The following is a 72089-nucleotide window of genomic DNA, read 5'->3' as shown; positions in this document are numbered from 1 at the left end:
TTTTATTTATTTTGTAATGCCAATGCCAATAATTAATTATTTTTTAGAAAATTTCATTATTATGATTTTGTTATATTTTATATTTTCATTTTGTTTCTTCTAAAAGGGTAACACCGAATCCATTAATTAATTCTTTCTTAGAAAAACTTTGTTATTTTAATTTTTTAAATTTTATTTCTTTTCTTTTTCTTATAATACAAATATCACTAATTCATTCTTCTTAGGAAACCTTTTTTTCATCGGAAAATTCCAGTATTATATGCTTCTTATTGCACATTGTAAAAAGTGTAATTTCAATGTAAGTTATGTGCAAAAAAAAATTATTATAAATTATTTTTTATTTTCTTTCTTCTTAAAGGGTAATACCAATGGCACTAATTCATTATTCCTTTGGAAATGTCATTGTTTTGATTCTTTCTATTGTATTTTATTTTATTTCTTCCCTAAGAATAATACCAATGCCATTAATTAATTCCGTCTGAGGAAATGTTTTTAAAAATTCTATTATTATATGCTTATACTCCCATAAATGAACATGCACGCGCACATACAAGAGTTTAGAATTTTTAGAGAAGCACTCCTGGCTGTGGTGATGTTTTTGACCAACGAGACGGGAGCCGTTCGCACGAGCATCGGTAGCGCGTGTGGTCGCGCATGCAGGTAGCTAGCCGACCAACCTGCTACGTGTTGAGAATACATGTGGCTACCTCGGTTGAACTGTTGATGAACCAGCAAACTACTAGTTGTAAATTGGGAGAAGTCTTGAGGGCTGGAAGAAGCATTCCAACCCACATATTGACTAAATCATGCCGAAAATTTCTTTTTCAGCCAACTAACCCCTAGCCGGTCCTAAAATTTACAGTAGCTTGACCTCTATCTAACCCAGTGACGAATCTAGGAACAAAATGGAGGGTGGGCTCAAAGTTAAAGCTGAGAGAACTAAACATCATTTTAAAGAAACAAATCATTGCCTCATAATCCCGTGGTCCAAATAAGCTTTAATTTTCCCAGACTAGTACCGGAAACATGTATTTTCTACTGGAATTTTTTAGTTGAAAAATATGAAAATTTTAACTAAAGTTTGGATTACACATGCACAAGCTGGGATAGGTTCAGGATTTAGTTGCAAAACTATACATATAGTCGTATTTTTTCTCTTCAATTCTTTTTGCCAATCTGCAAATAGTTTGATTGGACACTAAATTAGTTAACAGTGCATCCGGTTCAGTTATCCCCCCCCCCCCCCCCCCCCCCCCCTCCTCCCCCCGTTCACAACATGCGCCCCACACATGTCAGCAGGCCGGCGACCTCCTGCAAACTGCATCCCCTGCCTAAATCAGCTGTGGCTACGGCTGAGCTCTACCACAACGTCTACCCTGGCGGCACCTTGGTCCCCCGCCGGCGGCGCTAGGGTTGGAGTATGAGCATGAGCGCATGGCTGCCGCCGATGTGTGTTCGTGAGTCGCCTGTTCTGTTCTCTGTGCGTGTGCGGCGTGGTTTGTTTGCTACTCGCTAATACTACATAGGCTGAGAAGTTGGGCTATTGGGCTGGGACGAGATTAGTTTAGTACTAGTAAAAGAAAATTTCGTTTTTCTGGAGTGTAGGCTTCAGCCTGTTGAAGCCCCCTAGTAGACTCGCCGCTGATCTAACCCTCTTGAAACTAGTGAACTTGCAAACCGACCTATGGTTGAATGGTTAGGAGGACAGTGATATCCTCATTCCATAAGGGTTTAAGTTTTAGACTTGACACCGGTGCTCATATTTTTCTGGATTTATTTCAGGCCTTTCGGCGATGTGCGTACCGTGGGAGGAGACATTCCCACCAAGTACAAAGACGTCTGTGACGAGTTTGTCAATATTAAGATTATATGTCGGCTCCATCTCTCAGGGATGCTCATAAGAGTAGAGTGTGTGTGTGTGTGTGTTTATAGTGTGAGTGCATGTGCGTATGTACGAGCGTTTGTGTTTGTACTGTGTTAAAAACAACTAATGAATTTGGTAAGATCGGCCGCTTTGGAAATCACTAAAAATCCTAAACCTACGAACAATAATTACATAGACTAAAATCACGAAACCATGGGATACATAGACTAAGAGACGATCCATTATACATTTTTGGGGTATCATCAAGTTTTATTACTCAAAATCCACGCGATGTGGGATACAGAAAGAATGATGGGGTTGGACCAATCAGACGTGTCGCCCCTGATCGAGAGAATGCGAGAACTTGACTAACCTATCGACATTGCTATCAGCACCTCAATCTTCAAAGGAAAAAGTATAATTAAACATTTGAGACCTCCTATTAATCTCACTAGTGATGTTCCCATATACTCTGTAGCCTTCTTTCTCTATATCCTTGACGATCTGCTTCGAACTGGAGCAATGATTTATATCCGAGAGCCAAAGTGCCTTTGTGCCTGGGCGTTTGATCTCGGATAACGCAATTGTGGCCTTTGAAGTGATGCATTATATCCAGCAAGAACGCAACCCGGAGGTAAACAATTGTGCTTATAAACATGATCTTTCGAAAGCCTACGACAGGGTAGATTGGAGCTTCTTGGAGAGTGCAATGATGAAGATGGGTTTCTCTTTTAAATGGGTCCAATGGATCATGCAATGTGTGACTACATTCTGCTTCCGAGTGAATTTTAATGGAAAGCTTCTGGATCAATTTTCACCATCGCGAGGTTTACGGCAAGGTGACCCCCTGTCACCGTTCCTTTTCCTATTTGTCACTGACTCGTTGTCGAGTTTGATACAGGACGCAGTAGCAACCAGAGTTTTGAGGCCGGTGGTGATCCGTAGAACGGCGCCGGCTATATCGCACCTACTCTTTGTAGACGACACACTCTTATTTTTCCAGGCAACAGAGGAGCAGGCTATGATGGTGAAGGACATTTTAGACCAGTACTCTTCGGCAACAGGGCAGTTGATAAACCCTTCGAAATACAACATCACGTTTGCGAATGTATGCCCACATGGAAAACGGCGAAGGATCAAACACATACTTGGTGTGCTGAGTGAACATTTTGAGGACCGTTATTTGGGCCTGCCGGCACCTGAAGGCTGAATGAATAGGGGAAAATTTCAATCCCTTTAGGCAAGCTTGAGCAGGAGGTTTTTTGACTTGGGTGAAAAGCAGGCTTCAAGTGGGGCAAAGGAGACACTAATTAAGTCAATTGCACAGGCAATACCGACATACATGATGAGTGTTTTCAGATTGCCGTCAGTGACTTGTGATGAACTAACTCAAATGATAAGGAGCTATTGGTGGGGATCAGAGAAAGGAAAATGTAGGACGCACTGGATTGCATGGGAAAAATTATTATGCCCAAAGAATCAAGGCGGCCTAGGGTTCCGTGACATGAGACTTTTTAACCAAGCTCTATTAGCTCGTCAAGCATGGCAACTAATTGATAGACCGGAGAGTCTATGTGCAAGGCTATTGAAAGCAAGGTACTACAGATATTTATTTTTCGAAAAGGGGGATCTCTCCGGTCTCTGCATCAGAATGATGCATACGGCCATCTTATTAACCGAATAAAAAGGTTCCAACAAGGTACTACAAATATGGCAACCTCATTGACACTGTATCCGCGGGAAATGCGTCTCCAGTCTGGAGAGGCATTGAACACGGATTGGAGCTATTAAAAAAAGGAATAACATGGAGGGTGGGCAATGGTAAGAAAGTCAGGGTATCGAGGGATCCTTGGATACCCCGTGGGGGCACTCGAAAGCTGTTGGGAGAGCGGGGAACCTGCAGGTACAATCGTGTTGACGATTTCCTCTTACCAGATGGGTCGTGGAATGAGGCTCGCCTTAATGAATTTATGATACGAGCAGATGTGCAGGAGATTTTGAAAATTAAGGTATCTCGTAGAATGGATGAGGATTTTCTCGCGTGGCATATGGAGAAGGACGGCCGGTTCTCGGTTAGAAGTGCATACCACCTTGCGGTCACAGAGGTTATCCAGAATCAGGGGGGTGTCTCGTCTAGTACGAGACCAGAGGGAGACCGACCAGTCTGGAGGATGTTTTGGAAAATCCCGGTACCACAGAAATTGAAGATTTGTGCATGGAAATTATTGAAGGATGGGTTACCCACACGACAAGTGATGAAGTCTAAACATTTGGGAGTGCCGGATGAATGTCCCAGGTGCTGTCGAGGAATAGAAGACAGCTTTCATGCTGTTGTGGCGTGCCCTACCTCCAGCACTGTTTGGGATGCTATGGGGGAAGTCTGGAACATCCCAGCAAAGGAGGTGATTAGAAACACAGGCCATGAATGGCTCTTTGATCTGCTAGTTACCCTTCAGGAGGAGGACCGGGCAAAAATCTTGATGATCATATGGAGGAACTGGCAATTGCGCAATGATGCCCTGCATGACAAGAATGTAGCGCCGGTTGAGGCCACAAGAGGGTTCTTGCAGAGCTATATGGCATCTCTGAACCAAATAAGATTTGACATGGGTTATGAGAAGGGGGTAGCTGGACCTGATGGTTTGGTGGCTCGGCCGCAACGTGCGGCAAGAGAGCAGGAGTCGATCCCATGGCCACCTCCACCAGAGGGGTGGCTTGCTGTGTCGCTGGATGGCTCATTTGATGCGAATACTCATACGGCTGGTGCTGCAATGGTAGCCAGGAATAGTAGGGGTGAACACATATTTTCGGCATGCTGGTTTATACAACACTGCTCAAGTGCTCTGGAAGCTGAATGTGTGGCAGCTCGGGAGGGCATCAGTGCGGCACTGCAGCTTACAACTTTGCCACTGATTGTTCAAACCGACTGTGCTTCTTTGGTAAAAGCTGTGGAAAGTCCAGAGACAGACAAATCAATTGTAGGTCACCTTGTAATGGAGATTAAGGAGATGATGAGAGAAAGGGAGCTTGTGATACGTCTTGTTGGTCGTTTGCAGAATAGAACTGCAGATCGCCTTGCCTATATGTCGAGAGTGGAGCACATCACCGATTTGTGGCTGCAGGTGCCTCCAGCTGCTCTTGTGAGCTATCTGGCAAGCGATTGTACAACTATTCCATAATTAATAAAGCCCCTTTTTCAGTCGCAAAAAAAAACCGGAGCAATGATTTTTTTTTGAGGAATAAGATTCTCTGTGAGAGATAAAGCCTCTGGACAAGCAATAGCTTCCAACATAGCTGCATCATTTATGCAATGAATTGCCAATGAGGAACTGCCCATATAATTTCCCTTTGCATCTCGGCATACAGCCACCGCCGAGCCCCTCACCTGACTCCTTGTCGTGGCTGCGTCCACATGTACTAGACCGGCATCGTGCCTTGACGCAAGGGTGCCGGTCCCAACGATGTGACCAAGCAAGTAATGGTCAAGTGACCCCGCAGAAAAAAAAGTAATGGTCAAGTTATTAGAAAGACAGGCTTAGCGTACGTATTCAATCATGATAACAAAATAAAAGAAAGAAGAAACATTCACATGTAATAGGAGCAAAGCATCATCGATGGACACCGACACTGTAGTAGAACACATCTCCATATCCACCAGAACAATAGTATAACAAATTTGAAGGATGCAATGTTCATATACAGGGTAAACTAAAGGATGCAATGTTCATACACGGTAGATATTGAGTACAAAAGGATGGATAGACATGTCAAAGGGGACGTGTTCACAAAAGAAGAGGCAGATCACATGGTACATCACAGGGGCTGGTGGCATCATATATCATCGGGTACTTGCCAGAGTTAGAATAGGTGATCCGTGGACGTCCATTACAAGTAGTACTAAAGTCCTATAGGAGGATATATCGGAATTTTACCTTCATCGACACCGATGCAGATCAGATCGCTCCTCGTTGATCCTTTCATAATGTGGTTGCTGCAAGTGCCCTAGGAAGAGTGAAACCGTATTAATATTCATTTTCATGCTTGTTTAGGAATAATTTATCTGTAACCAATCATCAAAAATAATAATTGTCCGTAATAAATTTGAAGAACACATGGAATGTCATTCTATGTTCGAAAATAACATATTCTTCATGGCATAAAAGATCAGACTCTACTAATATCATGTCATAATCGGAAGTACACATGTATACTACAATAAGCTTCTCTATGAGACTGAGGTGAAGCAATAAGCTGATTTTCATTATCTATTTTTTCAGGAATAGATGGTAATCAGTATAGCAGCACTTGTATTTTTGAACATGAACAAAAACATACGCATGTGTATTCATTTTCTTATGCAGTTACAATAACAGCGTGGAAGCAAAGGCATTCTTCACCGCAAAAAAAGCAAAGGCATTCTGAATAAGAGAAAGCGGAAGGGAAAGAGAGCAGTCAGGAAGGGTAGAGGAGGCGAGAGGAGACTGGAGAGTACATGCTGCAAGGACAAATAAAACCTCCACACTGAACCGAATGGAAGTCGCGAGTGCTCTGAACGCCCATGTATTGCGCCTACTTCTCATGACATGCTCGTAGAAGCATAACATATCTTGGAAGAGAGCAATAGAGAAAGGAATGGACGGGAGCTAATAACATACCGAACATGGCCGAAGATTGATCCTGAGAAACGTCCGCAGGACTCGTTCCTCAATCGATTCGAGCTCGTTGTGGTTGTGAGCAGTGGATTGAGGCGTGGCACCATGGAAAGGAGAAAACCGAGCACCATCAAAGGACTCGTCACTTTGTATCCTCGCCTATTGCACATCTCCCGTAAATGGGCAGAGCCCAGTTAAAGTTTTGTGGGCCTGGTAAGAATAGCTTGTTATAAAAAAAATCCATAGGGCAAACAAACTTCTCCTTACAGACAGCATAATGAGTACAATTGTCCTAAAATAGAAGAAGCAAAATTAGCAGAATGACAATCTAAATTTTTGTATACAGAGCAAATTAACCATTTGGAGAATAATATCAAGCAGAACATTTCTCTTACAATTAGCAATAATTTATGAAGAGTTTTATGATGCAAATTCATCTTTTAATAATGGCATGTAACCAAGAGAATCCGGCAGATTGGAAGCGCTCACCGTAAATAACATTTTTGGTGTCTCAATTGAAGGTCTTACTTCAATTTCAGTAATTGAATGGCCAACAGTAAGTATTTCGCTCATTTACCTATAAGAATATACATAGTTTTCAAGGGTTGTATCCTTACATAATCATTTGTATCTAGATTCTAAACTCCTTAAAAATAAAGATAGGAAGAATAAGTTTCCAAGAGTACTCCATAAACTGGAGCATGCCAAACTATTTACTCGCCATCAAACGAACATCATTTAACTATTTACTCGCCATCAAGGACGTCGTCAACATGTAAGTTCAAAAGAACATATTTTAACATATTCCTGCTATATACATTTTCTGTCCTCTCTGCTTCCTTCAAAATCAACAATGGAGACCTTGGCTCTCTCCGATTTTGAAGGAACCAGAGAGGAAATATACAAAGCATATAGCAGCAATAGTTAAAGACGTTCTTTTGAACTTACATGGCTATTTTTTCTGCAAACATGCCAATCTACTGCTATCGTACCGACCTTAATTTGTACCTTCTCATAGATGTACATTTGATTTTGAGCAAGTAGGGAGGCACTATACGATAGTATACAATAAGAAATAGTAAAAGATTGTTACCATCCATGGGACTAACACAAATTAGAAATTAGAATTATCCGATCGTCCTTATCGTGCAAGTTGTAGTTGCGAATGGGACTAAAAAAATTAGAAATAGCATGCAGTACGCTAACCAACATCAAATCAAGTAACTATTCAACTAACATAAATGAGAGACAAAGAGAATATTTTCACCTCGAGATCAGACCATCAGAATATGGTTGTGGTGATGCCGTCCACAGATCCGCCCGCTCGCCCGTCGTCTAGAAGGTAGCAACAAAACAAAATAACCCCAAATGCTTATTTAGCAAGGAAATAAATTACAAAGCCAACAAAATACACATCCTTCAAAATTCACTACATTTAGTCTAGTGTGCGATCCAAAAAATGCAGGGCTGACAGACAAAATTGGGGAAAGCTTCAGCACAAGCTATACAGAAAACAAAATGAAATGGCCGCTCAATGGCTCGGATTAACCCAGCAACTTAATCAAAACAGTCGAAAAATTGTCTATGGATACAGACAACAACATGGGACATGCTACCTCACACACCCTTTACATGAACAATCCAACATTATCTCCAAAAAACACTCAAAAATCCTGTAGCATTATTATTTGTAGCATGTAAGAAAAAATAACTTGCTGAAAAATTGAAGTAATAGTATCACACCGAATTAAAATAAGCCATTCAACCGTTAACTTGCTGGGAACGAGTCTTTCTAGTATAACAAAGTGCAACTTACTCTTAACCAGATTAAATCAAGGACCAACAACAAACAATAAAAGATCAAGAACAACTTAAATGCAATAAAGGTATGAGAGACAAGAAATCTTTACATAAGACAGCTATAAACACTGAAGCATAAATAAGCAACACCTTTAAATACAAATAAAAAGGGTTCAAGGTTCATTGCATAGTGGGCTCAGATTCGACTTTCCTTGATCATATAACCTGCCCCCGTCATCTCTTATCACCAGATCAATCTGTTTATATAGTGGAGCTGCCCTGGTTATCACTCAACAAGAATGACCATCCAAGGATAGGACAACAGGTATCACAAGATCAAAAAGGATTCTAGAGACAACAGGGAGGATCCAACTTGATACCCACAGGTGCCTCAATTGCTCAAAGGCACACTTATTTCAGCCACGGTTAATCATCATCGCCCTAAAAAGAATAGCCTCCGCCACGAGCATCGGCAGCGAGAGGAGAGGCAAGACGCTGCCCTCCCCCACCCCATAGCCGCACGGGCCAACCACCGCCCACCACGCACGAGGCCTGGACGCGAAAAGACCGAAATACCCTCGGTGGGGGCAAGATATTACGTGCGGTGGCGCGGGATATTTACCCGCCGGTGCGCGCAACAGCACGAACATGCCACGCACACAGCCACGGTCACTGACCAATGCGGCCCACCCGCGAGCGGCCCCACAGGTCAGCGGGTCCAGGTCGAACAGGCGAAGTAAGCGGCAGCGCGTGGAGGCAGTAACTATTCATTCCTACAGTTACCCCTCTCCGATCCGACGGCCCAGCTCCTCCCACCTCTCGATACAACGGCCGAACGTACATCAAGCAGCCAGATCCAACGACCAGGAATCCAAATCGCTGAGGAGGCTTGCTGAGGCCTTCTTCACCGAGTCCAACGGCCCAGGATCCAAATTGCTGAGGAGGCTCGGTGAGGCCTTCTTCTCCTATTTCTGGATGGTTACCACTCATCAGAAATGGCCATGCAAGGACAGAGCCACTAAAATAAGAACGTGATCAAAACGGCTCAAAGAACCGAGGGGGGGGTCCAACTTAATACCCACAGGTGCCTCGATTGCTTGAGAGCATGCCTATATCAGCCATATTTGATCATCATAGCCGGCCATGTCCCATACAGTAGCCAAAGCAGAGGAGCAGGAGGAAGTTGGAGATCACCGAGGGAGGTTGTAGCCGAGGCAGTACTCAGTGGGCGCCGGGGTTGCGCCTGAACGCCGTCCAGCCGGCGAGGAACCACTTCCCCGCACATCCACGCCGCTACATGAAGTGAAACTCTCCTGGCAAAGCAAAGTAAAATCTTATGACCAAATGTAATGGAAAATATAAATATTCATTGCAAAACTGGTCAGCCTTTTCAGATACTAATATTCATTGCAAAACGCGTGGGCGAGCGCAGGCGGTGGCGACGGCGAGGTAATCTAGGAACTAAAATAAATGAATTCCTTACCTACTGCATTTTATGAACCAGAATAAGTGGGACCATATCTAGAGTATCATTCTCATGTTCGCCTTGGACAGAGGTTAATCGACGTGGTGTATTGAAACTCAGTACTCAATACTCCAGTTATATGTCAGTCCTAGACTCCTAGTGCTTGGTGATGCTCACGAATGAGGCAGGGGCGCGGGCAGCAACTGTTGGGGAACGTAGTAATTTCAAAAAATTTCCTACGCACGCGCAGGATCATGGTGATGCATAGCAACGAGAGGGGAGAGTGTGTCCATGTACCCTCGTAGACTGAAAGCGGAAGCGTTATCACAACGTGGTTGATGTAGTCGTACGTCTTCATGATCCGACCGATCCAAGTACCGAACGTACGGCACCTCCGAGTTCAGCACACGTTCAGCTCGATGACGTCCCAAGAACTCCGATCTAGCAGAGCTTCGAGGGAGAGTTCCGTCAGCACGACGGTGTGGTGATGGTGATGATGTTGCTATCGGCGCAGGGCTTCGCCTAAGCACCGCTACAATATGATCGAGGTGGATTATGGTGGAGGGGGGCACCGCACACGGCTGGAATAGATCAACAGATCAACTTGTGTGTCTAAAGGTGCCCCCTGCCCCCGTATATAAAGGAGCAAGGGGGGAGAGGCGGCCGGCCAAGGAGGGCGCGCCAAGGGGGGGAGTCCTACTCCCACCGGGAGTAGGACTCCTCCTTTCCTAGTAGGAGTAGGAGAAGGGGGAAGGAGGAGGTGGAGAGAAGGAAGGAGAGGGGGGCCGCCGCCCCCTTCCCTTGTCCTATTCGGACTGGGGCAAGGGGGGTCGCGCGCCACCTCCTGGCTGCCCTCTCTCTTCTCCACTAAGGCCCAATAGGCCCATTACATCCCCGGGGGCGGGGGGGGGGGGGGGAGGGTTCCGGTAAAATCCTGATTTCACCCGGAACACTTCCGACGTCCAAATATAGGCTTCCAATATATCAATCTTTATGTCTCAACCATTTCGAGACTCCTCGTCATGTCCGTGATCATATCCGGGACTCCGAACTAACTTCGGTACATCAAAACACAAAACTCATAATACCGATCGTCACCGAACTTTAAGCGTGCGGACCCTACGGGTTCTAGAACTATGTAGACATGACTGAGACACGTCTCCGGTCAATAACCAATAGCGGAACCTGGATGCTCATGTTGGCTCCTACATATTCTACGAAGATCTTTATCGGTCAAACCGCATAACAACATACGTTGTCCCTTGTCATCGGTATGTTACTCGCCCGAGATTCGATCGTCGGTATCTCAATACCTAGTTCAATCTCGTTACCGGCAAGTCTCTTTACTCGTTCCGTAATGCATCATGCCGCAACTAACTCATTAGTCACATTGCTTGCAAGGCTTATAGTGATGTGCATTACCGAGAGGGCCCAGAGATACCTCTCCGACAATCGGAGTGACAAATCCTAATCTCAAAATACGCCAACTCGACAAGTACCTTCGGAGACACCTGTAGAGAACCTTTATAATCACCCAGTTACGTTGTGATGTTTGGTAGCACACAAAGTGTTCCTCCGGTAAACGGGATTTGCATAATCTCATAGTCATAGGAACATGTATAAGTCATGACGAAAGCAATAGCAACATACTAAACGATCAAGTGTTAAGCTAACGGAATGGGTCAAGTCAATCACATCATTCTCCTAATGATGTGATCCCGTTAATCAAATGACAACTCATGTCCATGGCTAGGAAACTCAACCATCTTTGATTAACGAGCTAGTCAAGTAGAGGCATACTAGTGACACTATGTTTGTCTATGTATTCACACATGTATTATGTTTCCGGTTAATACAATTCTAGCATGAATAATAAACATTTATCATGATATGAGGAAATAAATAATAACTTTATTATTTCCTCTAGGGCATATTTCCTTCAGTCTCCCACTTGCACTAGAGTCAATAATCTAGATTATACAGTAATGATTCTAACACCCATGGAGTTTTGGTGCTGATCATGTTTTGCTCGTGGAAGAGGCTTAGTCAACGGGTCTGCAACATTCAGATCCGTATGTATCTTGCAAATCTCTATGTCTCCCACCTGGACTTGGCCCCGGATGGAATTGAAGCGTCTCTTGATGTGCTTGGTCCTCTTGTGAAATCTGGATTCCTTTGCCAAGGCAATTGCACCAGTATTGTCACAAAAGATTTTCATTGGACCCGATGCACTAGGTATGACACCTAGATCGGATATGAACTCCTTCATCCAGACTCCTTCATTTGCTGCTTCCGAAGCAGCTATGTACTCCGCTTCACACATAGATCCCGCCACGACGCTTTGTTTAGAACTGCACCAACTGATAGCTCCACCGTTCAATGTAAACACGTATCCGGTTTGCGATTTAGAATCGTCTGGATCAGTGTCAAAGCTTGCATTAACGTAACCATTTACGACTAGCTCTTTGTCACCTCCATAAACGAGAAACATATCCTTAGTCTTTTTCAGGTATTTCAGGATGTTCTTGACCGATGTCCAGTGATCCACTCCTGGATTACTTTGGTACCTCCCTGCTAGGCTAATAGCAAGACACACATCAGGTCTGGTACACATCATTGCATACATGATAGAGCCTATGGCTGAAGCATAGGAAACATCTTTCATTTTCTCTTTATCTTCTGCAGTGGTTGGGCATTGAGTCTGACTCAACTTCACACCTTGTAACACAGGCAAAAACCCTTTCTTTGCTTGATCCATTTTGAACTTCTTCAAAACGTTGTCAAGGTATGTGCTTTGTGAAAGTCCTATCAACCTTCTTGATCTATCTCTATAGATCTTGATGCCTAATATGTAAGCAGCTTCACCGAGGTCTTTCATTGAAAAACTCGTATTCAAATATCCTTTTATGCTATCCAGAAATTCTATATCATTTCCAATCAGCAATATGTCATCCACATATAATATCAGAAATGCTACAGAGCTCCCACTCACTTTCTTGTATATACAGGCTTCTCCAAAAGTCTGTATAAAACCATATGCTTTGATCACACTATCAAAACGTTTATTCCAACTCCGAGAGGCTTGCACCAGTCCATAAATGGATCGCTGGAGCTTGCACACTTTGTTAGCTCCCTTTGGATCGACAAAACCGTCTGGTTGCATCATATACAACTCTTCTTCCAGAAATCCATTCAGGAATGCAGTTTTGACATCCATTTTCCAAATTTCATAATCATAAAATGTGGCAATTGCTAACATGATTCGGACAGACTTAAGCATCGCTACGGGTGAGAAAGTCTCATCGTAGTCAATCCCTTGAACTTGTCGAAAACCTTTCGCAGCAAGTCGAGCTTTATAGATAGTAACATTACCGTCAGCGTCAGTCTTCTTCTTGAAGATCCATTTATTCTCAATGGCTTGCCGATCATCGGGCAAGTCAACCAAAGTCCACACTTTGTTCTCATACATGGATCCCATCTCAGATTTCATGGCCTCAAGCCATTTTGCGGAATCTGGGCTCACCATCGCTTCTTCATAGTTCGTAGGTTCGCCTTGGTCAAGTAACATGACCTCCAGAATAGGATTACCGTACCACTCTGGTGCGGATCTTACTCTAGTTGACCTACGAGGTTCGGTAGTAACTTGATCTGAAGTTTCATGATCAATATCATTAGCTTCCTCACTAATTGGTGTAGGTGTCACAGGACCCGATTTCTGTGATGAACTATTTTCCAATAAGGGAGCAGGTACAGTTACCTCATCAAGTTCTACTTTCCTCCCACTCACTTCTTTCAAGAGAAACTCCTTCTCTAGAAAGGATCCATTCTTAGCAACGAATGTCTTGCCTTCGGATCTGTGATAGAAGGTTACCCAACAGTTTCCTTTGGGTATCCTATGAAGACACATTTCTCCGATTTGGGTTCGAGCTTATCACGTTGAAGCTTTTTCACATAAGCATCGCAGCAACAAACTTTAAGAAACGACAACTTTGGTTTCTTGCCAAACCACAATTCATAAGGTGTCGTCTCAACGGATTTCGATGGTGCCCTATTTAACGTGAATGCTGCCATCTCTAAAGCATAACCCCAAAACGATAGCGGTAAATCAGTAAGAGACATCATAGATCGCACCATATCTAGTAAAGTACGATTACGACGTTCGGACACACCATTACGCTGTGGTGTTCCGGGTGGCGTGAGTTGCGAAACTATTCCGCATTGTTTCAAAAGTAGACCAAACTCGTAACTCAAATATTCTCCTCCACGATCAGATCGTAGAAACTTTATTTTCTTGTTACGATGATTTTCCACTTCACTCTGAAATTCTTTGAACTTTTCAAATGTTTCAGACTTATGTTTCATTAAGTAGATACACCCATATCTGCTCAAATCATCTGTGAAGGTGAGAAAATAACGATACCCGCCGCGAGCCTTAATATTCATCGGACCACATACATCAGTATGTATGATCTCCAACAAATCTGTTGCTCGCTCCATTGTTCCGGAGAATGGCGTTTTAGTCATCTTGCCCATAAGGCATGGTTCGCAAGTACCAAGTGATTCATAATCAAGTGATTCCAAAAGTCCATCAGTATGGAGTTTCTTCATGCGCTTTACACCAATATGACCCAAACGGCAGTGCCACAAATAAGTTGAACTATCATTATCAACTCTGCCTCTTTTGGCTTCAACATTATGAATATGTGTATCACTACTATCGAGATTTAACAAAAATAGACCACTCTTCAAGGGTGCATGACCATAAAAGATATTACTCATATAAATAGAACAACCATTATTGTCAGATTTAAATGAATTGCCGTCTCGCATCAAACAAGATCCAGATATAATGTTCATGCTCAATGCTGGCACCAAATAACAATTATTTAGGTCTAAAACTAATCCCGAAGGTTGATGTAGAGGTAGCGTGCCGACGGTGATCACATCGACTTTGGAACCATTTCCCACGCGCATCGTCACCTCGTCCTTAGCCAGTCTTCGCTTAATTCGTAGTCCCTGTTTCGAGTTGCAAATATTAGCAACAGAACCAGTATCAAATACCCAGGTGCTACTGCGAGCTCTAGTAAGGTACACATCAATAAGATGTATATCACATATACCTTTGTTAACCTTGCCATCCTTCTTATCCGCCAAATACTTGGGGTAGTTCCGCTTCCAGTAACCAGTCTGCTTGCAGTAGAAGCACTCAGTCTCAGGCTTAGGTCCAGACTTGGGTTTCTTCTCTTGAGCAGCAACTTGTTTGCCGTTCTTCTTGAAGTTCCCCTTCTTCTTCCCTTTACCCTTTTTCTTGAAACTGGTGGTCTTGTTGACCATCAACACTTGATGCTCCTTCTTGATTTCTACCTCCGCAGCCTTTAGCATTGCGAAGAGCTCGGGAATTGTCTTATGCATCCCTTGCATATTATAGTTCATCACGAAGTTCTTGTAGCTTGGTGGCAGTGCTTGAAGAATTCTGTCAATGACACTATCATCCGGAAGATTTAACTCCTAGTTGAATCAAGTGATTGTTATACCCAGACATTTTGAGTATATGTTCACTAACAGAACTATTCTCCTCCATCTTGCATCTGTAGAACTTATTGGAGACTTCATATCTCTCAATCCGGGCATTCGCTTGAAATATTAACTTCAACTCCTGGAACATCTCATATGCTCCATGACGTTCAAAACGTCGTTGAAGTCCCGGTTCTAAGTCGTAAAGCATGGCACACTGAACTATCGAGTTGTCATCAGCTTTGCTCTGCCAGACGTTCCTAACGTCGTCAGTTGCATCTGCAGCAGGCCTGGCACCCAGCGGTGCTTCCAGGACGTAATTCTTCTGTGCAGCAATGAGGATAATCCTCAAGTTACGGATCCAGTCCGTGTAATTGCTACCATCATCTTTCAACTTTGCTTTCTCAAGGAACACATTAAAATTTAACGAAACAATAGCACGGGCCATCTATCTACAACCACATAGACAAGCAAAATACTGTCAGGTACTAAGTTTATGATAAATTTAAGTTCAATTAATTATATTACTTAAGAACTCCCACTTAGATAGATATCCCTCTAATCATCTAAGTGATCACGTGATCCAAATCAACTAAACCATGTCCGATCATCACGTGAGATGGAGTAGTTTTCAATGGTGAACATCACTATGTTGATCATATCTTCTATATGATTCACGCTCGACCTTCCGGTCACAGTGTTCCGAGGCCATATCTGCATATGCTAGGCTCGTCAAGTTTAACCCGAGTATTTTGCGAGTGCAAAACTGGCTTGCACCCGTTGTAGATGAACGTAGAGCTTATCACACCCGATCATCACGTGGTGTCTCCGCACGACGAACTTTGGCAACGGTGCATACTCAAGGAGAACAGTTTTATCTTGAAATTTAGTGAGAGATCATCTTATAATGCTACCGTCAACCAAAGCAAAATAAGATGCATAAAGGATAAACATCACATGCAATCAATATAAGTGATATGATATGGCCATTATCATCTTATGCTTGTGATCTCCATCTCCGAAGCACCGTCATGATCACCATCGTCACCGGTGCGACACCTTGATCTCCATCGTAGCATCGTTGTCGTCTCACCAACTTTTGCTTCCACGACTATCGCTACCGCTTAGTGATAAAGTAAAGCATTACAGGGCGATTGCATTGCATACAATAAAGCGACAACCATATGGCTCCTGCCAGTTGCCGATAACTCGGTTGCAAAACATGATCATCTCATACAATAAAATATAGCATCATGTCTTGACCATATCACATCACAACATGCCCTGCAAAAACAAGTTAGACGTCCTCTACTTTGTTGTTGCAAGTTTTACGTGGCTGCTACGGGCTGAGCAAGAACCGTTCTTACCTACGCATCAAAACCACAACGATAGTTCGTCAGTTAGTGTTGTTTTAACCTTCTCAAGGACCGGGCGTAGCCACACTCGGTTCAACTAAAGTTGGAGAAACTGACACCCGCCAGCCACCTATGTGCAAAGCACGTCGGTAGAACCAGTCTCGTGTAAGCGTACGTGTAATGTCGGTCCAGGCCGCTTCATCCAACAATACCGCCGAACCAAAGTATGACATGCTGGTAAGCAGTATGACTTGTATCGCCCACAACTCACTTGTGTTCTACTCATGCATATAACATCTACGCATAAAACCAGGCTCTGATACCACTGTTGGGGAACGTAGTAATTTCAAAAAAATTCCTACGCACACGCAGTATCATGGTGATGCATAGCAACGAGAGGGGAGAGTGTATCCACGTACCCTCGTAGACTGAAAGCGGAAGCGTTAGCACAACGCAGTTGATGTAGTCGTACGTCTTCACGATCCGACCGATCCAAGTACCGAACGTACGGCACCTCCGAGTTCAGCACACGTTCAGCTCGATGACGTCCCACGAACTCTGATCCAGCAGAGCTTCGAGGGAGAGTTCCGTCAGCACGACGGCATGGTGACGGTGATGATGTTGCTACCGACGCAGGGCTTCGCCTAAGCACCGCTATGATATGATCGAGGTGGATTATGGTGGAGGGGGGCACCGCACACGGCTGGAATAGATCAACAGATCAACTTGTGTGTCTAGACGTGCCCCCCTGCCCCAGTATATAAAGGAGCAAGGGGGGAGAGGCGGCCGGCCAAGGAGGGCGCGCCAGGGGGGGAGTCCTACTCCCACCAGGAGTAGGACTCCTCCTTTCCTAGTAGGAGTAGGAGAAGGGGGAAGGAGGAGGTGGAGAGAAGGAAGGAGAGGGGGGGCCGCCGCCCCCTTCCCTTGTCCTATTCGGACTGGGGCAAGGGCGGCCGCGCGCCACCTCCTGGCTGCCCTCTCTCTTCTCCACTAAGGCCCAATAGGCCCATTACATCCGGGGGGGCGGGGGTTCCGGTAACCTCCTGGTACTCCGGTAAAATCCCGATTTCACCCGGAACACTTCCGACGTCCAAATATAGGCTTCCAATATATCAATCTTTATGTCTCGACCATTTCGAGACTCCTCGTCATGTCCGTGATCATATCCGGGACTCTGAACTACCTTCGATACATCAAAACACAAAACTCATAATACCGACTCGACAAGTACCTTCGGAGACACCTGTAGAGAACCTTTATAATCACCCAGTTACGTTGTGATGTTTGGTAGCACACAAAGTGTTCCTCCGATAAACGGGAGTTGCATAATCTCATAGTCATAGGAACATGTATAAGTCATGACGAAAGCAATAGCAACATACTAAACGATCAAGTGTTAAGCTAACGGAATGGGTCAAGTCAATCACATCATTCTCCTAATGATGTGATCCCGTTAATCAAATGACAACTCATGTCCATGGCTAGGAAACTCAACCATCTTTGATTAACGAGCTAGTCAAGTAGAGGCATACTAGTGACACTATGTTTGTCTATGTATTCACACATGTATTATGTTTCCGGTTAATACAATTCTAGCATGAATAATAAACATTTATCATGATATGAGGAAATAAATAATAACTTTATTATTACCTCTAGGGCATATTTCCTTCAGCACCGTCATGGCTCACATAGGCACAACCCACGTGCTACCTATGTTAAAACCGTTGAGGAGAAGTGGCAGATGTGACGCGCTAGCTGGGCGGACGTGGCGGCAGTGGGAAACACCTATAGTACTAAAAGAAGATCAGCGTTGTTTAAGGTAGTAACTGCCACGGTCGAAAATAGGAGGTTTTGGTAATTATAACCCGACCACTTGTACACAATCAGACAAAATCTAGAAGGACCATCTAGCCAAACCATAAAAAGTATATATTCATGTTATCACCTGAAACCAAAGTTCCATGGAAGCATTCAGGTCAATGATAAACCATGCCATCTTGGTTCATGCCTTGTAGGTATACGGAAAGGACCAAACAAGGATATCTCACAATTTAGCCCTCCCTCAGTGTGAGCCTCTCCTGCATATGCAGTTTTGAAATAAAGAAACTTAGACAAATGCACCTTTAAATATCGAGTTGTGCATAATTCTTATTGAAACAAAAGAAATATACTTCGCGAGAAGTAAAATTAATTAATTACATTCTGAAAGATGTTGCTCCAACATCCATTACTGAATCCTACATTGCTTAAGCTAAAATACACACAGAATTCTAGTTCATTGCCTAGATCGAGAACTCCAGCACATAAGAGTAAGAGGGATTGCCCAACTTAAATGATCAAATCATAATGACCCCTGAGCAGACTAATGTATAGAATTTCCATGAGGTGCATAAAGATAATATGGATAACAATCCCATGTTTCAGCAGGTAGCAACCCTACAAGAGTATGACTATATGTATGCCTTTCATAAGCTATACATACACACATAAGCACTGCCGGTATCTGAACTCCTATGAAAATAAATTATAATGAGCTCCTAGTTCAAAAACATTTCTCCGAGTATCTTAGCACTATCCAAATAACCAGAAATATGCACACTGTCTTGACTGATTTACATGGGCACTAATCATATGTATCAAGACTAAGAGATGGAACACAGCTTAGAAAAACTCATCGCATATAGTAGTCGTTGTAGGCACATTGCTTAACATGATCAGTGGGATCAGAAAATGAAACAAATGTATTTATCATTTGCCTTTATTCATGCGTATTTAGGCATCCTCTTTCAGCGCCTCCAAATATAAGGCCATCTGGGTTCACCTGAGAATTTATTCCGACGCCATTAGAAGAGGATCTGCTGCCACCTGGAACATACATTCAACAAAGGAATCACTGTAAAAAAAGTGTTGCAGTGCTTTGGACAACCCGCATCATTTTGACTGGTACAAAGACAACATCAGCGCACATACTACAATTTTCTTAACTACACAAAGCCTAACTAAGAATGCAATAACCAGTCCTAGGCTAGTGCCTTTTCCTATACATCTTAAAAACTACAGCCGCATCTCCTATAATTCATGGGATGATGAAAACCTGCTACTTGGCCATTGTTTACACATTCTTAAATCTGAGACATATTTTTAAGGCTGCAAGATCTCCAAGTCACAACAGAAAAACAAATATATGTGCACAGTGGCCAACAAACATCGGTGCATTTCCTGTATGTTCCCCTTCATTCTAATTGTAAATGGTCAAATCCGGCATCATACTTCAGAACAATTGAAAGCTAGCCAGCTATTGCTTTCGAGGTTAATAAAGTAGCTTAAAAATCACATCTAGAACTTATGGTGTAATTAAATGCGGCTATCAATCTTCACACATGGATGATGGTGGCTAACTGTGCAGTATGGAGTATGGAAAAAAATTAACCAGCACACCCTGAGTACAAAGAAAAAGGAACCAGCGAAGCTAAAGTAACAAGGGGCGAGGGCGAGGCATGCGAACCTGTTCGGAAGTGTGGCGTGGGGGTGGGGACGAGGGCGACTATGACATCGGAAGAGGTGGTCGCGTCCGGTCGCCGGCAACCTTGGGGGCCCCCACAGATGCTTTGGCCAGCAGTGTAAAAAGTGCGGCCTACCGCACCCCCTGCCCCGTCTTAGCTAATTCATAAATAGACAATATATATCATAGATGAAAATGTAGAGACATGGCGGACTGGTAAAAGAAGTTTAACCCAACATTTAGTATTACTCAAAGAGTAGAAGATATTTTCTACTTCACTATTATAAGATACCTCAATGTTCTTTTCTAATCAACCATGTGATCTATCTGGCCTGTGACTATATGGCTAAGCAATGATCAAATTAATCAAACAACCGCAACCATGACGTATTTGTCTTGTGACTATAAGGCTAAGCAAGAAACAAATTAATCTAGCACCTGAAAACAACACTTTGATCCAAAGAACTGGAACCCCACAGCAGGCATAGATCCCACATCTTCTACTTAACCAACAATGCGACTTTGCTGATCCCCAAGGTAAACTATAATGCACCAGTATAAACCAAAGGGCACATAGTTTATTGCATCCAAACCTAACCCTAACCCAAGGAAGAAACTGGATCAAACCAAACTAAAGCCCACATAATTCACTGTACACACCTTCTTGGCAGCACATCCACAATCCCAAACACTAATCCCAATACACATCATAAGAGTGCCTCCTAATTACTAAACGACTTCAAGAACCTAAGCAGGACCAAGTCCCTTGTGAACAACAAAAGCACATTTTATGCAAACCACCTAAAGCTAACAAGGCAACAACAAAAGTCCATTTTTTGGAACCTAGTCAAGCGGCAGATCCAAAATATCCCAATATTTGGAACCTAGCTAAACCCTTCTCTCTCCCATCGATTCCAAAGAAGGAAGCACAAAAGGCCTCAGAAAAGTGGCCATCTTTGGAATATAGTCCGAATCCAACAACATTTCCAGACTGAGAAGACAAAACCTACAAGCCCAAGCCTACAGACAAACAAGAAAAGAGAAAGGAGGGAGAGAAGGGGTCGACCTGCAGTTCCCTCGACAGAGACAAACCCTAGCCTCTCACAAATTCTGCTGCTTCTTGCCCACCGCCGCCTCGGGCGCCAACTTCTTCTTCCCGGATGTGGTGCCCTTGCGTGGGCACTTGGTGACCGTGGCCTCCTGGTCGGCCTCGGGCGCGGCCTTGGCGGAGGTCGTGCGCTTGACAGGAGAGGAGGGGACAAGGAGATCGAGCCAGCGGCATCGCGACGCGGCGTGGCACCGGCAGGAGGGATGGCACTGCGATGAGGAGGGATCTGCCGCCGCCGCCGCACGGGGGCACGGCTCTGCGCCAAGGTCCAGGCCTCCTCATCGAGTGGCCACGGTCCCTGGTGGCGCGGTCATCGGCCACGGCGAGCGGGACGGGCGGGGGGGGGGGGGGGGGGAGGCGGCGGGGCGGGCCGACGGGGCCGCGGTCATCGGCCACGGCTACGGCGAGCGGGACGGGCGGGGTGGGGCGGGCGAGACGGGGCGAGCGGCTGGGAAGGGGAGAGAAGAGGCGGCTAGGGTTCTACGGGAGGAGCTGCCGATATTTTATACCCAACAGTGAAATGACTAAAATGCCCTGGGGAGCTGGAATTACGCGCGGTGGCATGAGATCTTTTACAGCGGGAGGTAACTATTCATTTCTACAGTTACCCCTCTCCGATCCGACGGCCCAGCTCCTCCCACCTCTGGATCCAACGGCCGAAAATACATCAAGCGGCCAGATCCAACGGCCAGGAATCCAAATTGCTGAGGAGGCTCGGTGAGACTTTCGTCTCTTATTTCTGTATTTTCATGAAACTTGGTGGAGGTGCCTTCGGTCTCGCCCTTGCTCTACCTGCTACCACATTGGTTGGGGTGCTCCTCGGCTGATCCATATTCAGTTCATCAATAAATCTGCAGATAAATAGATGTGTGGCCGATGTATTGCTTAAAATAAGCACATAGGACTAGTACCGAGGCAGCCTCAAAGAGGCTCCGGTTTCGGCCGTCAAAACAGAGCCCCTTCGAGCCGGAATGTCTCAGTTTTTTCATATTTTTTTTGAGGAATACTACATTTTCTAGAATGAGAAATGCTCCCTCTGTAAAATATATAAGAGCGTTTTTATTGATCTAAACACTTTTATATTTCTTTACGAAGGGAGTACTACTCATTAAAATATAAGATTTTTCTAAGACTAAACTAGTCTAAAAAGCTTCTTACATTTTGATACGAAGGAAGTGATTACATATACTAAGATCACGGAACCTGGTATTTCTCAAAAAGAAAAGCACATAGGCTTAGTACGGAGCCAGCCGCAGGTTCTGGTTTCGGCCGTCAAAACAGAGGCCCTTCAACCTGGAATGTCTGGGGCGATCCCATGACTCGAGCGAGGTTGACAGTTCACTCCCACCCCTATCATCGTACGGATCTTGGTGACCCAAGCAACGTTGACAGTTCATTCCCACCTTATCATTGAACCAATCTTGTCAACGCAATCCTACTTCACGAGAATATGCAGTACTACGTCCAGAGTACGTGTGCATGCAAAGCTGTTCCGTACCAAGTTCTGTGTGGCAGAGTCAAGTCCGGTGTAGGAGTATGTGCGTACCACTACTACGGAGTAGTTTTGCCCCGCGCCGCAGTACAGAAAACAGCAGCCCAGCGCTGCGCCAGCTCCCACACGGACGAAAGCTTTTCCTTCGACGCCGCAAGTTGCGGCAAACCACGGCGCTCTGGCGGGCGGGCACGGTCATATAAGCTCACGTCCTTGTCCCCTCGATTCCACCCACCAGCGCGCCAAGAAAACCAACGTGCAACCGCTGCTGATACTCGTGGCATGATGCACTTCGCTCTCAGAGGCACCGCGGCCGCGGGGAGGAGGAAGGCCGCGCACGCCCGGTCGGCGAGCCATCCGTGCCACTGCCAGTGCCACCCCGTCCACACGCGCCTCGACGCCGGCGTCCGCGCGCTCAGGGCGTGGTCGGCCTCCGCCACGGACGGGACTTCGGGGCTCGCGCACGTGGAGGCCGTCCTGGCCGTGCTCGGCGAGTTCCTCGCGCTGCCGCAGGCCGCGGCGGCCCTCCGCCACGACGCGTCCGCCTGCGATCGGTTCCTCACGCTCGCCGACGCGTACGGCTCGTTCGAGCAGGCGCTGCTCGCGCTCAAGCAGAGCGTCGCGCAGTTGCGGGCGGGCGTCCGGCTCGGGGACGGCGTGATGGTCGCCGCGTCGCTCCGGGCACGCAGGCGCGCAGAGAAGGAGCTGTTCGGCCTCGCCGCGGCGATGCGGCACGCCTCGAGGCACACCATGCTGGCGCCGGTGCATGCCGCGGACGGTGAGGTCACCGGCGTGGTGGCGGAGGCGGCGGCGGCCACGGCGTCGGCGTCGGAGGCCATCTTCCTGTGGTGTGCGACAATGTCCCCGGACGTATCGGCAGTGGTCGAGACGGTGCGCTCGAACGCGTGGCTGGCGAGGCTGCTGGTCGTGCATGTGGCCAAGAAGGCGGTGTCACTGCCAGAGACGGCGGCAGCATTGGAGAGGCTTGAGGAACGCATTGGCGAGCTCGAGAGTGGGAGCGAGAAGGTGTTTAGTAGTCTGCTTCAGACTAGAGTTTCACTCCTGAACATCCATAATACCTTGTAGCCAAAGACTAGAGTGAATCTGTACGTAGAGTTGCACAGTGTTACATGTTGTTTCATTCTCATGAACTTACGCTTGCTGCACAATTATTTCCCTTCAACTTCATTTACTCGATGAGATCTGCTCTAAAAAGAACAAGCAAATTCCACGATGGCTCAGAAAGAACGTATGATAGGGACACTACTTTTATTCCCAAATGATAGCGCCACATGTGTGGCACGAAGCAATTTCGCCCACACGTTTTTTGATGACAACTTTAGTTACAAGAGAATGGCAACTTTATTGGGTAATCATCTCAAATTTTCTTTAAGCTAACTCACTCTTGAGTTTTCCATTATTAACATATAGGGTGTGTCTAGGGCTCAGTCGACTGAGACTTAACCAAGTCTCAATCAAGTGATATAGTATATAAGAAGAAGAAAGAAAAAACTGAAAAGAAAATTTTGTGCGAATCTCCATGCAAGATCAAAAGAATATAGCATCGACAGAGACATAACGAAGTCACAGTCGACTGAGGCTTAGCAAAACTATAACATATAACCAATTCATTTAAACCTCGCTCTACACACAGCCTACATTTTTTCTCATTCTATCCAAAAATGGATCGGGTTCTACTATGAGAGATAACGGAAAAACAAAACAAAGAACATTATACTGCTTATCTTTGAGGCATTCAAAAGGAAGAAGTGCAAGGTGAAGCAAGCAATGCATGATGGTGCTTGGATTATGAAAATTGATAGAGCAATGGCATATCTTTGGCACACATATGCATGCAGCTTTGGTCGCAACTCAGCCATGTGCACCTAAATGATGATGTGGATGACCGCCATCTATTACAAGCTATTGGTTGTTTGCCGGCGTGTTTTTGTGTCCGTGCATTGATGTTGGATGTGTGCATATTAGCTATGCAGAGGCCGGGTGTGCTCATTTTTTTGTATCCTCTTGATGCTCCATTTTGAATCAATAAAGTCACTCTTTATCGAAAAATTACAAGCTGTCAGCAAATGGCGAATATTGCAACTATCAACAATGACTAGACATCCACAAGTACTTAGCAAAAAGGAGATTAAAAGTAAGCGATGGAAAAGTAACAATCTTGCAAGCAAGTAAGGAGAGGGTTTAGAGACTGCAAACACTCGTGATGTTAGAATTTTTCCCATGGTTCGGTTGGTTGGTGCTATCCCGCATCCATGTTGATGGAGACTTCGAACCAAGAGGGTCTATGATTCAAGAATCTTGCTTCTATAGCCCACCACCCATTCCATCATGGCTTACTCTTAGAAGCCCCATCAGGCTCGTACAAGCTATTGCGTCCTTTACACATAGAACTTTATAGGTTCACAAGTGGCTCCTAATTGTGTATGATGTGCTCATCATCCCAAAGTGATAAGCAAAGCAAATTCACTCACTAAGAACTCCTTGAAAGATTTCCAATCAGAACTCCTATCGAGAATCAAAAGAAACACTCTCGCACAAGAATAAGAATGTGGTAAAAGAGACGATCTTGAGGTGTAGGAATTCAATAAAAGGAAGTTCTTGGCCGTCAAAGAATGAAGAAGTGAATCGCGGAATCATCCAACGATTCTTTCTTCTTCTCTTGCCTTGGATCTCTCTTTCTATATGTGGTTGATGGATTGAAAGGAGTGGAATGTCATATGGGTGGAGTAGAGTAGTTGACATGGAGTGGAATAAAACGGTTATGATGAATGAAGTGATTGCCAACACGAGGGGTATGGTAGAGAATATATAGAGAGGGGGGGGGGCAAAAATCTAACCATTAGAAAGAAATAACATAGTAAACTAGCAGAACCACCGAACCATATAAAAAAATTGAACGGCGGGACAGTGGTCGGAAACCTGCAGAAATAAATTACTCGAACGTACCGATGCTATGACCGGTGGTTCCAAAAACAGAAAAGGTAGAAACTTTTCTGCAGGGATAGAACGGCTAGGAAGTACCAGGAAAACCTATTGCTCGATAGTACCACACAAAACACAACCACTGCAAGATTGAGTAATCTGCAGAACAAAGCTAATCATAGCTAGCAACTTCCGTACAAAAACAAGCAGAGGTACCAAACTTATATTGTGACCAGTAAAGAATCAAACCGAGTATAAGTGCCTATGAAGTGTGATACTCAGAAGTGCGCGTAGAAGACATGAGATATGTCAAAGTGAAATACCAGGGTCGGCAGTTCCGGAACAAAAACAACGAAACAGTTGAGTTTGGATTTGACCTCTAAGCACGAATAACCCTTATTGTCTCAGTAGTACTGGAAGACAACCTTCGGAAGTACCGATGATTTGAGTAACTCATACAAGGATTGGCTAGGGGTGGACTATGGATAACTTTGGCTTATCATATATTCGTGGAATTCAAACCAAAGAATTTTCTTGTGCCCCTCTTTGTAGTGTGGTTGTCTTATACTCAATGCGAATGTTGGATTTACTAAAATACCTGGAAATTACAAACTATGAGCTTATGAGGACAACAAACTAGAAAAAGTTGTTTGTAGGTCTCATCAATAATCTTCCACTGATAGCCATGGACCTGAATATGCAAAATAGTACATATTCCTGAAATAAATCATTAAAATACAATAATACAAATATTTTATTAACATAATACAAATATGAAAGATTAAGGAATGACTAGGCTTAGAGGCTTACTAATTAGATCATGTGGAACCCGACAAACACATAGATCTTTCATAACAACTCTATGCCGCTGCCCTTCACTTTGGCCGACATCAAGTGCGAGGGCAAGCTTTAGGAAACTGTGGGTGCTAAGAAACAATGTAAATTGATCCTATACAAATACATATTGGTCATACATTCTAACAAACATTATGGTAATTTTGAGAAAGCATTGGCCTTTGTATCTTTGCCCTATTCTTTTTATAAATATTTGTCTTTCGTGTTCTTAATTATTGGATGATGCAAATCTTTTGCATCCATTTTATAATATCAAAACATTGAACCAACAAGATATCAAAAGAAATATTTCATGAAATACACTTAAAATGCCAATGGACAGGCCTGGTTAGATTCCGTTAAAGTTTTAAAAAATGTGATATGTCTTCATTTTTAGTATCATGAAATTCCATTGCCACCAGAATACTCATTGGCAAATAATAAAGAGGAAAAACTGTAATATAAAAGAAAATAAAAGAAACGGTCTCAACCCAAGCGGATATACGCTTTAAAATAAATACCGAGCATAGTTCATTTTTCTTAAAAAAAAACTTACGGTTGCATTATTGGTGTGTTGGGATTGTGACTAGAGTATGCCCTACCAATTTTTCGCCATGACTAAAATATTGGCCTTTGTTTGGATGGATACCATTTTTTTAGCATGCCAATGCTCTAGTTCATTTTTCTAAGCAATATTGGCACATCCATTTGCAAGCAAGGCAACCAAAATTTTGGCAAGGCAATCTTTAGCGCAAACCAAGCATGTCCTATAACAAACGGGTGTGACTAGATCTCAGTCGACTGAAACTTAGTCAAGTCACAAAACATATAAAAAGAAAAAAGAAAACATAATCTCATAGATATAACATTGATTGAGACTTCGTGAAGTCTTAATCAATTAAGATTTAGCACACCCGATAACTAAATATTTTGAATACCCTAAGGCTAAACTGATGTCTATCTGCAATACAAAACAGGCAACAATGCTTCATCTACATGAAGGTAGGTAAACACTTACGTAATTTAACCGGGGTGGGGTCCTGCCTCCCTCTATCTCCAATCAATGGCCTCCACGTTGCTCTTTACGTTAAACACGTAACTCAATTACGTAGATGTAGCATTAGTGTAAAACAGGTCCCACAACATTAATTGTCCTTGTTGACATGATTAGTAGCGGTACAAATTCACTGCGCTGTACATCCTGCGCCCCTAGCCACGATCGACCCCGTCTCAGCATCTGAACCATGCATATACCCACTTTATTAATTATTTACAAAAAACCTTACAAAGAAATATAACAGTAAGTCTGAAGCCACCATCTAGACAACATTTGTGGCTACTCCTATCCCGTTGATGAAGGTATGCTGATAGTTCGGGCCTAATACCACAGACCTCGTAACCAAGCCTTACATCTAAGACCTGAGACCCCAACCAAGCCACTTGTCGGGTATGGGGCACACACTGGTCTGGCGTGCTCTCAAAGGCCGCCGCTGCCAACTGTCACCACTCCATCTTCAGAGTTGTACTGATGCATCATCCTTGCTCGGTCTAGCTGCCGTCGACGTCACCACGGCGCCCAACGTCACCACCTCCCTGCGCGCGAACTGCTGAGCACGTCACGGGCGCCGCCGGTACACCTCAGCACCATGCCGTCAAGTACCACCAGCCGACACAGCTTGATGTCTCTGGAAGATCTGTCGTGCGTAGCACCTGCCGACCAGGCATGACAAAGCGTAGCACCTGTCGGCCAGGTATGACTTGACATCTCCACCGAAGCTCCGTGCAAGACGAAGCCGCTCCACCTCCTACCTCTGACTTTCAGCGTTGCTCCACAAACGATGCTCCCAAGAGAGAAACGACACCGCAGTGCCGCCATCATCCGATCTGGAAAACCAGATCCTAGGGTTTCTCCCGAAGCAGCACGAGTGGGTCGAAGTAGTTACAGAACGATGCCTTCATGAAGGTAACGGCGCAGAACGCCACCATCGGCTCGATTTTCACCGGCAACTATGTCTCCCCGACTAGCAGCCGGACTAGATTACAGATCTGGAGATCCGGTCACCCAGCCTCAGGCCGACCACCTCCGACGTAGGAGATGACCAGCACATCCATAATCCTCGTGAAGCGATGTAGACCTGGAGTGCTACCGCAAGCCATCCCCGAAGCCGACGAGATGCAACAGATCGAGGACGAAACAGCAGCCGCTCGCCTGGACACGAAGGTCCCAGATCGAGCCCGGGATGCGCCCCGGCTACCGCTGCCGTCATCTCCTGCCAATCCCACCGGATGCAGCAGATCCCCCCCCCCCCCCCCGACGCACCCCGGCCGCCGCTGCTCGCCATCCTCGTCACAAGGAGGTCCAGGTCAGGCCGCCGCCGCCTCAGATCTCGGGACGCCAGAGGAGGTCCGCCACCGCTGCGCCATAGGGCCTTCGCCCGGTGACGTTGCCGACGGCGGCGAAGGGAGGGGAGGGGAGGTGCGCGGGGGACAAGGGGAGGTTGGGTGGTGGCCGCCCGGTGCGGCCCCGCGGGGTCGGGAGGGGAAGGAGCCCTCGTACGATCGACCTCCGCTCCATCTAGCAGCGGCAACAAGTGCGAGAGATTGAGGGACATATATCAAGTGCGAGAGATTAGAATATATCATCTGCACGTAGGACATATAGAGTAACGCAAAGGTAGACACACATTAGGCTTGTTAAGTATTAGAGCGTATAGTTGTATGCTGATCAATCATGGGTAGCACTTAATCAATCATGGGTACATGCACTATCCTAAAATGCATCAACGGCTGGCATCTTGGAAGCTGGTTCGGCTGCCGCTGTATCAAGCCAAACATCATCCGGACAGAGTGTGCTGGTTCCATCTATATGGCGTAGAGGGTGTAGACTTGTTAGATTAGTGCTGGATTACGCAAGTGGTTCGCTTAGCTTACGGAGTCTTGCTTTTGGTAGTTGAGCGTATTGTATTGTTCCCAACCTAAACTCGTTCCACAATCCTGGTTTTGGCCGCACTTATCGTGAAAACAGAGGCCCCAACAAAACCGGACGCACCTCTGACTTTGTGATCTTTCTGACCATTGGATGAAGAGTTGAAGGCCCAGACAAGCAGGATAACCTCTTTGTATGATCGGGGAAGGGTGTTAATCCAGTGATTCGATGCCATACGATTGACGGGACACGAATTTGTCTTCATACTCCCCAGTTCATACAAAGAGGTTATGAAATTTTGAACATATAAATAGTTCCCAATAAACGGGTCGGGAACATGATAATCATGTAATACATTCGTGTACTTCATCATCATGGTACCAAGTAGCTTGCTCATCGTATTCATCTCGTTAGTTAACGAGTTGCTGATAAGTGTTAAAAAAAACGAGTTGCTGATAAGAACCCATAATTTTTATAAGCTCTAACGCACGGATGCGAGTTGTTTTGGATTCAACGTATCCAAAAGTCCAACCAGCAGTTTTGCCGTCATGCCGGGATCCAGAAAACAGCAGCTCGTTTAGCGCCGCACCAACTCACAAGTGGCACAGATTTCTTTCGTATTTTCTTCGAGCGACCCACCAGCTCGGCCACGTACCATTTATAGGCTGCCCCGTTGCTACTGGAGCTCCACTCACAAACGCATCGAGAAACCGACGAGACAAGCAGCCGCAGCGTACCAGCAGAGCAGCACTCATCGCAGGATGCATCTAGCAATGAGACCAGCGGGGAAGACCACGGCTGCCACGGCGCACGCCCGATCGGCCAGCCTGCCACACGAACACCCGCACCCCATCATGGCGCACCTGGACGACAGCATCCGCACGCTCAGGTCATGGTCGGCCAGAGCAACCGGCGGTCAGTCCTCCGGCATTGCCCTCGTCGATGCCGTCCTGGCAGCGCTCGGTGAGCTCCTGGCGCTGCCGCAGGCTGTGGCAGCACTCCACACAGCCACCGCCGCCTGCGACCAAATCCTCGAAAGGATCCTTGTGCTCGCTGACGCCTACGGCACATTCCTGTCGGCGCTCGTCACGCTCAAGCAGAGCGTGGCGGAGCAGCAGGTCGGCACTAGGCGCGGGGACGGCATGATGGTCGCTGCATCGCTCCGTGTACACAGGCGGACAGAGAAGGAGCTGTGCCGCCTCGTCACCATGATGCGACATGCCGCCAGAGGCACGTTGAGGCCATTGGATACCACGAACAATGAGGTGATCGGCATTGTGGCAGATGTAGCCGTGGCCACTGTGGAAGCATCGGAGACCATCTTCATGGAGTGTGCAGCAATGTCACCGGACATGCAAGTGCCTTCAAACAAGTGGCTGGCCAGGCTGAGTGTCAGGCCGTCCGCCAAGAAGGCAGCACCAGAGACAGCGATGGTGGCGTTGGAGAGGCTAGAGAAGCTAGAGGAATCCATTGGTGGGCTGGAGACCGGAAGTGAGAAGGTTTTCAGAAGACTGCTGCAGTCTAGAGTTTCACTTCTGAACATCCTTACTCCCTTCTAACCCTGCAGCCGTGTTGCCCCCTGTATAGACAGTCAAGATTTAGAAGAGGAAACAGGAAATATGTAGTAGCAGTGATGAAAGTAGAAGAAACGTGATATAGGATAACAGTGGCGTACTGTATGTAGTTTCAGTTGGACAGACTTCTAGGTTTTTGCACAGAATCGCCACCCTCCATGTCAAATTAGCCTTGAGCCAACAAAAGATATGTTGTTACAAACTTGAGAATAGTGTTAGAGGCTGGTTGAATTCTTCCTGTCAGCTTAAATGCAGATATTACCAGGATAACCTGATCTCACACCCCGACATTAAAGCTCAGCAGTAATAGCCTGGCCAGAGTCCAAATTTATAAGTTGAGATAATGAACTGGTAGACTGACAACTGAATAACACAGCTAATTGTGCAAAACTACAACTTTTGTCTCTTCAAGAATAGCTGCATTTTGTCCGTAGCCCTCTCCAAAGCATCAGGAATACCATGATTTGCACCCCTGTTGAGCTCCTTCAGCTCAGAACTGTCAGTATCAGTAACACTGACGAACTCATTGGTTTCTGTAAACTGGCTTCAGTTCAGACCATCCCCAGAGAAACCAGGTAGTACCCCCTCTTTACGGAGGGAGTATTTGACAATTCATATAAGAGTCAAGGCCCTTCATATCTAAAGCTTTTCCTCGGAGTTACAGCATAAACCTGTTTGATGACAACTTGACATGTTAAATTAAATATAAACTTTGACATGAAGAAAAAATCATCAAGCTAGAAGGATAAGGGAAAGTACATGCAAGGACTTTTTCGTGTATTAAGCACTTGTCAGTAACAAGAAGGCGACCGGAACAGATTGAAGAGCATGAAAATCCGGGAGCTAACAACAATTAGATGCACCAGGCTTCCTTAGTACAATACTGAATATTCTACCGGAGCACTTGAGTGTATATCATACGTGCCAACTATGATATTCTACAATGGTCCATGGATAAGCCAGAATACAGAAGACGTCCAACTACATGCAGTATACAATTGCATAAGCACATACACCATATAATGCAAATCAGGTTCCATCTCAAATATTTACAGGTGCCTATCAACTTAATCAGGACTTACAAATTTCAAGATAAACTAGGAAAACATAAAGTGGATTTCAGAAAAGCCCAAATAAGCATCATACCAATAACAATTCAAAGCTTTCCTTATCTGCATCTACACAATTATCCTGCAGAAAGAATAATCTGGTGGATAAACTGAAAATTTACTGTAGTTGTTGGTCTAGGTTAGCATATTGCACAACTGAGGTCCTTCATTAGGCATGTCACAGTGACGAAACAACAATAAGCAATACCAAGGAACTGAAACAAAACTCATCACTTAAGATGTATTACCAATCAAGGTGCTACTGAGCTTCAGTCTTGAGTCTTGACCTATCAAACTTAATTGACACAACATGAGCTTTCAAAACTTTTTCAATCAGGATAAAGATACATTACCGATCAGCTAAGTGCTACTGAACTTCACTCTTGACCTACAGACATGCCTAGCTCAGGGAGACGTAATCTGAGTTTTGAGTATACTGGCTAGCATATAATGCCAATTGACTACCATCCCTGAAGAAACATCCATCGTCATCATCAATACGGATCTGCACCACTAACATATTTGCCATCCAAGTTGGGCTAACACCTGCTTAACAGGTTACGCTAAACCAGGATATCCATGAATTGCACAACCTCCTTGTTGTCCCGTCCTGCAGCTTCACAGATACATCACACTACTAGAGCTCCAGTTCCTGTAAATCGTCATCGCTCTCTTTGGCATCAGCATTGGCACTTGAAGACATATTGGCATTTGAATTGGCGTTCCCAAGGCCATGGCGACGCAAGAGCATGAGCTCAACAAGCTTTCTTCGCGCCTCTGAAACATCATTAGGCTCAACAAGCTTGCCACGATCATATGCTTCCCGCAGGAACACTGTATGCCGCTTTCCCTTCGCCGAGAGGTAAAATATCCCAGGGTGATCCAAGAATACGTCCCTGACATTCACGTCGATCCCAAACCACTTCCGGAACTGGCTGAACTTCTCCACCTCTACCATCTTCTCCACGGTCAAGCTCAGAAACTCGTGTGCTATTCCGGCTGCCCTCTTCTCCATCTTCCTCCTCGCCATCTTCGATACTCTCTTGCTCGCGCCAACCTTCTGATCCACTACCTCGTACGGCCCAACATATGGCAGCAGCTGCCACTCCTTCACCTTCTTCCGATACTCCTTGGCCAGCCTGAACCCCGGCGGGAACTGCAGCCGGAAAGCGTACTTCTCCGGCCGCTTCTTATCCACCGCCGGAGTGAACTCCTCCTTCGCCGGATCTGCGACGAGGTGTAGAACGTGGGTTCTAGGCTCGGCGGGGTTGGGGGCGAGGCGGAAGAGGTGGGGATGCTGCGCGACGACGGAGTCCTCGAAGTCGTCGGGTAGAGCGAGCTCGCGCCAGACGCGGAACACGGCACGGAGAGGAACGGAGCGGGATGTGGACATGGCGAGGAGGCGGTGGAGCGTCCGCGCGGCGGCGTCGGGAGAGGATGCGACGGCAAGGAGTGAGGCGGCAGGCGCGGTCAGCGATAGGGAGAGCGGGAGAGGGGGGCGGAGGTCGAAAACGCGCGGGAAGAGGCGGAGGAAGTGGAGCGGGCCGCGGCGGTGGAGGCGGAGAGGGAGGCGGCGGGCGAGGTCCGGGAGCGCGAGCGGCTCGGGCGATGCCCGGAGCGCATCGAGCAGCGGCGACGCCGCCACGAGCGGGAGGGTGGAGGCCACGAGCTTCTCGAACGTGTGGTCGAGGTGCCGCGCCGCCACGTGCTGCGCCGCGGTGGTCTTGCCGCGCGCGTGCAGCAGCGTCATCGGCGTCGGGGGCTCGGCGGCGGTGCGCTGTGCGGCGTGAAGCCGCTAAACGATGGGCCTGATGGGCTCCAAATGGATGCGGCTTCTTTCTCCAACCAAGGGCTTCGTCGCCAAACCCAACCGAAAAAAACAAATGCGGCGCCGAGATATCTTTCTGGAGACTAGTAATCGTGCACGTGCAAATGCACGTATTATTGATTGAAAAAAATCATCATTCGTCATATGAAAAATATATAACAATAAAATAAACAAAAATAATTATGTATTAACATAAGAGAGGCAATAAAGATGTTTAAAAATGTTGTAATATAAAAAAATGATACGACTAAAACTCCAGCGACCATATTTGTCATCAATTATTGTAGGTGGTTACCAATTTCAATTCCTTCAACCAAACATCCATCTCATTATATTCCTTATATCGAGTATAAATAAACATTACTAATTCAAAATTACATGGCAGGGAGAGAGAGCTCGCACGTCTACAAAGATTGCAGGCATTGGCAGCAGTATCGAAACTTGCCTCTTTAACACCGATGAAATAAAGTAGAGAAGGACTCTTGTGTGCCATGTGTGCACAATCACCATAGGGAAGACCAATGTAATTCAGGAAGGCGTCATTCAGGTCATAGATAGTCATTGAACAAGAAGGCAAAATTTCAGTTCAAAGCTAGCCTGATGTATAAATTCATGCTAATTAAAAAGGCACAACTCTTAACCTATCTTCATTAATTCTACTGCTAAAGCAAATTAGAACATAACTTCGCAATATATAGAAGACATTTTCATCACCATGTCGTGTTTTTAAAAGTACCACTCGCTACTGCAGGATGGTCCAATCGCGACAGTCGAATCAGAGACCCTTTGACGAAACTGTGTGGGATGCATCAATCACAAACGGTGATGTAATAAAACCGTCAAAAAAGATGCAAAACGTTTGCGATGGCGACGACATCAAACACGGTTCATATTAGATTTGCGTGTGCGATGAGTGGCAAACGGTTAATCCAGAAGAACTGTTTGCGATGATGCAGAACAACAGAAACGAGCAGCCAGATGAGGGTATGTGCGATATACGGCATACAGTTCACTAGGATGAACTGTGTGTGATTAGGCAACACAATGAAAATGGTTCAACTGAACAAGATATGTTGATACGCTGCAAACAGGTTCGTAATCAGAAATGTGTGCGAAGATCAATAATAACACAAACGAATGCTGCTAATAAGCCGTGTGATTTGCTCTGTCTACAGAAGAATAACATGTATATATAACAGAAATAAACATCCAATTACATAAGTGACTATACAGATCATTCGCACATACCTCAATAAACAATTGCATGCATTCTAAAGTAGGAGAAACGATCGTCTAGTCATCTACTTCTTGTGACGCTCCCGCCACTGCTCTGTGGCTCGATCCCTCGCCTGGGGCAGGAAGAAGACACTTCCTCATGTCAACGATCCGCCTGTACATCTCGTAGCTTGTGTACGCGTCCTTGGCCGTGTACTTGACGTGTTGTTCATCCAGTATCTCATGCCAGACACTGTGCCAGGCGTTCCTGTCCTTTTTGAAGGAAATATGCCTTAGAGGCAATAATAAAGTTGTTATTTATATTTCCTTATATCATGGTAAATGTTTATTATTCATGCTAGAATTGTATTAACCAGAAACTTAGTACATGTGTGAATACATAGATAAAATAGAGTGTCCCTAGTATGTCTCTACTTGACTAGCTCGTTAATCAAAGATGGTTATGTTTCCTGACCATAGACATGTGTTGTCATTTGATGAACGGGATCACATCATTAGAGAATGATGTGATGGACAAGACTCGTCCGTTAGCTTAGCATAATGATCTTTTAGTTTTATTGCTATTGCTTTCATCATGACTTATACATGTTCCTCTGACTATGAGATTATGCAACCCCCGAATACCGGAGGAACACCTTGTGTGCTATCAAACGTCACAACGTAACTGGGTGATTATAAAGATGCTCTACAGATGTCTCCGAAGGTGTTTGTTGGGTTGGCATAGATCGAGATTAGGATTTGTCACTCCGTGTATCGGAGAGGTATCTCTGGGCCCTCTCGGTAATGCACATCACTATAAGCCTTGCAAGCAATGTGACTAATGAGTTAGTCACGGGATGATGCATTACGGAACGAGTAAAGAGACTTGCCAGTAACGAGATTGAACTAGGTATGATGATACCGACGATCGAATCTCAGGCAAGCAACATACCGATGACAAAGGGAACAACGTATGTTGTTATGCGGTTTGACTGATAAAGATCTTTGTAGAATATGTAGGAGCCAATATGAGCATCCAGGTTCCGCTATTGGTTATTGACCGGAGATGTGTCTCGGTCATGTCTACATAGTTCTCGAACCCGTAGGGTCCGCACGCTTAAAGTTCGATGACGATTTGTATTATGAGTTATGTGATTTGATGACTGAAGTTTTTTCGGAGTCCCGGATGAGATTACGGACATGACGAGGAGTCTCGAAATGGTCGATAGGTAAAGATGCATATATTGGAAGGTTGCATTCGGACATCGGAATGGTTCCGAGTGATTCGGGCATTTTTTCGTAGTACCGGGAGGTTACCGGAACCCCCCGGGGAAAGAATGGGCCTTATGGGCCATAGGAGGGAGGCTAACCAACCCACAAGGGGCTGGTGCGCCCCCCACAAGGGAGGAGGTTGAATTGGACTTGGGGAGGGGGCGCCACCCCCCCTTTCCTTCTCCTACTTCCTCTCCTTCCCCCTTTCCCCCTCCGGTAGAAGGAAAAAAGGGTTGGGGCCGAATCCTACTAGGACCGGAGTCCTAGTAGTACTCCCCTCTCCCTGGCGCGCCCCTTGTTGGCCGGCCTCCTCCCCCCTCCTTTATATACGTGGGCAGGGGGCACCCCAAAGGAACAACGGACAATTGTCTTAGCCATGTGCGGTGCCCCCCTCCACAGTCACATTCCTCGGTCATATCGTCGTAGTGCTTAGGCGAAGCCCTGCGCCGGTAACTTCATCATCACCGTCGCCACGCCGTCGTGCTGACTGAACTCTCACTCGTCCTCAACTGGATCAAGAGATCGAGGGACGTCATCGAGCTGAACGTGTGCTGAACACGGAGGTGCCGTACGTTCGGTACTTGGATCGGTTGGATCGCGAAGACGTTCGACTACATCAACCGCGTTACTAAACGCTTCCGCTTTCGGTCTACGAGGGTACGTGGACACACTCTCCCCGCTCGTTGCTATGCTTCTCCTAGATAGATCTTGCGTGATCATAGGAATATTTTTGAAATACTACGTTACCCATCAGTGGCATCCGAGCCAGGTCTATGCGTAGATGTTATATGCACGAGTAGAACACAAAGAGTTATGGGCGATAATAATCATACTGCTTACGAGCATGTCATACTTTGATTCGGCGGTATTGTTGGATGAAGCGGCCCAGACCGAAATTACATGACCGTGTTCATGAGACTGGTTCTACCGCCGTGCTTCGCACACAGGTGGCTAGTGGGTGTCTGTTTCTTCAGGTTTAGTTGAATCGAGTGTGACTACGCCCGGTCCTTGTTGAAGGTTAAAACAGCACACTTGACGAAAAATCGTTGTGGTTTTGATGCGTAGGTAAGAACGGTTCTTGCTAGAAGCCCGTAGCATCCACGTAAAACTTGCAACAACAAAGTAGAGGACGTCTAACTTGTTTTTGCAGGGGCTTGCTGTGATGTGATATGGTCAAGACATGATGATATATAAATTGTTGTATGAGATGATCATGTTTTGTAACAGTTATCGGCAACTGGCAGGAGCCTTATGGTTGTCGCTTTATTGTATGAAATGCAATCGCCATGTAATTGCTTTACTTTATCACTAAGCGGTAGCGATAGTCGTAGAAGCAATAGTTGGCGAGACGACAACTATGCTTCGATGGAGATCAAGGTGTCAAGCTGGTGACGATGGTGATCATGACGGTGCTTTGGAGATGGAGATCAAAGGCACAAGATGATGATGGCCATATCATATCACTTATATTGATTGCATGTGATGTTTATCCTTTATGCATCTTATTTTGCTTAGTACGGCGGTAGCATTATAAGATGATCTCCCACTAAATTTCAAGGTATAAGTGTTCTCCCTGAGTATGCACCGTTGCGACAGTTCTTCGTGCTGAGACACCACGTGATGATCGGGTGTGATAAGCTCTACGTTCACATACAATGGGTGCAAGCCAGATTTGCACACGCAGAGTACTCGGGTTAAACTTGACGAGCCTAGCATATGCAGATATGGCCTCAGAACACTGAGACCGAAAGGTCGAGCGTGAATCATATACTCCCTCCGTCCCATAATATAAGAGCGTTTTTTACACTACACTAGTGTAAAAAACGCTCTTATATTATGGGACGGAGGGAGTAGTAGATATGATCAACATAGTGATGTTCACTATTGAAAACTTCTCCATCTCACGTGATGATCGGACATGGTTTAGTTGATATGGATCACATGATCATTTAGATGACTAGAGGGATGTCTATCTAAGTGGGAGTTCTTAAGTAATATGATGAATTGAACTTTAATTTATCATGAACATAGTACCTGATAGTATTTGCATAACTATGTTGTAGATCAATAGCTCACGATGTAGCTCCCCGTTTATTTTTGATATGTTCCTAGAGAAAAACTGTGTTGAAAGATGATAGTAGCAATGATGCGGACTAGGTCCGTGATCTGAGGATTATCCTCATTGATGCACAAAAGAATTATGTCCTTGATGCACCGCTAGGTGACGGACCTATTGCAGGAGCAGATATAGACGTTATGAACGTTTGGCAAGCTCGGTATGATAACTACTTGATAGTTTAGTGCGCCATGCTTTACGGCTTAGAACCGGGACTTCAAAAATGTTTTGAACGCCACGGAGTATATAAGATGTTCCAAGAGCTGAAATTAGTATTTCAGACTCATGCCCGAGTCAAGAGGTATGAGACCTCTGACAAGTACTTTGCCTACAAGATGGAGGAGAATAGCTCAACCAGTGAGCATGTGCTTAGGTTGTCTGAGTACTACAATCGCTTGAATCAAGTGGGAGTTAATCTTCCAGATAAAATAGTGATTGACAGAGTTCACTAGTCACTATCACCAAGTTACTGGAACTTTGTGATGAACTATAATATGCAAGGGATGACGAAAACGATTCTCGAGCTCTTCGTGATGCTGAAATCGACGAAGGTAGAAATCAAGAAAAGCTTTAAATGTTGATGGTTGACAACCACTAGTTTCAAGTAAAAGGGCAAGGGAAAGAAAGGGAACTTCAAGAAGAATGGCAAGCAAGTTGCCACTCCCATGAAGAATCCCAAAGATAGACACAAGCCTGAAACTGAGTGCTTCTACTGCGAAGGAAATGGTCATTGGAAGCGGAACTGCCCCAAATACTTGGCGGATAAGAAGGATGGCAAAGTGAACAAAAGTATATATGATATACATGTTCTTGATGTGTGCTTTACTAGTGTTCATAGTAGCCCCTGGGTATTCCATACTGGTTCAGTTGCTATGATTATTAACTCAAAACAGGAGTTACAAAATGAACAAAGACTAGTTGAGGGCAAGGTGACGATGTGTGTTGGAAGTGATTCCAAGGTTGATAAGATCACAATCGCACATTCCCTTTACCTTCGGGATTAGTGTTGAACCTAAAATAAATGTTATTTGGTGTTTGTGTTGAGAATAATATGATTGGATCATGTTTATTGCAATACGGTTATTCATTTAAGTCAAAGAATAATTGTTATTCTGTTTACATGAATAAAACCTTCTGTGGTCATACACCCAAGGTGAATGGTTTATTGAATCTCGATCGTAGTGATACACATATTCATAATATTGATGCCAAAAGATGCAAAGTTGATAATGATAGTGCAACATATTTGTGGCATTGCCGTTCAGGTCATATTGGTGTAAAGCGCATGAAGAAACTCCACGCTGATGGGCTTTTGGAATCACTTGATTATGAATCACTTGATGATTGTGAACCATGCCTCATGGGCAAGATGACTAAGACTCCGTTCTCCAGAACAATACATACTGATGTATGCGATCCGATGAGTGTTGAGGCTCACGATGGGTATCGTTATTTTCTAACCTTCACAGATGATTTGAGCAGATGTGGGTATATCTACTTGATGAAACATAAGTCTGAAACATTTGAAAAGTCCAAAGAATTTCACAGTGAAGTGGAAAATCATCATAACAAGAAAATAAAGTTTCTACGATCTGATTGCGGAGATGAATATTTGAGTTACGAGTTTGGTCTTCATTTGAAACGATGTGGAATAGTTTCGCAACTCACGCCACCTGGAACACCACAGCGTAATGGTGTGTCCGAACGTCATAACCGTACCTTATTAGATATGGTGCGATCTATGATGTCTCTTACTGATTTATCACTCCCGTTTTGGGGTTATGCATTAGAGACAACGGCATTCACGTTAAATAGGGCACCATCTAAATCTGTTGAGACGACACCATATGAACTGTGGTTTGGCAAGAAACCTAAGCTGTCGTTTCTTAAAGTTTGGGACTGTGATGCTTATGTGAAAAAGCTTCAACCTGATAAGCTCAAACCCAAATCGGAGAAATGCGTCTTCATAGGATACCAAAAGGAGACTGTTGGGTACACCTTCTATCACAGATCCGAAAGCAAGATATTCATTGCTTAGAATGGACCCTTTCTAGAGAAGGAGTTTCTCTCGAAAGAAGTGAGTGGGAGGAAAGTAGAACTTGATGAGGTAATTGTACCTTCTCTCGAGTTGGAAAGTAGTTCATCACAGAAATCAGGTCCGGTGATGCCTTCACCAATTAGTGAGGAAGCTAATGATGATGATCATGAAACTTCAGATCAAGTTACTACCGAACCTCGTAGGTCAACCAGAGTAAGGTCCGCACCAGAGTGGTACGGCAATCATGTTCTGGAGGTCATGTTACTTGACCATGACGAACCTACGAACTATGAGGAAGCGATGATGAGCTCAGATTCCGCAAAATGGTTTGAGGCCATGAAATCTGAGATAGGATCCATGTATGAGAACTAAGTATGGACTTTGGTTGACTTGACCGATGATCGACAAGCCGTAGAGAATAAAATGGATCTTCAAGAGGAAGACGGACGCTGATAGTAGTGTTACTATCTACAAAGCTCGACTTGTCGAAAAGGGTTTTTGACAAGTTCAAGATGTTGACTACGATGAGATTTTCTTACTCGTATCGATGCTTAAAGTCTGTCCGAATCATGTTAGCAATTGCCACATTTCATGAAATCTGGCAAATGGATGTCAAAAACTACATTCCTTAATGGATTTCTTAAAGAAGAGTTGTATATGATGCAACAAGAAGGTTTTGTCAATCCTAAAGGTGCTAACAAAGTGTGCAAGCTCCAGCGATCCATCTATGGACTGGTGCAAGCATCTCGGAGTTGGAATATATGCTTTGATAAGGTGATCAAAGCATATGGTTTTATACAGACTTGTGGTGAAGCTTGTATTTACAAGAAACTGAGTGGGAGCACTAGAGACTTTCTGATAAGTATATGTGAATGGCATATTGTTGATCGGAAATGATGTAGAATTTCCTAGAAAGCATAAAGGACTGTTTGAAAGGAGTTTTTCAAAGAAAGACCTCGGTGAAGCTGCTTACATATTGGGCATCAAAATCTATAGAGATAGATCAAGACGCTTGATAAGATTTTTGAATGAGTACATACCTTGACAAGATTTTGAAGTAGCTCAAAATGGAACAATCAAAGAAGGAGTCTTGCCTGTATTGCAAGGTGTAAAGTTGACTAAGACTCAAAACACGACCACGGCAGAAAATAGAAAGAGAATGAAAGTCATTCCCTATGCCTCAGCCATAGGTTCTATAAAGTATGCTATGCTATGTACCAAACCTATTGTGTACCTTGCCACGAGTTTGGCAAGGGGGTATGATATTGATCCAGGAGTGGATCAATTGACAGCGGTCAAAATTACCCTTAGAAGACTAAAGGAGATATTTCTCGGTTATTTAGGTGATAAAGAGTTCGTCGTAAAGAGTTACACTGATGCAAGCTTTTACATCGATCCGGATGACTCTGAGTCTCAATCTGGATACATATTGAAAGTGGGAGCAATTAGCTAGAGTAGATCCATGCAAAGCATTGTAGACATAGAAAATTTGCAAAATACATACGGCTCTGAATGTGACAGACCCATTGACTAAGCTTCTCTCACAAGCAAAACATGATCATGTTGGAAATATGCCCTAGAGGCAATAATAAATTGGTTATTATTATATTTCCTTGTTCATGATAATCGTTTATTATCCATGCTAGAATTGTATTGATAGGAAACTCAGATACATGTGTGGATACATAGACAACACCATGTCCCTAGTAAGCCTCTAGTTGACTAGCTCGTTGATCAATAGATGGTTACGGTTTCCTGACCATGGACATTGGATGTCGTTGATAACAGGATCACATCATTAGGAGAATGATGTGATGGACAAGACCCAATCCTAAGCCTAGCACAAGATCGTGTAGTTCGTTTGCTAAGAGCTTTTCTAATGTCAAGTATCATTTCCTTAGACCATGAGATTGTGCAACTCCCGGATACCGTAGGAATGCTTTGGGTGTACCAAACGTCACAACGTAACTGGGTGGCTATAAAGGTGCACTACAGGTATCTCCGAAAGTGTCTGTTGGGTTGGCACGAATCGAGACTGGGATTTGTCACTCCGTGTAAACGGAGAGGTATCTCTGGGCCCACTCGGTAGGACATCATCATAATGTGCACAATGTGACCAAGGAGTTGATCACGGGATGATGTGTTACGGAACGAGTAAAGAGACTTGCCGGTAACGAGATTGAACAAGGTATCGGGATACCGACGATCGAATCTCGGGCAAGTAACATACCGATTGACAAAGGGAATTGTATACGGGATTGATTGAATCCCCGACATCGTGGTTCATCCGATGAGATCATCGTGGAACATGTGGGAGCCAACATGGGTATCCAGATCCCGCTGTTGGTTATTGGCCTGAGAACGTCTCGGTCATGTCTGCATGGTTCCCGAACCCGTAGGGTCTACACACTTAAGGTTCGATGACGCTAGGGTTATAGGGAATAGATATACGTGGTTACCGAATGTTGTTCTGAGTCCCGGATGAGATCCCGGACGTCACTAGGAGTTCTGGAATGGTCCGGAGGTAAAGATTTATATATGGGAAGTCCCGTTTTGGCCACCGGAAGAGTTTCGGGTGTCACCGGTAATGTACCGGGACCACCGGAGGGCTCCGGGGGTCCACCGGGAGAGGCCACCAGCCTGGAGGGCCCTATGGGCTGTATGTGGAGAGGGACCAGCCCCTTAGTGGGCTGGGCGCCTTCCCTCCCAGGGCCCATGCGCCTGGGGTTTGGGGGAACCCTAAGGGGAGGTGCCCCCCTTGCCTTGGGGGGCAAGGCAACCCCCTGGCCGCCGGCCCCTCCTCAGATTGGATCTGAGGGGGCCGGCCCCCCTCTCCCTTGCCCCTATATATATGTGGGCGGTGGGAGGGCAGCAGCAACCCAAGTTCTGGCGTAGCCCCCCCTCCTCCATGTCCTCCTCCTCTCCCGCGGTGCTTGGCGAAGCCCTGCGGGATTGCCACGCTCCTCCATCACCGCCATGCCGTTGTGCTGCTGCTGGACGGAGTCTTCCCCAACCTCTCCCTCTCTCCTTGCTGGATCAAGGCGTGGGAGACGTCACCGGGCTGCACGTGTGTTGAACGCGGAGGCGCCGTGGTTCCGCGCTTAGATCGGAATCAACCGCGATCTGAATCGCTACGAGTACGACTCCTTCATCCGCGTTCTTGCAACGCTTCCGCATCGCGATCTACAAGGGTATGTAGATGCACTCCCCTTCCCCTCGTTGCTAGATTACTCCATAGTTTGATCTTGGTGATGCGTAGAAAATTTTGAATTTCTGCTACATTCCCCAACAGTGGCATCAGAGCTAGGTCTATGCGTAGTTTCTATGCACGAGTAGAACACAAAGTAGTTGTGGGCGTCGATTTTGTCAATTTACTTGCCGTTACTAGTCTTATCTTGATTCGGCGGCATCGTGGGATGAAGCGGCCCGGACCGACCTTACACGTACACTTACGTGAGACAGGTTCCACCGACTGACATGCACTAGTTGCATAAGGTGGCTAGCGGGTGTCTGTCTCTCCCACTTTAGTCGGATCGGATTCGATGAAAAGGGTCCTTATGAAGGGTAAATAGAAATTGGCATATCACGTTGTGGCTTTTGCGTAGGTAAGAAACGTTCTTGCTAGAATCCCATAGCAGCCACGTAAAACATGCAACAACAATTAGAGGACGTCTAACTTGTTTTTGCAGGGTATGCTATGTGATGTGATATGGCCAAAAGGATGTGATGAATGATATATGTGATGTATGAGATTGATCATGTTCTTGTAATAGGAATCACGACTTGCATGTCGATGAGTATGACAACCGGCAGGAGCCATAGGAGTTGTCTTAATTTATTGTATGACCTGCGTGTCAATGAAAACGCCATGTAATTACTTTACTTTATTGCTAACCGTTAGCCATAGTAGTAGAAGTAATAGTTGGCGAGACAACTTCATGAAGACACGAATGATGGAGATCATGGTGTCATGCCGGTGACGAAGGTGATCATGCCGCGCCTCGAAGATGGAGATCAAAGGCGCAAGATGATATTGGCCATATCACGTCACTTTATGATTTGCATGTGATGTTTGTCATGTTTACATCTTATTTGCTTAGAACGACGGTAGCATAAATAAGATGATCCCTCACTAAAATTTCAAGAGACGTGTTCCCCCTAACTGTGCACCGTTGCGAAGGTTCGTTGTTTCGAAGCACCACGTGATGATCGGGTGTGATAGATTCTAACGTTCGAATACAACGGGTGTTGACGAGCCTAGCATGTACAGACATGGCCTCGGAACACATGCGAAACACTTAGGTTGACTTGACGAGCCTAGCATGTACAGACATGGCCTCGGAACACAAGAGATCGAAAGGTCGAACATGAGTCGTATAGTAGATGCGATCAACATGGAGATGTTCACCGATGATGACTAGTCCGTCTCACGTGATGATCGGACACGGCCTAGTTTGACTCGGATCATGTATCACTTAGATGACTAGAGGGATGTCTATCTGAGTGGGAGTTCATTAAATAATCAGATGAACTTAATTATCATGAACATAGTCAAAAGGTCTTTGCAAATTATGTCATAGCTTACGCTTTAGTTCTACTGTTTAAGATATGTTCCTAGAGAAAATTTAGTTGAAAGTTGATAGTAGCAATTATGCGGACTGGGTCCGTAAACTGAGGATTGTCCTCATTGCTGCACAGAAGGCTTATGTCCTTAATGCACCGCTCGGTGTGCTGAACCTCAGCGTCGTCTGTAGATGTTGCGAAACATCTGACATACACGTTTTGATGACTACGTGATAGTTCAGTGCGTAATGCTAACGGTTTAGAATTGTGGCACCAAAGACGTTTTTGAAACGTCGCAGAACATATGAGATGTTCCGAAGACTGAAATTGGGATTTCAGACTAGTGCCCACGTCAAGAGGTATGAGACCTCTGACAAGTTTCTTAAGCCTGCAAACTAAGGGAGAAAAGCTCAATCGTTGAGCATGTGCTCAGATTGTCTGAGTACTACAATCGCTTGAATCGAGTGGGAGTTAATCTTCCAGATGAGATAGTGATGGTTCTCCATAGTCACTGCCACCAAGCTATTAGAGCTTCGTGATGAACTATAACATATCAGGGATAGACATGATGATCCTTGAGCAACTCGCGATGTTTGACACCGCGAAAGTAGAAATCAAGAAGGAGCATCAATTGTTGATGGTTAGTAAAACCACTAGTTTCTAGAAGGGCAAGGGCAAAAGGGATACTTCATGAAACAGCAAATCATTTGCTGCTCTAGTGAAGAATCCCAAGGTTGAACCCAAACCCGAGACTAAGTGCTTCTGTAATGAGGGGAACGGTCACTGAAGCAGAACTACCCTAGATACTTGGTAGATGAGAAGGCAGGCAAGGTCGACAGAAGTATATTGGATATACATTATATGAATGTGTACTTTACTAGTACTCCTAGCAGCACCAGGGTATTAGATACCGGTTCGGTTGCTAAGTGTTAGTAACTCGAAATAAAAGCTGCGGAATAAACGGAGACTAGCTAAAGGTGAGATGACGATATGTGTTGGAAGTGTTTCCAAGGTTGATGTGATCAAGCATCGCATGCTCCCTCTACCATCGAGATTGGTGTTAAACCTAAATAATTGTTATTTGGTGTTTGCGTTGAGCATAAACATGATTGGATTATGTTTATCGCAATACGGTTATTCATTTAAGGAGAATAATGGTTACTCTGTTTATTTGAATAATACCTTCAATGGTCTTGCACCTAAAATGAATCTCGATCGCAGTGATACACATGTTCGTGCCAAAAGATATAAAATAGTAATGATAGTACCACATACTTGTGGCACTGCCATTTGAGTCATATTGGTATAGAACGCATGAAGAAGCTCCATGTAGATGGATCTTTGGACTCACTCGTTTTTGAAAAGATTGAGACATGCGAACCATGTCTATTGGTATATATGCATGAAGAAACTCCATGCAGATGGATCGTTTGGACTCACTTGATTTTGAATCACTTGAGACATGCAAATCATACCACATGGGCAAGATGACTGAAAGGCCTCGTTTTCAGTAAGATGGAACAAGAGAGCAACTTGTTGGAAGTAATACATTTGATGTGTGCAGTCCAATGAGTGCTGAGGCACGCAGTGGATATCGATATGTTCTTACTTCACAGATGATTTGAGTAGATGCTGAGAATATTTACTTGATGAAACACAAGTCTGAATTATTGAAAGGTTCAAGTAATTTCAGAGTGAAGTTGAAGATCGTCGTGACAAGAGGATAAAATGTCTATGATATGATCATAGAGATATCTGAGTTACGAGTTTGGCACACAATTAAGACATTGTGGAAAGTGTTTCACAATTAATACCGCCTGGAACACCACAGTGTGATGGTGTGTCCGAACATCATAACTGCACCCTATTGGATATGGTGCATACCATGATGTCTCTTATCGAATTACCACTATCGTTTATGGGTTAGGCATTAGAGACAACCGCATTCACTTTAAATAGGGCACCACGCAATTCCGTTGAGACGACACCGTTTAGAGAAACCTAAGTTGTCGTTTCTTAAAAGTTTGGGGCTGCGATGCTTATGTGAAAAAGTTTCAGGCTGATAAGCTCGAACCCAAAGCGGATAAATGCATCTTCATAGAATACCCAAAACAGTTGGGTATACCTCCTATTTCAGATCTGGAAGCAAAAGTAATTGCTTCTAGAAACGAGTCCTTTCTCGAGGAAAAGTTTCTCTCGAAAGAATTGAGTGGGAGGATGGTGGAGACTTGATAAGGTTATTGAACCGTCACTTCAACTAGTGTGTAGCAGGGCACAGGAAGTTGTTCCTGTGGCACCTACACCAATTGAAGTGGAAGCTTATGATAGTGATCATGAAACTTCGGATCAAGTCACTACCAAACCTCGTAGGTCGACAAGGATATGTACTACTCCTGAGTGGTACGGTAATCCTGTCTTAGATATCATGTTGTTAGACAATACTGAACCTACGAGCTATGGAGAAGCGATGGTGGGCCCATATTCCGACAAATGGTTAGAAGCCATGAAATCCGAGATAGGATCCATGTATCAGAACAAAGCATGGACTTTGGTGAACTTGCCCGATGATCGGCAAGCCATTGAGATAAATGGATCTTTAAGAAGAAGACGGACGTGGACGGTAATGTTACCGTCTATGAAGCTCGACTTGTGGCAAAGAGTATTTTCACAAGTTCAAGGAGTTGACTACGATGAGATTTTCTCATCCGTAGCGATGCTTAAGTCCGTCGGAATCATGTTAGCATTAGCTGCATTTATGAAATCTGGCAGATGGATGTCAAAACAAGTTTCCTTACCAGTTTTCGTAAGGAAAGGTTGTATGTGATACAATCAGAAAGGTTTTGTCGATCCTAAGGATGCTAAAAGGTATGCTAGCTCCAGCGATCCTTCCATGGACTAGAGCAAGCATCTCGGAGTCAGAATATACGCTTTGATGGAGTGATCAAAGTTTTTGGGTTTATACAAAGTTTGTTAGAAACTTGTATTTACAATAAAGTGAGTGGGAGCGCTACAACATTTCTGATAAGTATATGTGAATGACATATTGTTGATCCGAAATGATGTAAAATTTCTGGAAAGCATAAAGGGTTGTTTGAAAGGAGTTTTTCAAAGGAAGACCTGGATAAAGCTGCTTACATATTGGGCATCAAGATCTATAGAGATAGATCAAGACGCCTGATGATACTTTCAAAGAACGCACACCTTGACATGATTTTGAAAGAGTTCAAAATAGATCAGCAAAGAAGGAGTTCTTGGCTGTGTTACAAGGTGTGAGTATTGAGTAAGACTCAAGACCTGACCACAGCAGAAGAGAGAGAAAGGACGAAGGTCGTCCCCTATGCTTTAGACGTAGGCTCTACAGTATGCTATGCTGTGTACCGCACATGAAGTGTGCCTTGCCATGAGTTGGTCAAGGGGTACAATAGTGATCCGGGAATGGATCACATGACAGCGGTCGAACTTATCCTTAGTATCTAGTGGACTAAGGAATTTTCTCGATTATGGAGGTGAAAAGGAGTTCGTCGTAAAGGGTTACGTCGATGCGAACTTTGACACTAATCCGGATGACTCTGAGTAGTAAACCGGATTCGTATAGTAGAGCAGTTATTTGAAATGGCTCCAAGTAGCGCGTGGTAGCATCCACAAGATGACATAGATATTCGTAAAGCACACACGGATCTGAAAGGTTCAGACCCGTTGACTAATAACCTCTCTCACAAGCATAACATGATCAAACCAGAACTCATTGAGTGTTAATCACATAGTGATGTGAACTAGATTGTTGACTCTAGTAAACTCTTTGGATGTTGGTCACATGGTGATGTGACCTGTGAGTGTTAATCACATGGTGATGTGAACTAGATTATTGACTCTAGTGCAAGTGGGAGACTGTTGGAAATATGCCCTAGAGGCAATAATAAATTGGTTATTATTATATTTCCTTGTTCATGATAATCGTTTATTATCCATGCTAGAATTGTATTGATAGGAAACTCAGATACATGTGTGGATACATAGACAACACCATGTCCCTAGTAAGCCTCTAGTTGACTAGCTCGTTGATCAATAGATGGTTACGGTTTCCTGACCATGGACATTGGATGTCGTTGATAACGGGATCACATCATTAGGAGAATGATGTGATGGACAAGACCCAATCCTAAGCCTAGCACAAGATCGTGTAGTTCGTTTGCTAAGAGCTTTTCTAATGTCAAGTATCATTTCCTTAGACCATGAGATTGTGCAACTCCCGGATACCGTAGGAATGCTTTGGGTGTACCAAACGTCACAACGTAACTGGGTGGCTATAAAGGTGCACTACAGGTATCTCCGAAAGTGTCTGTTGGGTTGGCACGAATCGAGACTGGGATTTGTCACTCCGTGTAAACGGAGAGGTATCTCTGGGCCCACTCGGTAGGACATCATCATAATGTGCACAATGTGACCAAGGAGTTGATCACGGGATGATGTGTTACGGAACGAGTAAAGAGACTTGCCGGTAACGAGATTGAACAAGGTATCGGGATACCGACGATCGAATCTCGGGCAAGTAACATACCGATTGACAAAGGGAATTGTATACGGGATTGATTGAATCCCCGACATCGTGGTTCATCCGATGAGATCATCGTGGAACATGTGGGAGCCAACATGGGTATCCAGATCCCGCTGTTGGTTATTGGCCGGAGAACGTCTCGGTCATGTCTGCATGGTTCCCGAACCCGTAGGGTCTACACACTTAAGGTTCGATGACGCTAGGGTTATAGGGAATAGATATACGTGGTTACCGAATGTTGTTCGGAGTCCCGGATGAGATCCCGGACGTCACGAGGAGTTCCGGAATGGTCCGGAGGTAAAGATTTATATATGGGAAGTCCCGTTTTGGCCACCGGAAGAGTTTCGGGCGTCACCGGTAATGTACCGGGACCACCGGAGGGTTCCGGGGGTCCACCGGGAGGGGCCACCAGCCCCGGAAGGCCCTATGGGCTGTATGTGGAGAGGGACCAGCCCCTTAGTGGGCTGGGCGCCTTCCCTCCCAGGGCCCATGCGCCTGGGGTTTGGGGAACCCTAAGGGGAGGCGCCCCCCTTGCCTTGGGGGGCAAGGCAACCCCCCTGGCCGCCGCCCCCTCCTCAGATTGGATCTGAGGGGGCCGGCCCCCCTCTCCCTTGCCCCTATATATATGTGGGGGGTGGGAGGGCGGCGCAGCCCCCCTCCTCCATGTCCTCCTCCTCTCCCGCGGTGCTTGGCGAAGCCCTGCGGGATTGCCACGCTCCTCCATCACCGCCATGCCGTTGTGCTGCTGCTGGACGGAGTCTTCCCCAACCTCTCCCTCTCTCCTTGCTGGATCAAGGCGTGGGAGACGTCACCGGGCTGCACGTGTGTTGAACGCGGAGGCGCCGTGGTTCCGCGCTTAGATCGGAATCAACCGCGATCTGAATCGCTACGAGTACGACTCCTTCATCCGCGTTCTTGCAATGCTTCCGCATCGCGATCTACAAGGGTATGTAGATGCACTCCCCTTCCCCTCGTTGCTAGATTACTCCATAGATTGATCTTGGTGATGCGTAGAAAATTTTGAATTTCTGCTACGTTCCCCAACAGATCACACCTTAGTACTCTTTGGGTGTTAATCACATAGCGATGTGAACTAGATTATTAACTCTAGTAAAACCCTTTGGATATTAGTCACATGGCGATGTGAACTATTGGTGTTAAATCACATGGCGATGTGAACTAGATTATTGACTCTAGTGCAAGTGGGAGACTAAAGGAAATTTGCCCTAGAGGCAATAATAAAGTTGTTATTTGTATTTCCTTATATCATGGTAAATGTTTATTATTCATGCTAGAATTGTATTAACCGGAAACTTAGTACATGTGTGAATACATAGACAAAATAGAGTGTCCCTAGTATGCCTCTACTTGACTAGCTCGTTATCAAAGATGGTTATGTTTCCTGACCATAGACATGTGTTGTCATTTGATGAACGGGATCACATCATTAGAGAATGATGTGATGGACAAGACTCGTCCGTTAGCTTAGCATAATGATCTTTTAGTTTTATTGCTATTGCTTTCATCATGAGTTATACATGTTCCTCTGACTATGCGATTATGCAACTCCCGAATACCGGAGGAACACCTTGTGTGCTATCAAACGTCACAATGTAACTGGGTGATTATAAAGATGCTCTACAGATGTCTCCGAAGGTGTTTGTTAGGTTGGCATAGATCGAGATTGGGATTTGTCACTCCGTGTATCGGAGAGGTATCTCTGGGCCCTCTCGGTAATGCACATCACTATAAGCCTTGCAAGCAATGTGACTAATGAGTTAGTCACGGGATGGTGCATTACGGAATGAGTAAAGAGACTTGCCAGTAACGAGATTGAACTAGGTATGATGATACCGATGATCGAATCTCGGGCAAGTAACATACCGATGACAAAGGGAACAATGTATGTTGTTATGCGGTTTGACCGATAAAGATCTTCGTAGAATATGTAGGAGCCAATATGAGCATCCAGGTTCCGCTATTGGTTATTGACCGAAGATGTGTCTCGGTCATGTCTACAAAGTTCTCGAACCCGTAGGGTCCGCACACTTAACGTTCGATGACGATTTGTATTATGAGTTATGTGATTTGATAACTGAAGTTTGTTCGGAGTCTCGGATGAGATTACAGACATGACAAGGAGTCTCGAAATGGCCGAGAGGTAAAGATTCATATATTGGAAGGTTGCATTCGGACATCGGAATGGTTCCGAGTGATTCGGGCATTTTTTCGGAGTACCGGGAGATTACCGGAACTCCCCGGGAAAAGATATGGGCCTTATGGGCCATAGGAGGGAGGCTAACCAGCCCACAAGCGGCTGGTGCGCCCCCCACAAGGGAGGAGGCTGAATTGGAGTTGGGGAGGGGGCGCCACCCCCTTTCCTTCTCCTACTCCCTCTCATTCCCCTTTTCCCCCTCCGGTAGAAGGAAAAAAGGGTTGGGGTCGAATCCTACTAGGACCGGAGTCCTAGTAGGACTCCCCTTTCCCTGGCGCGCCCCTTGTTGGCCAGCCTCCTCCTCCCCTCCTTTATATACGGGGGCAGGGGGCACCCCAAAGGAACAACAGACAATTGTCTTAGCCATGTGCGGTGCCCCCCTCCACAGTTACACACCTCGGTCATATCGTCGTAGTGCTTAGACGAAGCCCTGCGCCAGTAACTTCATCATCACCGTCGCCATGCCGTCGTGCTGACGGAACTCTCACTCTTCCTCAACTGGATCAAGAGATCGAGGGACGTCATCGAGTTGAACGTGTGCTGAACACGGAGGTGCCATACGTTCGGTACTTGGATCGGTTGGATCGCGAAGACGTTCAACTACATCAACCGCATTACTAAACGCTTCCGCTTTCGGTCTACGGGGGTACATGGACACACTCTCCCCGCTCGTTGCTATGCTTCTCCTAGATAGATCTTGTGTGATCATAGGATTTTTTTTTGAAATACTACGTTACCCATCACTTCTTGCTCTCATCCTGCATCTTCATGTAGTAGGGGTCGATGATGGCCGAGGCGAGGTCAACCAGGGAGTTCAGTTTGTTGTTGTCGCTTCCACAGACCTTGTAGTGCTCCTGGATGTTGACAAGATTCGGGCATTTTAAACCCGAGATGTTGAGCGTTTTAGATCGTTGGTCGTGTCCACCGTTGAGGGAGTCCTGGATTAAGGGGTCCTCGGATGGCCGGGCTATGTGACATGGGCCAGACTGATGGGTCGTGAAGATACAAGATAGAAGGCCTTCCCCCGTGTCCGGATGGGACTCTCCTTTGCATGGATAGCAAGCTTGGCGGCGAGATGTGTAGTTTCCTTTCTCTGTAAACCGACTTTGTACAACTCTAGCCCCCTCCGATGTCTATATAAACCGGAGGGGTTAGTCCGTAGAGGCTATCACAAATCATACAGGCTAGGCATCTAGGGTTTAGCCATTACGATCTCGAGGTAGATCAACTCTTGTAATCCCTATACTCATCAAAGTCAATCAAGAAGGAAGTAGGGTATTACCTCCATCAAGAGGGCCCGAACTTGGGTAAACATCGTGTCCCCCGTCTCCTGTTACCTTCGATCGTCAGACGCATAGTTTGGGACCCCCTACCCGAGATCAGCCAGTTGAGAGTTCCTCTGTGTCTCCAAAAGAAGGATCGATGGCTCGCCTTGTCGTCAATGACAAAATCACCTCTGTAAGGGCCCTAGTTCCTGGGCAGATCCTCCAGGTTGGCAGTTTTACCATGGGTGCCCACTCGGACGTTAAGCCAAAGGCGGTCCCCCAGATTGCCAAAAATCATCTCCGCATCGGCCCCGAAAACTTTGATAAGATGGATCTGACAGATTTCTTGTCTTTGAACGAACTGCTAGATTGCATCGCCGCCCTAGGGGTCGCAACAGATTATGATCCGATTGGGCTTAAACCCGGTCAGAGGGAAATCAGGTCCCCGCCTGTCACCATGTGGTGACGGTTGTGGAGAAGCAAGCTGAGGACACCTCTCCTCCTATACTGAGAACAAGCTATGTTCGGATCGTCGAGCCTTGTGAGCCAGACACCCATCTTCGAGAAGAGACCATCTATCCTCTGAACATAGAACCAGGCGTTGAGCCTGAAAACTCCCAGGACACTCCGGATCCTAGGCCGGTGACCTCAAAAATCCTTCAAGCTCCGGATCCCACAGTGGGTCAGGGTTCGGATTTAAGCCCGCCCACCCACCACAAGCAATACTCCCCAAGCAACTCCGGGCCTTCGGACATATGCGATCTAATGTATGTGCGGCAGCAACCTCAGGAAACGGTCCATCACTTCTGGGCCGGATTCCTCCTTGTTAAAAACAAGATCAAAGATTGCTGCGACGACGACGCGGTGTCAGTATTTTGCGACAACTGTACGGACGAGGGGATCCTCAATGCCCTCAACCGACGCCGCATACGGCACTTTGCAGATTTGGCACACATAGTACAGAAGTATTGCGCAATGGAAAGCACTTGGAAAGCCCAGACAGCCCGGTGGGAACCGCTTGCCTTTAAGCCACCCCCCGGACGGGCAAAAAGAATGCACCCTCATGGGGCACCTAATCATCATTCCACGGACAAGAAAATTAAGCCCTTAATGGGACACAAAACTGTCCTTGATGAATGGCTCGACAAACCCTGTCGGATACACACGATGCCGAATTCCGAACCAACACATAGCCTTCGGGCATGTTGGGTACTCCGGCAGGTGGCTAAGAGCGGTGAGGCCATCCTCACCAACACTACCCCAGAGAAGTACTCTTCGGAGGATAACGATCTCAATGTATTTATGGCCTTCGAGACCTTTTTTTCAAATAATCGGCGCAAAAGGGCGCTCCGTGACCTCGCCTTAGTCAACCAAGTAGCCGCAATAAATCCTTGGAATGATATGGCGATAACTTTCAACGCTAATGACGAACCAAGGGCCCGATCAGTCCGAGCACCAGCCGCTTTGGTTCTAAACCCAATTGTGGACAACTTTCGGCTCACTAAAGTGCTCATGGACGGCGGCAGCGGACTGAACCTCATCTATGAGGACACGCTCAATAAAATGCAAATGGACAAGAGCCGCATGGAGCAGAGCAGCACAACCTTTCGAGGCATTATCCCCAGTCGAGAAGTGCGATGCTCGGGGAAAATTAACTCGATGTGGTATTCGGCACGCCGGAGAACTACAGGTCCGAAGAGTTAATCTTCCACATGGCACCTTTCAACAGCGGATATCACGCCCTGTTGGGGCGAGAGGCATTCACACGCTTTCAAGCCATACCCCATTACGGGTACATGAAACTCAAAATGCCCAGGCCCAATGGAGTTATTACTATTGAAAGATCGTGGATGTCGCGTAGAGGGGGGGTGAATAGGCGCTTTAAAATAATTACGGTTGAGGCTTGAACAAATGCGGAATAAACCTAGCGGTTAATTTGTCAAGCACAAAACCTACAACAACTAGGCTCACCTATGTGCACCAACAACTTATGCTAAGCAAGAAAAACTACTTAGGTGATAGCAAGATATATGACAAGAAACAATATGGCTATCACAAAGTAAAGTGCATAAGTAAAGGGCTCGAGTAAGAGATAACCGAGGCACGCGGAGACGACGATGTATCCCGAAGTTCACACCCTTGCGGATGCTAATCTTCGTTTGGAGTGGTGTGGAGGCACAATGCTCCCCAAGAAGCCACTAGGGCCACCATAATCTCCTCACGCCCTCGCACAATGCAAGATGCCGTGATTCCACTAAGGGACCCTTGAGGGCGGTCACCGAACCCGTACAAATGGCAACCCTTGGGGGCGGTCACCGAACCCGTACACTTTGGCAACTCTTGGGGGCGGTCACCGGAACCAGTCAAATTGCTCGGGGCGATCTCCACAACCTAATTGGAGACCCCGACGCTTGCCCGGAGCTTTACACCACAATGATTGAGCTCCGAACACCACCAACCGTCTAGGGCGCCCAAGCACCCAAGAGGAACAAGCTCAAGGGTACCAAGCACCCAAGAGTAATAAGCTTCTCAACTTGTAACTTCCATGTATCACCGTGGAGAACTCAAACCGATGCACCAAATGCAATGGCAAGGGCACACGGAGTGCCCAAGTCCTTCTCTCTCAAATCCCACCGAAGCAACTAATGCTAGGGAGGAAAATGAGAGGAAGAACAAGAAGGAGAACACCAAGAACTCCAAGATCTAGATCCAAGGGTTTCCCCTCACATAGAGGAGAAAGTGATTGGTGGAAATGTGGATCTAGATCTCCTCTCTCTTTTCCCTCAAAAACTAGCAAGAATCCATGGAGGGATTAAGAGTTAGCAAGCTCGAAGAAGTTCAACAATGGGGGAAGAACACGAGCTCAAAGGATAAGGTTCATTGGGGAAGAAGACCCCCTTTTATAGGAGGGGGAAAATCCAACCGTTATCCACCAACTCATCCTGCGCAGCGCGGTACTACCGCACCTGAGGCGCGGTACTACCGCACCTGAGGCACGGTACTACCGCAGGGGCACGCGGTACTACCGCAGAGCCCCGCGGTACTACCGCCCACGCAGCAGAGACCAGAACAGCCACACATGCACTAAGTCAGAGGGCGGTAGTACTGCTGGCGCGGTACTACCGCTCCCCCTTGCGGTACTACCGCAAGGCAGGGGCTGTCCAGGGATGGGAAGGCACAGATATAAAAAATTACATCCGTGGCTACTTCCGCAGAGTTGGAGTCGATGCAAAAACCCGATGCGGTAGTACCGTAAGCCAGCCGCGGTACTACCGCATGAGGCGCGGATGTAAAAAATTACATCCGCCCCTTACTGCAGTGTACCTGCGGAACTAAGCAGGGACCACGGTACTACCGCTTACTAGAAGCGGTACTACCATGGGTCCTTGCGGTACTACCGCACCAGCGGGCGGTACTACCGCAAGGTCCTGTGGTACTACCGCTCTAACGAGCAGTACTACCGCACCCCCTAGTTCGGCAAACAAGAGCAATATTTGCATAGACAAGGAAAACATAGGATGCTTTCAAAACGCAGCTAAAGACAACAGATGGATCCAATAAAACCAGAACTGCCATAACTTCTGCAAATGAGCTCCGAATTGAGCAAACTCAAGCTTGTTGGGTACAAGACAACGAGTGGCATCAAAACAGTGGTTATAGTAAGAAGAGGCAGGGGAGGTATGCCTAACACATAGAGGAGTGAAACCTCCAACAGAGAAGAACCGGCATAACCTCCAGCATCGAAAACATCATAGAAGATGCAAGTGAGCTCCGTTTTCGATGAACTCGAGCTTGTCAACAAGATGACCAAAAGCTCCAAAACTCACAAAGAGAAGCAAACAAGAACCAAGAAAGATGATGCAAGGATGCAATGGTTTAAGCTCTCTACGAATGATATGATCAAGCTACTCATCGAGAGCCCCCCTTGATAGTACGGCAATCGATCCTATAACCCGGTCTCCCAACTACCATCATGAGACCGGTAAAATAGAAAACCTATCAAGGGCAAACCTTTGCCTTGCACATGGTCCACTTGAGCTAGATGAAGATGATCTTGACTCCCTCAATATGGACCACCTTTCTTGAATGAGTTGGCTCGAAGAAGAATAGTTGATTGCTCCCCCATACTCCACTATGGGTGAGCCACTCTTTCGCACATCTTCACAAGTCCATTGTCACCACAATGGACGACAAGCTTCAAGCATTTGATCTCTTCGTGATGCTTCCTTGAACTTGCACACCGCAACCTAACCCCACAAAGAACTCTCACAAAGATCATGGGTTAGTACACAAAGCGTAATTAACAATGCTTACCATACCATGGGATCGCTTGATCCCTCTCGGTACATCTTCTACGCTTTGTGTGTTGATCAACTTGATTCACTCTTTTACTTAGTCTTGATCAACCTCTCACAAGACCAATCTTTAGGTAATTCCTTGAATAGCACCTTGGTCATCACAAACTCTCCTTGAAACCAACAAATGTACTCCAAGAAAAGCCTATGGACAAAACCTTCAAATATAACTCAAGGCAACCATTAGTCCATAGAGATTGTCATCAATTACCAAAACCAAACATGGGGGCACCGCATGTTCTTTCAACTATCACCAGTGATCCAGACATAGCACTCCGTGTCGAAAACAAAACCGCATCCCTGGCCCTCGAGGCATTATCCGAGGCCCTCGCGGCCGAGGAGCTCACCGCTCTGCGCTCCACAGTGGACAGAGACGATGTAATCCTCGATAAGAGGCCTAAGTCCACTTCTTTCAAGCCAGCAGATGAAATAGTCAAATTTCAAGTTCACCGGATGGATCCTAATAAAACAGCAGCCATTGGAGCACAGCTAGATCTGATGGTCGACGCCGCTCTAAGAGCATTCCTGCGCGAGAATTGGGACATCTTTGCTTGGCATCCTTCGGATATGCTAGGAATCCCACGCGGACTGGCCGAACATAGCCTCAACATAATAAAGGGGTTCGAGCCAGTCAAGCAAACGCTGCGACAATTTTCCGAACCCAAGCGACAAGCTATGGGGGAGGAGCTAGCCAAACTACTGGAGGCCGGGTTCATCAGAGAGATCAAACACTCGGACTGGCTAGCAAACCTGGTCATGGTGCCAAAGAAGGACAAATCCTAGCGCCTCTATGTCGATTTTAAAGACCTCAACAAGGCCTGCCCTAAGGACCCCTTCCCACTATCCTGCACTGACCAAATCATTGATGCAACCGCAGGACACGATTCACTGTGCTTCCTTGATGCGTACTCCGGATACCATCAAATTAAGATGAAGGGATCCGATCAGGCCGCAACGACATTCATTACTCCGTATGGGTCTTTCTGCTTCAACACTATGCCTTTCAGACTCAAAAACGCCGGCGCCACTTACCAGCGCATGATTCAAACATGCCTGGAAAAACAAATTGGCAAGACGGTGGAGGCATACGTAGATGATGTAGTCATCAAAACCAAACATGTCGAATCATTGGTGGATGACTTACGCTTTACATTCGACAACTTCCGAACATATGACATACGGCTCAATCCGGAAAAAATGCGTTTTCGGCGTTCCGACCGGAAAGCTACTCGGATTCATTGTTTCCAATAGAGGAATCGAAGCAAATCCGGCCAAAATCCGAGCCCTATCACAATTGGCAATACCAACAGACCTAAAGTAGGTCCAAAAACTAGCTGGGTGTGTGTCAGCCTTGAGCTGCTTTATCTCCAGATTGGGAGAGAAGGCACTGCCGCTCGATCGCCTGCTCCGACGTACCGACCACTTTGAGTGGACGGACGCGGCAATAGCCGGGTTGGAAGAAATAAAAACTTTTGTTAGCAAACAACCCAATCCTTCCCGCACCAAACATCGGCGAACCTATGCTGCTGTACATATCTGCAACTCACCTGGTGGTGAGCGCCGTGCTCGTCGTCAAACGAGAGGAAGAGGGACACAAATTCCCGCTCCAAAAACCAGTATACCATGTATCGGCGGTCCTCACACCATGCAAATCCCAATACCCGCACTATCAAAAGATAGCATATGCGGTTTTCACGGCATAGCGGAAGCTACGACACTACTTTCAAGAGTGCTCGATCACGGTGGCCTCCGAGGTACCACTCAATGACATCATAAACAATCCAGATGCCACCGGACGCATTGCCAAATGGGCTATCGAGCTCTTACCATTTGAAATAACATACAAGCCGCGCTGAGCTATTAAATCTCAGGTGTTGGCCGACTTTGTCGCCGAATGGACAGAAGCCGAACTCCCTAAAGAGTACAACACATACTCCAATTGGGTGATGTACTTCGACAGCTCTAAAATGTTAGCTGGATTGGGGGCGGTGTCATCCTAACATCCCCTATAGGGGACACAGTCCGTTATGTATTACAAATCATGTATACAGACTCCAATAACACAACCGAATATGAAGCACTACTGCATGGTCTCCGGATGGCTGTTTCTATGGGCATACAACGCCTCGAGGTGTGCGGGGATTCGAACCTCGCAATATCCCAAATAAATGGAGAATTCGACGCAAAAGATCCAAAGATGGCGGCTTACCGCAACGCCGTACTCAAAATATCAGCTCAGTTTGAGGGGCTCGAGTTTCATCACGTGGCCCGAGACAGTGATCAAGCAGCGGACATCCTTGCTCGAATGGGCGCTAAATGCGACCCCGTCCCGCCTAACACCTTTGTGGAAAGACTTTTCAAGCCATTCGTGGTATGGCAGGATGAGAGCGGAAATACCAGTCCGGCGCCGATCACACCCCCGGATGCCGAACACGATTCAGATATCATCGGGGGCTCAGGCACCGAACCAACGCCTTCCGCCCATGTAATCATGGCGGTAATTTCCCCATGGACCGAACCCTTCTTGGCCTACCTTAATAGGCGGAAGCTCCCTGATGACCAGAATGAGGCCCGTCGCATAGTTCGACGTTCGAAAGCCTACAAAGTTCATGAAGGAGAACTCTACAAGAAAAGTACTACTGGAGTCCTTCAAAGGTGTATCTCCGAAGTGGAGGGACGACAGCTCTTGGCTGAACTACAGCTGGTCTTGGCGGCCATCACGCCGCAGCTCGGGCCCTTGTAAGTAAGGCCTTCCGTACAGGTTTCTTTTGGCCCACGGCCCAAGCAGATGCACAGGACCTCGTATAGAGTTGTGTTGGATGCCAGCTTTTTGCTAATCAAAGCCATATGCCGCCCACTGCCCTATGAACAATCCCCATTACTTGGCCTTTCGCGGTCTGGGGGCTGGACATGGTCGGACCCCTTAAAGGGGGAAGCCATAAGAAGAGATATTTACTGGTTCTGGTGGATAAATTCACTAAGTGGATAGAGGCCAAACCAGTAAAAACGGCTGAAGCCGGACCGGTGATAGATTTTATCTCCGGCGTCGTACACCGTTATTGTGTCCCAGATAGCATTATTACTGACAATGGCTCTAATTTCACAGCCGATGAGGTGGAAAATTGGTGTGCTAATTTAGGTATCAAACTCGATTACGCCTCCGTATATCACCCTCAAACAAACGGTCAGGTTGAACGAGCCAATGGCTTGATAATTAGTGGCATCAAACCCAGACTAGTGCGATCCCTAAAGGAATTGGATAAACACTGGGTCGAGGAGCTCGACTCCGTACTCTGGGGGCTGCGAACCACGCCCAACCGCACAACCAGATACACACCATTCTTCATGGTGTACGACGCAGAGGCTGTCTTGCCTTGCGACATTATTCATGACTCACCTCGAGTGCGCATGTATGAGGAGAGAGAGGCCGAGCTCGATCGGCAGGACGACTTAGATGGCCTGGAGGAGGAGCGCGATGTCGCAAAAGCCTGTGCCGCATTCTACCAACAATAGGCTCGAACATACCAAAGCAGAGAAGTGTGGGCGAAGACATATAACATCGGCGAACTCGTTCTACGCCTACCAGAGAAGAAAAAGGACAAGCTCAAGCCCAAATGGGAGGGTCCCTTCATTATAGATGAAGTTCTCACTGGAGTATCCTATCGCCTTCACAATGCATCGGATAATCGCTTAGAGCCGAACCCATGGAACGCTGCTCGGCTTCGAAGATTCTACGCCTAAGTCCGGACATACACCTTTGTGCGTCCCTTTTTTTTCTCCTTTTCAATTTTTTCCTTTTTTCTTTTTTTCTTCGTTTTTATACATTTTCTAGCGTGTGTTCGGGTAAGCCGCACACTTGAGGGGTATACATCCTTAAATGTACACACCCCACCATAACTGGGGGCTTCTCTCAATAGAAGCTTATTATTATTTTGAGCATAAAGCTCGCCATATATATGTGTTGTTTGCTCATATACGTCCTGTCTTCGCCATTATATGCACCTCTATGACTTAAGTTTTTGCCAAGCTGGGTTGCCTGGCTCCTGTGCTTATGCCCTACGTTCCCCTTGTTCGGCTAGGGCAAAAGGGAGCACCTCTGCGATTGTTACAACCGGGTCATCCGGACATGTACCTCAGACGGGTGAAGCCGAAAGCTAGCGTTCTTAAGAGAATAATTTGTCGGCGGACAAACGACGAACTGCCTTCGTTGCAATATAAACTCTCAAAGTACAAAAACTCCTGTGATTCTTTCACATCACGGCTTAGGCATGCATAAATAATGCATGCTGACCCAGGGAGAGGAACCCTTAATGGAAATATTCTCTCTGGAAGATGTTTCTTACATTAAAAAGTAATATAACATAAGTCCCGGAATACAGTTTGTCTGTTCAAGCACTATGACCAGATTTCCTGGTTTCGAAACATACTTGGTGTTTCCCACAGGTATAGTATTCGGAAACACTCCAACCCTTGGGTTTCAGAGGGTGAAGCGGAAGGTCTGCCATGACAATCTTTTAAATTTTGGCCGAAGATAAGTTTGATGGTAAAGTATATTGTTTCATGGAATCAAACGCCTACTCTTTATCTATATCATCTATCAGGCTGTCTAGTTTACAGTACTGTTGTGAAAATTTGGCGGCTGTCTTTACTTGGTCGTACACCAAGCTAACCGGAATTTCTTGTCCGTCTGGTCCCCGAGGTCCGACCCGAGCCATATGATTCGGATCAAGTCCAGTATACCGTGTTTTCACCATGGCCCAGGCTTCTCGTGCACCTTCTCAACATGTTGATGCCTTCCATAGGTCAAAACAAAGACAAGCTCCCTTGAATAAATTCACGAGCTCCTCCATAATTTCTGGAGGAGAATCGGATGGCCATAAAGCCTTTGCCATGTTCCTCATTGCTTTCCGAGCTCGCTCGTGCACTTTGGATAGCTCTTGCAGCAAGTCGCCTTGAAATCCGGACATTTCTCCCTCGGGCCGCCCAGTTAACAAATCTACAAGAATAATCTCGTAAACCTTTCCATCAGGGACCGTATGAAAGTAAGGTTAAAGGGCATACTGAATATGCCGCCTTTTAGCTTTCTATTCTCCTTCAAGGCATCCGACAACTGGGCTCGTATGTCCTTTATCTCTTCGCTTGCTTGATGTTTGCATCCTGTAGCTTGTTCTTCTCATTAATGGTCCGTGTTAATACACGTTGACCAGCGGCTTCTTGCCCTTCGGCATGTTGTTTGTCCGCCTGAGCAGCCTTCAGCCTCTCCTCCAACTGATCTACCGATCCTGCAGCTGTAAACAAAACAATGCATATTTAAAAATCATTGTTGGCACAGAATCATATTTTTCGGACACTGTTGTGCTTACCCTCAGGTGCCTTCTGGGATTTCTTCAAATTTTCCAGTTCGGCGGTGACAACAATTAGCTTGGTCCGACATTCTTCAAGCTCCTTGGACAGTGTGTTATTTTTCGCCGTAAGTACCTGATGATATAACGACCCTTAAATCAGTTGGGCTAACTGCTTCAAGTCTCGGGGGCTACTAGCAAATGATCATTGAATGTACTCAAAGTTTTTACCTGCATATCCTTTGGAAGCTGGTGAGTGGCTCCGACAAGCCCATCCTGAGCAGCTCGGATATATGCATCCATAGAGCTGAGGGCGTTGAACGCCTCTTCTGTGAAATTTGGGTCGCGCATGGCCTCTTTCCGCCGCGGATGATTCATTGCGCTCTCCACTTCGTAATTGGTGACGGATACATTATCTGAATCCTCTTGGAGATGACAATCCGGCATTGTGCCCGTATCAACCCTAGTCCTTGTGGCAGGTTCCGGGGCCGGATTGGTCGATGCATGGACGGCGAGGTCCCCGGATATAGTCCGGCGTATGCTCTTCCTAAAAAATGACCCAGCGGAAAACGTCACAATTCGGTCTATCCGCCGAGTGCATGTTAAAAACTACACCTCTTTTGTGAAGGCGGGGGCCTGTTAGTATCACCGTTTGCCCTTCTTTTCAAAGACTCACCCTGCACGGGCGTTGCCTTCTTAGAGGACGCCTCTGATACAGCTCAGCGAGACGAGCGCCGCCCCTTCGGAGCATGAGACAATGCGGTGGGTGAGGCGCAATGGGCAAACTCTTTTTGAGGAGACGTCTCCTGGGTACTTACGTGGGAGGAGGGGAGAAGGCCGGGGTAATCGGCTATAATGGTCACTTACGTGTCGTCGTAGCTCGCCTGATAAAAGACTCCCTCCTTAAGTTCTATAAATATATTCAGATCTTCTTCATATCCGGGTCCAGGTCTCGAACATGGTCCTCTGGCTGTGGAGCGGGGCTGTAGACCCCCTCGACGACCTTTCTCCACTCCTATTAAAAGTAGACGGATTAAATTCGACTAGCATAACTCCGAAAAAAGTTGAGTGAGGCCAATAATAAAAAAACTCACCCAGTCGATGGGGTGATACATGGAAAAACCTTCTCGACATTTCAAGCGAGTGAAGTCTTCCTTCTGCCATTTGTAAAGGTCAGCTAAGATGGTGGCCAGGGCGGCAAAATTGTCTGGACCCTTGCGTAGACAACGGGATGCATCGTCCTCCCCGTTGTGATTCCACATAGGAAAACCTCTAGATTGGAGCGGCTGAACGCATCGCGTTATTGAAATCTCCATTACCTCGATTGTAGACAGCCCAGAGTTGGCAAGTACTCTGATCTTGCTTGCTAACCTCGCAACCTCTGCACTGTTTTCTTCCTCGAGGCTTCGGGGACGCCAGCTGGCATTGGAGAATTCAGGAAGACCGCGCCGGATTGGGTCCGGAAGAAAGACGTCTTCAATATAAAACCATTCTGAGGGCCACTCTTCGGATGCCTTCTTCGGAGTGCCGGACAGGTATCCTGTCCCGGCTATATGCCATACTTTGGCGCCGCCCACCTCGAATACAGATCCCTTTTGGGAGCAGGGGACGAGGCAGAATTTTTTTCGCCATAGCTCGAAATGAGCCTCACAGCCTAGGAACAGCTCGCAAAGAGAAACGAAGCCCGCGATATGCAGGATGGAGCCTGGCGTCAGATTGTGCAGTTGGAGGCCATAATACTCCAGGAGACCTCTGAGGAAAGGGTGGATAGGGAATCCTACGCCTCTCAAAAGGAAGGAAATGAAGCACACCCGCTCCTCTTTAGAAAGATTGGGGAAATTCTCCGCCAGGGCTTCGCCATTGAGAGAAGTTAATCCAGCCCGAACGGAGACTAGATCAACGGGAGGAAGAAATCCCTGCATCTGAAGTTTATTCAGATGGGCGCGGGACATCGAGAAGCTTTCCCAGTCGCCTTTTTGAGGGCCATGGGGACATGAGGAAGAGCTAGGAGCGCCAGCCATGTTTGGACGATTTCCTATGGCGAGTTCTAAGGATTTCCGCGTGGTGTGGAATGGCATCCGAGATCTAATCTCCTTAAATAGACGCCTTCCCTGCATGGTCAAGGGGTTATTTGTAAAAAAACACCTAGACCGTTCGCATTCGTTTGACACGTGGAAGCCGAGGCGACGGCAGCAAGGAATCAATAGAATATGATATTTAATGTGGAGCCGAACTATCGTCAATCTGAAGTATAATGAAGAACCCGCCTTGCAAAGCTGAAGACATAAAGCCGGATACTACATCATCATTGAAGGCAAGTTCGGGGACTACTGAGGGAGTCCTGGATTAAGGGGTCCTCGGATGGCCGGGCTATGTGACATGGGCCGGACTGATGGGCCGTGAAGATACAAGATAGGAGGCCTTCCCCCGTGTCCGGATGGGACTCTCCTTTGCGTGGATAGAAAGCTTGGCGGCCAGATGTGTAGTTTCCTTTCTCTGTAAACCGACTTTGTACAACTCTAGCCCCCTCCGGTGTCTATATAAACCGGAGGGGTTAGTGCGTAGAGGCTATCACAAATCATACAGACTAGGCATCTAGGGTTTAGCCATTACAATCTCGAGGTAGATCAACTCTTGTAATCCCTATACTCATCAAAGTCAATCAAGCAGGAAGTAGGGTATTACCTCCATCAAGAGGGCCCGAACCTGGGTAAACATCGTGTCCCCCGTATCATGTTACCTTTGATCCTCAGACGCATAGTTCGGGACCCCCTACCCGAGATCAACTGGTTTTGACACCGACAACCGTAGCCAAACTGTAGTTGGAGGTCTTGACAAACCTGGAGAAACGCTCACAAGGCCTTGTGGCCAGGTGGTAGTGGTAGACGAGGACATCATGTCGCACGCACAACTAGGCGATGGCAACCTTCTGATCATGCCCGGCACGACCGATGGTGTACTCGAGGTCGAAGCCGACCACTTGGTACTTGTCCTCGGCAAGGAACTGCTCCATAGTTTGGATGGAGCGCTCCACCGAGACCAGATCATTCGTGTACACTACCGAGAGGGCCTTCCCCCTCACGTGGGTGTCCACTACGTGATGCGTGGTGAACTGACCGCCGTTGTCATCGTCGGACGCTGGGAGTGACATTGGAGCCACATGGAGCGCCATTGGAACCGCTGGATGTTCTCTCTGTATGTGTCGTCGTGGGTGTGCTTATTGTGTCATGTGACGCGAGAGATGAAAGGTAAATGGCCGCAGGAATAAATGGGGGCCGGACGACTTGGATTCTCGGTGCGTCCGCATGGCAGTTTTTGCAGGGGGTAACTGCATCGTCGCGCCGCGCCCGGCGCAACCGCATGCACACGAACGTGCGTGATCGTGCGCCAACCCCAAACACTGGCAGCACGCATGGAGGGACGAGGGCAGAGCACCCGGAGGGACGCGAGAGCAGAGCGCGCTCGGTGGGATGTGAGCAGAGCGCGCCGTGGCCGCCGCAACCGCAAGCAACCACACGCATAGAGCAGTTGAACACGCAGGAAATGGTCGCCTACAAGCCGGCCGACAGTTGCGTCGCTGCGCAGAGAGCGGCCGTGTGCTACTACCTCTGTCTTGGTCTATAGTCCCCTTTATATTCTGTGCCATACTTTGCCCTTAAATTTAACCAACAAAATGTTGCATGTTATAAAAATTATATAATTGGAAACTATGTTCAAATACAAACCCAAGTATATAATCTTTGCCGACATGCATTCGTATTTTATTAGTTAAATCCTACTTATAAACAAGGATGGGGGTATTGTAGGTAATTAAATCGCAAATGTTTTTTTATTAACCGTATGTGTACGTGGCCTTTCGTCCTCCTCTCGCACGTCTTGTCACCCCGCTGCCGCAGACGGCTTACAATGCAAGCTTGCGCAGCACGCGGGGGCGTTCTTTTGGCCAAACGGTGGCTAGAAGTGGCTCCAATGAATCGTCGGTGAGCCCGTTCCCATGCAACCTCACAGGTTCCCGTGCAAGCTTCCCGCCCGACTCGGTGAAATCCCCCAAAATCGCAATGCTTACCGGCCTGCTATATAAACCCTCACGGCCGGCGAGTCGTGCGTCACATTTTCCCCCTCCCTGTAGCCTATCTCGTCTGATTCTCCCACAATCGCCAATTGCACCGGTCTATCGTTGTCGCTCAGCCACTCCGCCGTCATCAGAGGACAGCTCCAGCTGGGAGGCTACACCACGGCAGTGGCGCAGTCCCCGGTGTAGTGTAGTGCGCATGGCATCCCTGTTGGGTGTGCGCGGAACAACCACCACACGCTCCGCCCCCGCTGCCCGTCGGCAGCTGTTGCCGGCCGCCGTTGCCGCCACACCACTGTCGAAAGCTAGGGCCATCGTCCGCTCCGCTGCCGCGGCCCGAAGGCGGGAGGTGGCCGTCGTGGCTGCCAGCCCACTGCCGGTCACCATAGCCATCACCCGCTCCGCCACCGTGGCCCGAAGGCGGGAGGTGGTGGTCGTGGCCGCCACCCCATTATCGGCCGTCGTGGCCGCCAGTCCACTGTCGACCGCCGGGGTCATCACCCGCTCCGCCACCACCGCCCGAAGGCGGGAGGCCGAGGTGGAGGCCCGCATGTGCGTTAGCAACCTTGCGCGCTACACCGATTTCCTGCGGGAGGAGGAGGAGCGCCTCGTTGAGCACGCAAAGAGCCTTACCGCCACCGTGGCCGCAGCACACGCCGCCTCGGAGGCAAGGAATCAGGAGATCTACGAGGAGAACCACCGCTTTGAGAGGGGTCATCTAGAGCGGCAGAGGGTGTTCGAGGTGAGCGTCGCTGAAGGTGCAGCAGCGGCAGGCACCGTATTGCAGTTGTCCAACTCATCGATAGGCTCCTCCTCCTCCGCCTCTTACTGAGCGCGCTCGGCAGAGGAGAGGCTGCCGGAAGTAGTACAAAGCCCCTCCGTAGTAGTATTTAGGGGCTATTTTGTTGAGTTCATCTGACTATAGATGTGCTGGAACTGTACAACGTACTTAAAATTAGCTAGTATATATAGTTGAACTAGCGATTTCAGTACGTGGTTGGCAACAATTGGGGAAAAGTTTGGTCTGTTCAGCTGTCGAGTTGAACTAGTTGTATAAAGAACGACTGCTTAATCTATGAATGAAATCTATGCTTAATTACTGAATTTTAGTTGGAAAAATTAGATAGTGCTAGTGATTTTTAGCTGCATATTTTGACAAATCGCAGTGTTACAAGGTTGACAAATGGCAATGTTACTAGATTAACAAATGTCAATCTTTCCAGTTTGACAAATGGCAACATACCCAATATGACATATGCAAATCTTACCAAATTGTTTGTATGTGGTTGCACACGGGTCATCCAAAACAACCGTTTGCGTTGAAGGGATGCACAAATCCTGCGCTGTGAATTTTCCCTTGACTTAAGGGGGAAAACCATAGCTCTCACTTTGCATACGGGTGTTCTATCTAAAACGTTTGTGATCAAGAGCTGCACAAATCCTGCTCGGCACATTTTCCGTTGGCTTCATGGGGAAGCTGTCGGTTTGCATATGGGTGTTCTAACTAAAATGTTTGCGATGAGTGCTTTATATTTAAAAACCATTGACGTTTTTTTCAACAGAAAATCGTTTGATAAGTTTGTACATTAAGAGAGGAAAATGCAAGTTCGTTCAAACCATATCTTTCATTCAGTCACACTGCAAATTTATATTCATATGATCGAGATACAGTATTAAACCCCCAAAAAACTATTTCCAACGGCGGCGGAGGTAGTGTGCCGCGCCGTCGTTGTCGTTGTCGTCCTCCGGGACACCGTTGTTGAAGTCTTGAAGGCAGCACAAAATGTGAAGGAAATATGCCCTAGAGGCAATAATAAAGTTTTTATTTTATATTTCCTTATATCATGATAAATGTTTATTATTCATGCTAGAATTGTATTAACCGGAAACTTGATACATGTGTGGATACATAGACAAAACACGGTGTCCCTAGTAAGCCTCTACTCGACTAGCTCGTTAATCAAAGATGGTTAAGTTTCCTAACCATAGACATGTGTTGTCATTTGATGAACGGGATCACATCATTAGGAGAATGATGTGATGGACAAGACCCATCCGTTAGCTTAGCATAATGATCGTTAAGTTTTATTGCTATTGCTTTCTTGATGACTTATACATATTCCTTTGACTATGAGATTATGCAACTCCCGGATACCGGAGGAATACCTTGTGTGCTATCAAACGTCACAACATAACTGGGTGATTGTAAAGATGCTCTACAGGCATCTTCGAAGGTATTTGTTGGGTTGGCATAGATCGAGATTAGGATTTGTCACTCCGGGTATCGGAGAGGTATCTCTGGGCCCTCTCGATAATACACATCATAAGAAGCCTTGCAAGCAATGTGACTAATGAGTTAGTTACGGGATGATGTATTACGGAATGAGTAAAGAGACTTACCGGTAACAAGATTGAACTAGGTATGAGGATACCGACGATCGAATCTCGAGCAAGTAACATACCGATGACAAAGGGAGTAACGTATGTTGTCATTGCGGTTTGGCCGATAACGATCTTCGTAGAATATGTAGGAACCAATATGAGCATCCAGGTTGCGCTGTTGTTTATTGACCGGAGATGTGTCTCGGTCATGTCTACATAGTTCTCGAACCCGTAGGGTCCGCACGCTTAACGTTCGATGACGATTTGTATTATGAGTTATGTGTTTTGGTGACCGAAGATTGTTCGGAGTCCCGGATGAGATCACAGACATGAAGAGGAGTCTCGAAATAGTCGAGAGGTAAAGATTGACATATTGGACGATAGTATTCGGACACCGGAATAGTTTTGGAGCGTTTCAGATATTTATCAGAGTACCGAGGGGTTACCGGAACCCGCAGGGGAAAGTATTGGGCCTCATGGGCCATAGGGGAGAGAAAAGGCAGCCCACAAGGGGGTGGAGCCCCCCCAAGGGGAGTCTGAATAGGACAAGGGGAGGGGGCGGGGCCCCCCTTTCCTTCTCCCTCTCCTCTCCTTCCCCCTTCCCCCTCCGAAAGAAGGAAGGGAGGGCCGACTAGGACTAGGAGTCCAAGTCGGTTCCCCTCCCCCCATGGTGCGCCCCTAGGGCCGGCCTCCTACCTCTCCTCCTTTATATACGGGGGCAAGGGGGCACCCCAAAGCACATCAATTGTTCTCTTAGCCGTGTGCGGTGCCCCTCTCCATAGTTTACTCCTCCGGTCATATTGTCGTAGTGCTTAGGTGAAGCCCTGCGCGGATCACATCACCATCACCGTCACCACGCCGTCGTGCTGACGAAACACTCCCTCGACACTTTGCTGGATCAAGAGTTCGAGGGACGTCATCGAGCTGAACGTGTGCAGAACTCGGAGGTGCCGTACGTTCGGTGCTTGATCGGTTGGATCGCGAAGACGCTCGACTACATCAACCGCGTTAAGCGAACGCTTCTGCTTTCGGTCTACGAGGGTACGTAGACACACTCCCCCCCTCTCGTTGCTATGCATCTCCTAGATAGATCTTGCGTGATCATCGGAATTTTTTTGAAATTGCATGCTACGTTCCCCAACAGTGGCATCCGAGCCAGCTCTATGCGTAGATGATATGCACGAGTAGAACACAAAGAGTTGTGGGCGATAATAGTCATATTGCTTACCACCAACGTCTTATTTTGATTCGGCAGTATTGTTGGATGAAGCGGCCCGGACCAACCTTACATGACCACGTTCATGATACTGGTTCCACCGAACACAAAGAGATGTGATATACGTTTTTGTATGAGATGATCATGTTTTGTAAAAGTTATCGGCAACTGGCAGGAGCCTTATGGTTGTCGCTTTATTGTATGAAATGCAATCGCCATGTAATTGCTTTACTTTATCACTATGTGTTAGCGATAGTTGTAGAAGCGATAGTTGGCGAGACGACAACGATGCTACGATGGAGATCAAGGTGTTAAGCCGGTGACGATGGAGATCATGACGGTGCTTTAGAGATGGAGATCAAAGGCACAAGATGATGATGGCCATATCATGTCACATATTTTTATTGCATGTGATGTTTATCTTTTATGCATCTTATTTTGCTTAGTACGGCGGTAGCATTATAAGATGACCCCTCACTAAAATTTCAAGGTATAAGTGTTCTCCCTGAGTATGCACCGTTGCGGCAGTTCGTCGTGCCGAGACACTACGTGATGATCGGGTGTGATAAGCTCTACGTTCACATACAACGGGTGCAAGACAGTTTTGCACGTGCGGAATACTCGGGTTAAACTTGACGATCCTAGCATGTACAGACATGGCCTCGGAACACTGGAGACCGAAAGGTCGAACATGAATCATATAGTATATATGATCAACATAGAGATGTTTACCATTGAAAACTACTCCATCTCACGTGATGATCGGACATGGTTTCGTTGATTTGGATCACGTGATCATTTAGATGACTCGAGGGATGTCTATCTAAGTGGGAGTTCTTAAGTAATATGATTAACTGAACTTAATTTATCCTGAACTTAGTCCTGATAGTATTTGCATATCTGTGTTGTAGATCAATAGCTCGCGTATAGCTCCCCTGTTTTATTTTGATATGTTCCTAGAGAAAACTAAGTTGAAAGATGATAGTAGCAATAATGCGGACAGGGTCCGTGATATGAGGATTATCCTCATTGCTGCACAGAAGAATTATGTCCTTGATGCACCGCTAGGTGACAGACCTGTTGTAGGAGCTGATGCAGACGTTATGAACGTTTGACAAGCTCGGTATGATGACTACTTGATAGTTTAGTGCACCATGCTTTACGGCTTAGAACTGGGACTTCAAAATGGTTTTGAACGCCACGGAGCATATAAGATCATCCAAGAGCTGAAATTGGTATTTCAGAGTCATGCCCGTGTCGAGAGGTATGAGACCTTTGACAAATACTTTGCCTATAAGATGGAGGAGAATAGCTCAGCTAGTGAGCATGTGCTCAGAATGTCTGGGTATTACAATCACTTGAATCAAGTGGGAGTTAATCTTCCAGATAAGATAGTGATTGACAAGTTTCTCTAGTCACTATCACCAAGATACTAGAACTTCATGATGAACTATACAATGCAAGGGATGACAAAAATAATTCCAAATCTCTTCGCGATGCTGAAATCGGCGGAA

At 46.3% G+C, this 72089-nt stretch overlaps 3 protein-coding genes across 4 annotated transcripts; 2 read left to right on the top strand and 1 right to left on the bottom strand.

The window, feature by feature from the left end:
- The first annotated feature begins 23037 nt into the window (after positions 1 to 23037).
- LOC123168108 (uncharacterized) lies at positions 23038 to 23841 on the top strand. The gene has a single exon (XM_044585975.1). The coding sequence runs from the start codon at positions 23038 to 23040 to the stop codon at positions 23839 to 23841; it is 804 nt and encodes a 267-aa protein (XP_044441910.1).
- A 6378-nt stretch (positions 23842 to 30219) lies between these two features.
- Positions 30220 to 31017, top strand: LOC123181306 (uncharacterized). The gene has a single exon (XM_044593565.1). It carries the CDS (start codon positions 30220 to 30222, stop codon positions 31015 to 31017), a length of 798 nt encoding a protein of 265 aa, XP_044449500.1.
- LOC123181305 (protein ROOT PRIMORDIUM DEFECTIVE 1) lies at positions 30773 to 33952 on the bottom strand. 2 transcript variants are annotated; one of them, XR_006491635.1, is made up of 3 exons: positions 32495 to 33952; positions 31134 to 31703; positions 30773 to 31037 (listed from the first exon to the last, which is right to left on the bottom strand). XR_006491635.1 is itself a non-coding variant. In XM_044593564.1 (1 exon), exon 1 carries the CDS (start codon positions 33889 to 33891, stop codon positions 32779 to 32781), a length of 1113 nt encoding a protein of 370 aa, XP_044449499.1. In that variant the 5' UTR covers positions 33892 to 33952; the 3' UTR covers positions 32358 to 32778. The 2 variants fall into 2 exon arrangements, 1 of the variants encoding a protein (XP_044449499.1); XM_044593564.1 differs by lacking the exons at positions 30773 to 31037; positions 31134 to 31703 and having other exon boundaries at positions 32358 to 33952.
- Positions 33953 to 72089: the final 38137 nt, after the last annotated feature.

The sequence above is a fragment of the Triticum aestivum genome, chromosome 1D (assembly GCF_018294505.1).
Source record: "Triticum aestivum cultivar Chinese Spring chromosome 1D, IWGSC CS RefSeq v2.1, whole genome shotgun sequence".
In the NCBI taxonomy this organism is placed as follows: Eukaryota; Viridiplantae; Streptophyta; class Magnoliopsida; order Poales; family Poaceae; genus Triticum; species Triticum aestivum.
Note: the sequence above shows the minus strand (reverse complement) of the source record. Positions and strands in the feature narration are given on the sequence as shown.

What these genes read in the sequence shown, in the direction of transcription:
- LOC123168108 (XM_044585975.1), top strand. Translation starts at nt 23,038, where the DNA reads ATGATGCACTTCGCTCTCAGAGGCACCGCGGCCGCGGGGAGGAGGAAG.
- LOC123181306 (XM_044593565.1), top strand. Translation starts at nt 30,220, where the DNA reads ATGCATCTAGCAATGAGACCAGCGGGGAAGACCACGGCTGCCACGGCG.
- LOC123181305 (XM_044593564.1), bottom strand. Translation starts at nt 33,891, where the DNA reads ATGACGCTGCTGCACGCGCGCGGCAAGACCACCGCGGCGCAGCACGTG.